The 72,089-nt window shown below is 35.9% G+C and overlaps 1 long non-coding RNA gene across 1 annotated transcript; it reads left to right on the top strand.

The window, feature by feature from the left end:
* The first annotated feature begins 20,505 nt into the window (after positions 1-20,505).
* Positions 20,506-21,184, top strand: LOC111097768. The gene is made up of 2 exons (XR_005366034.1): positions 20,506-20,564; positions 20,955-21,184. It is a non-coding gene; the product is annotated as an uncharacterized LOC111097768 (long non-coding RNA).
* Positions 21,185-72,089: the final 50,905 nt, after the last annotated feature.

Genomic DNA, 72,089 nt, shown 5'->3' on the forward strand with positions numbered 1-72,089 from the left:
ATAATTAACTCAGCTTAGGTGGTCCAAAGGCTTGGCTTGGGCTTTCTTACTACAGATGTCTGGATTTAATTCCACTCAAGAGCCCTCCCTTTTAGAAAGAACCGAAGTTCTGGGGCTTTGGTTTCAGGATTTGCAAATCTAAATTTCCCAGGATGCCAGTTAAAATCTCAGTGGTGGTGACATCTTCTTTATCTCTCCTTAAGACAGAGAAACTAAATATTACCTGGGGGAAGGCCACTGTGAGATGAGACCTTGCCTAAAGCACTGTGTAGACAGGAAAATTCTTGCATATATCCCAATAATATAATCTTTGCTCCAGAGTCCTTGACCAAGTTTTCTACTCTGAACTGAAAATGTGAGTTAGCGTCCTTGTGAGTCACTTCAGCATCTCCTGGAGAGCAATATTTGAGTTTGAAATTTTTATAGCATTCTTCATGAGCTTGCTATTCCTAAGCGATAGAGTTTTTTGTCTTAGGTGATAAGGAGCAAACCTGTTTGAGCTGTCACATTAGCCAAAAGATCTAAGCCAGATTCTCTCATGGTTTGAGAGACCTTACCTGTGACATTATTCCAGGGCCATTTAAATTTGAGTGTACTTGACTGCTGATTAATCTGCTGGGTTATTAGATTCCCCCTCTTAATTTCTCCCCTACCACCATCATGCATTTTAAATATTTGCAGGAGAGGAAGATGGCGAGAAAATTCACCTACAGAACCTATACATTTATTGTATTTTTTTTTAATTCCAAATTCAAACACAGTCCAGGGCCTTTGGCACGGAGGGCATTCTAAATGGAATCTGTAGCACTGTTATTTTCATTTGCTTGCAGGGAAATTATTACATTTTTAGGAATTTGTGAATTTAAGCATAGATGATTACTTTGAAAACATTGGGGTTTCACAAGTGGGAAGCCTTGTTGCTCAATTTACTAATTTATTTTGTGATCTGTGACTAAGCTGAGTAAAAATGCAAATAGTACAAGGCCCTTTCCATTTTATCACCAGATCAGTTTACTGATGGGAGGATCAGAGTCACTAAACACTCCAACATTCTCGTGCTTCCTAAGTAGTTGGGCATTAAAAGCAGCTAAACTGAGGACTATGGGAAGATTGCAGCACTTCACACAGGGAGGTTTAAATGAAATCTAGTTATTTATTTTAGGTTTAAAATGAAGAGTCTCCAGCTCAGTTTTATTGGCCATTGTGACAGTACAAACAGGTCTGTTTCCCATCACACACGACAATAAACTGCATTGCTGGGAGGTGGCAAACTCACGCAAAAAAGGGTAGCATTTGGCAAAGGCTGAATGAATAATACTGCAAGCTTAAAGGGACCCTGTTAAATGCCTTTGTATGTTATTTGCATACAACTTCTGATTTTTAAAAACTGAATATCATGTTTTTATTCCTTTTTATATTTCAAATAAATTTCTTTTTATATTTATGACATTAAAAATAATTCACGAAGGTGTATTTCTTTCATATGTATATTTTAGTATTTTCAGTGAAGCCAGATCACTAAGGGCACATCGATGAGGGGGAAACCTATTATGATATTCTGCATTATATAGGTTTAGAGATACCTATTGGGTCAAATGAAATTCTAATATGATTTAATCACTGTTTAACATGGGATTTATTCTGAAAATCCAGTAGAGGGAGTGTGAAATTCCCAGTGGCTGTACATAGATTGCAGATTCCTTTAAGCAGAAATATGGGAAATAGTTCCCAATGTATGGGGATCAGCAGCTTATATTCATCATCTCTTCAACACTTCATAATATGAAAAGATCAGATGTGGTATAAAAGTTGATTTGTTTAACACTGTCTCTTTCAAATATCTCTTCTTTAAAAATTATTTAATTAGACTAAGTGATGTAGCTCATTTGTGAAATAGGTCAGGGATTGAATTGCAGGAAGTCCATAAATGCAGGTCTGTAGTCCCTTACCCAAAGCCCCTGGGGCAGATGTATTTTTGCATTCTGAAATTTTCTATTTTAGAAAGGTAATATGGTGCATGTACCACAGATTATGCAATACCTCCAGCTGGGTCTGGGGCAGCACCCTATAATCAAACACATTCATATTTCTGCATTGCAATGTATGAATATTCACAGTGAGTGGGATGAATAAAGACTGGAAATAATCTCCTTGAAATTAGTTCAGGTCTGGTTTTGCTGCCACATGAGTTATGAAAAACCTTTCAGAGCTTTTTGTTTTCAGAGTTGCAGATGGGAGATTGTAGACCAGTATTTCTATACTCAGTCAAACATTCCAGTTATTTTGGGGTATCATAGTTTTAGTTTTTATTTCAGTTGGGTCATATTATATTGCTGTAATCAAGTAAGCAAACTATGACAAATAAAGCAAAAACCTTACTGAGAGGCCCAATGTTTTGTTTTGTTTTTAACAAAAAGTAAACCAATATTTATTAATTAACCAATATGAGCCAAGCACTGTGCTAGATGCCCAGGGGGATGCTAGAGGAGTAGAGAAGCATGGTCTCTGCCCTTGCAGAGTTTATGACTTTAGGCATATGAAACTTCCTCTGTCTCTTTCCTTTCTCTCTCTCTCTCTTGCACACACACACACACACACACACACACACAGAATAATATCAAGAGGTATGTATGTATATATAAAAAATGCTAAACTGAGCATTCCAAAAAATAACATGCTTTAAGTTTGCAATGGCAAAGAGGTTTAAAATCACCTACCAAATCCTATTGATTGGCTGTGGCTGCTTCTGGTGCTACATTGAGGCTTCTGAGATAAGCCTGAGATTAGTTGCAAGAATCTCTTTATTGATTATCAATGTATGCCATGGTAATAGGAGAGTGGAGTGACAACAGACATGCCACATGTTTGCCATCCTTGCATATCTAGGTGGTCCAAGTCAAAGATTTTTCTTAAGAGAGGTGTTTTGTTGCTGCTGATGTTATACAGTTGTTTTTTTATTGTTATTATTATTTTTAATCATTCCATGTCAACTTTAAAATGTCCCAAGAGAGTTAGTTATTTTCAAAAGGGTAAGAGCATAATCATGGAATTATGCAGTTGTAACTTGATGATCCCTTAAATAAATATATCTTACTTTTTTGTGCAGAATTCTGATATGGTAAATTTACATGAGTATGGAACAGTAAAATTCAATATAACAAATTAGATTTATAACCACATTGATTAGTGGCTGAGAATCTCTTCAGTTTAACTTTCTTGTCGTTTTTTTTTTCATTTTTCTTTTGTTTTAATATGAGTTATAAAAACATAGTACAGCTAATTAAATGTGAACCTCTCTTCCAAGAAATAATAATCCATTTGGGGGCTGTCACCCTAAGTATTACCTTCTTTTGTTTCTTTTTCTTTTTCCCTTGTTATTTCAAGAACCTGTTTGCATTTGGTGTATTCAAATAGGAAGTTTTTATAATCTTGTTGCTAAGACTGTTTGGCTTCTGAGTCCACCCTCTGAAGTGTTTAATTGTGATGAGCACAGAATGTTGGAAAAGACCTCATTCCAATGTGATTGTTATGAAATAAAATACATATGTGTGCATATGTATGTATGGTATGTGTGTATGTATGTGTGTAAATGTGGCAAACATTCGTTAATGGCAAGGATGTAACACTCCACGTGACTTTACTGTCTCTCTTACCCCAAGCATTCTCATATGACCTAATCACAGAAAAACGTGTCAGATTTCTCCTAGCTCTTGAGTTTGACCTCTTCCCATAAGAATTGGGTTTTGACATACGCTTTCTCCATTTCTGACTGTAATATCTTGAGATCTTATTTGAGAGATTTTTGTTCTCTTGAAGTTTTATTCTCAGGTTTGGAAGGAAAAATATTCTTTTTAGTCTTGTAAATTATTTTATATTTTGCAGGCCCATGGTAAATTGTGTGGTGATATAATTTTATATCATTAACAAATACTGAGCTGAATATTTTAAAATGAATTCTGTAAAGTTCAAAGTTCCCTGCTGCTTGTGTGAAAGGTTAGGCCATCACATTTAAAACAAGACAAAATGGAATAATAGAGGAGCCACAGGCATCTTTTATTTCTATATCTTTGGGAAACAGCAGCAGGGATCAAACAGTTTAGCTATGACAGTGCCCTCCTAACCTGCCGTGTACCTCTTTGGGCATGAGAATGGACAATCCAAGGGACCAAAAATGTGCTCATCCAGACTTTTTTGAACATCAAACTGGGCAATCATATCTATACCCAGGGGAAGCTGATTCATGGCTGGCCACAGAATGGCAATGCAGGCAACCAAATGAAATGGATTATAAAATTTGATTGGTATAACAAATCGAAGTTAAAATGTCCCCTAGTACATTTAATACTGAACTGGGAAATTGTGATCAGAGAGTGTGGAATTATACATTATTTTTGCCAAAAAATAGAATATTGGACTTATATACAAAAGACTTTTAGAAGAACTAGAAAAATAAAACTACCAATTTTTACCAGATATCAACAAATAGACTTTATAATCAATGTAATACAGGTTTATTTTGAAAGTATTTAAGTATATAATATTCTCAAATTCATCTTCACTCAATTGGTGACTGGAATATATGTATAAAGAAAATAATAAACAATTATGTTATTTTAAAAATAATGAATAAAAACGCATCTTAAATTCTTCCAGCTTTGGGTCTCTTTTGAAATTCATACAAATATTACATTAGACAATTTTAAACATACATAAATACAAGTAAAATACCACTTCTATAAGATAAACACAAGGATTATAATTGACTGTATAGTCTAAAAAATAAATCAAGTAGAACAAAGATTTGGAGCTAAGTACTTAACTTGGTTTAAGCTATATATATGTGTATTTTTCTTTTGCTAGATCCCTGTAGTATCTAAAAAAGCTCATGAATCTCAAAAGATACAATTTGGACAGAGACATCTGTTAATGCATAGAGTATTAATAGTTTTTCATTATGTTGAGGTACATATTATTTTTGAGTGCTACAGACACATTTGATGATATCATACCCACACTTTCACTATATTTTGTGTGCGGGTGTCAAATTAGAACATTCTTTCTATCTATTCACACATGTGAATGTGTCAAAAGTCACTTAGTAGCTTCATATGTGTATCAACATCCATGTAGTGCTTGTGGCAGCCATGAGGATATATCTGCAACTACAGGGAGTGCAACTGACCAAGGTCTCAGCTTTAGTGCTGTGAAATCCACTTCTGAGTTTACTCCAAGGCCATGCCTCCTACATGGCTCAGTCTATCACTGAGCTTGTGTGGTATACTAAGCCAGGCCAGTTCCTAGGACATTTGGATCTCCTGTGACAGCTGACTTTGGCACAGGACTCCTCATGGCTTGCTGAACCTTCCCAGCAGGGCAGTCTTGGAAGCATCTATCCAGCCCTTCTTCCCTCATGTTCAAACTGCATCATGATCTAAGGGCTCTCCTCACCTCTCTTAAAAATCCTATTTTGGCATCTGCTTCTCAGAAGCCCTAGACTTCTGACTGCACAACACAGTGCTTTAGTTTATTCTTTTGGGATCTTAATTATTTGCCAACCTTATTTCTATCAGTTTCAACAGTCTATAAGCAATGAAGTGCTCAATAAATGTTTTAATGAATTCATGAATGAATGTATGACTTGTTGGGCAAGATTTATAGATCATGAAATTCAAATATGATGTGGTATTTGTCAGCTGTCTACCTCCAGTTTTACTCAATCTCTGTCCTTAAAATGTTTTGACACTGTCTTAAGGTTTTAATGATTTTCAAACCTGATTACTGCTTGTGACTCCCCAAGGGTAGGGCCATATCATATTTTGGTTGTTGACTGATCCATTACAACCAACATCTGTTTCTGAAACACCTGTAATTACTACTGGCTGGGAGAAGTTGGGGCAGAGGGGGAATAACAGAGATGTATAAGAAGAGTGTTTGCCCTCAAGATGCTTACTATCTCAGTTGACAAGAATCAAAATTTGCACACAACTAATACATATTAGCAATTAGGCAACTAATGATGTGTGAAATTTGAGACAAAGAACTTTTCCCACATATAGCCAAGAGCACTCACACATGAACTCCACTTGCATGCAGGTCTGTATGGCTAGGTTTTGTCAATAAAATGAAACTCTACTACTGTTCACTTAGTTTCCCAGCCTTGTGAACTTCTAGTTAGTAGAGTACTTGTGCCCTGATTAGAAAGTGTAACCCATCATTAGATATGTATTCTTGCTGTTCGAAGTGTTGTCTGTACACTAGCAGTATGAACATTACCTTGGAGCTTGTTACAAATGCAAAATCTCAGATCTAAACCCAGAACTACTCAATCAGAGTTTTTAATCTTTAAAGGTGACTCACATGCCCATTAAAATTTGAAAAGCACTGCTTTGGAGTCTGATGCTTAGACTCTTGACTGTTACGTTTCTATGATGACACTTAGATCATGTCAATATACAATTACCAGGAATCTCACATTGAATTGCAAGAGTCCCAGCTAAGTGTTGGATCACAAACCTGATGGATCAGCACTTCTTCATTATATCTTTAAAAAATATTTATTTACTTTCTATACCCTGCATTGTTACCAAAAAAATTAAGGTGGTTTATAAAATATATGTAGTATAATATTTGAAAGGTAATAATAATAAAGAAAATATAATACTGAATGAAATTTTTGGAAATAAAGGTGAAGAAAAAATATGGATAAAGAACAGAAGCCAAAGGAGAGAAGGGTACACAAAATTCATGCAGAGGGATCTATATATTTGTGTCTTCTCTTGCAATAGATTGTTGAGGACAGTGCCCATTATGCTAGTCAGTGCCACCTGTATAATATCCCCATGAGGCAGCCTTCTAAAATCTAGTGCCAGAAAAATCTTTGTCTAATTTGAAGAACTGTTGTGCTTTTATCTTTATGATAGTATAGCTTATGTAAATTACCAATGTTTCTCTCTTTTCCTCACTGCTAGGGAGCATAGAAGCAAATTTTTTGACAACTATTTTCACTTTCACAACTGAAATATTTCCTTTTCTCTCTTTGAATACTTAAAATGATGTAATCTTATTTTATCTATGTTCTGTATTATAACCAGTTCAAATCACTTTTGGAAATGATTTCTTATAATGAATAATGACTATTATATCAACATATAAAAATCAATCAACACATTTTGTTTCCATTCTGAGTAACATTGGAAAGGATGAATAGTGACTTTTTTGCACCACTAAGAAAAGTAGATTGCTCATTTCCTCTTAACCAAACTGATGCAGCTGGTTCCAGTGTTTGGAGCATGCCCAGTAGAGGGTGAATTCTAATAGAGAGTAAATAATTAAGGAATAATAACATTGAAGGCTATACCTAAAAGAAAGATGAGAGAAACTTATGTAGTTGTGTACAGTGCCCCACTAGAATCTCTGTGGATCAAACTTCCCTTATGTGCTGATGTCAACCCACAGAGGTGAGATAGCGGAACGTGTTATTTTCAGTGCAGTAGGGGCACATCCACCAGTAAGATGAGAGTCCTACAAACTGTTTCTTCTGCATAGAGGTGTGTTTTTGTGGATGGCTATGGGCATAGCCATGACCATGGGAAGATGGAGTTAGTCTACCTAGTGGTGTGTTTTCACCATGCCTTGGTACAGTTCCACCCACTTGAAGACTTAAAACACTTCTATTCAAGTTCCATCCATTTAAGCCTTTGGATCTTGATTATATAGATATCATCTGAGTGATGTTACATCTTAATTATTCTCCTGCATTTGCTCTTTGGATGAATGAAGTGTTTGTGATAGATTATGATGTGTGGAGAAAGGTTAAGGGTGTGAAAGCACGAACCATATGGAAAAAAGGACTGCAGTGAAGGAAGTTATGTTGGAAGACAGTAGGAGGAGAAACTCTAATTTTCTCGGTGGGTACTTTCTGCTCTTCCAGATCAGGAAGGGTTAGTAGGGTTTTTTAATTTATTATTTATTTGTTTGTTTATAAGCTGGTTGTTGGGGTGGGCAAGGTATTTAAAAAAAATTCCCAACAGCCTCAGTATAAACCTACTTGCCATATATCCATATATCTTTTTTTTTTTTTTTTTTTTTTTATATCCATATATCTTCTTGTTCAGTTCTGTGAGTTAAGTTCTGGGAGTCAGCCTTAATTCTAGATTTTCTTGCTTGTAGCCAATTGCGTTAAACATTAATGTAATTGAAACTTTATCTTTTTAAATCCTGTGAATAATTCAGTTTTGTTTTCCAAAGTATTTGCCTTTAAGAATATTAATTTCAAAATACACGATGTATTTTTTCAACTATTACATTATCTTTGTTAATTGTAAAATTTTAATTAAATTTGGTAATATCATACTAAAGTTCCAGCATTAATATTGTTTATGCATGTTCTATGGCATTCAGGTTTCTTAAAAGCTGTAGGTAAAACTGTAGGCCAGACCTATATAGAAGTCTTACGTCTATTATTTCTGCCATTGAATAGCATTGATTTTATAATTAATGGTTATCAGTCTGTAATTTTGCCTTGTTATACCTGGAATATTTTACAGTTTGCATTAGTTTTTATAACATTTACATCCTACCCTGAATTATTTTTTGAAAATAGTGAAATGGAGTAAGATGATCTTTATTTAATTATGTCTTATTGAACCAGTTTCTCAAGCTGGGTTGTACAGTCAATATACTGGGGGAACTTCTGAAAATCCAGTTGTCCGTGCTACACCCAGATTAATTAAGTTAGAATATTCGGACCCAGGAATCAGAAATTTTAAAGATCTCCAGCTGATTCCTACATGAAGCCTGGTTTGAGAACCACTGAATGGGGCAGAAAAGAATATCCGCTCTGAGTCATTTCTGATGGCCTCAAAATTGATTTCGAAAAAGATTCTGTGCCTGGGGCTTCATACCCATTTGGTGTGTTCCTGTCCTGCTTCCTAAATCAATTTCAAGCCAGTAATAGCTTGAACCAGCATAAAAGACAGTAGAACTGTTTTGTAGTAAGTTTTACCTGACAAAGGCATTGACTTATTACAATACAAGGAATTCCAAACTTTGAGTCTCTTCATGGGCATAATCGATTGTAACTGAAGTTCATTGTAAGTGCTCTATGAAATAACCAAGTAAGCATTCTGCTGACTTAACATTGAATACTCAAATTGTGTCTACTATTCAAAAATTATGTATGTGAACCCACAGGGCAGGCATATATACAGGTACAAAATATAGATATATACATATGTGGGAATCTTTCCTTGAGCCCAGAAGAATTGGTTAGTCTAGGTTGATACCAGGAGCCTTCAAATTGGAGGCAGGAGCTTGAACTTTCTCTTCTTCTCTGTCTGCTTTTGCCTGAAAATTCTGTCATCTTTATTATGTAGACAGTTAAAAATGTAAAATCAGGTGAGATTGATTTCTCCTCTCTCCACCGCCCACATTTTTTTTAAGTGCAGAGTCTCTGGATAAATATCCTTAAGTAAGAAAGTTTAAGTGCCTACTCTGACAGTTACAAATAATTTTATACAATAGGCAGACAGACAAATTGTGCTGATAGTCTGTATTTCTTTAAAAAGAGAGTGGGGGGGAGCGAAAGTCTGGCCTGGAGACTAGAGTAAATCACAAAAGTGATCTCAAGTGAACAGAGATAGATTTCTGGAATACGGTGTGCAATGAAACCACTGACCTCTTCTACACGGGTTCATGTCTTTTTCCACAGAAACAGATGGGTAATAGCATAATGCCGAAATCATGCTCTACATAATATGGACCTAGTGATTGCAGACCTGATTGCTTGCCATATGGTTGCTGAAGGGTTGAAGAGGAAATGGGATGATATGCAAACCCTTAAAAGCAACATTTTTATTGAATGGCCATTACATTAAAATCCAAACTCTGCAAATGAAGGCAAGAACTGTGGTGAATAATGATGAAATAACAAAGCAATAAAAGCAGCAGTATTGTATGTATTTTGTTTTCGATATGCAAACTAAGGGCAGACTTTTTTTTGTCACTTTGCCTAGCATTATTATGAGCATGAGGGGGTAAGGTGGTGGGACATAAATGCCTTTAGGGCAGAAATACTGTATGTGTGGAGCATTGCTGCATTCACTAGGTCAGAGAGAGAAGAAAATAATCACTTGTCCCATAGGAACTGAATTTGACTCAAAAGCTACCTGCAGTATGTGACTAACCTCCGTGAAGTTCAGTATATCAGCAAGAAGCTAGTAGTAAAAACCTGTTTTAGAGTCTAGTATGATAATGCAGAATGAAGAAGCTTGTTTACTTTTTGCCTTTGAATTTCCTCATGCAGATTTTGCTGCTGCCTCTCTGTTGGCAAACAGGTGTATGGGATAAGGTGGATGCCATTTCCCAGAGTGTATTAGTTTAGTTGAGCAGCTGCAATCTGTTTTGCTCTGAGTTTTGTTTCTAGTGTGTTACTAGGAACAGATAGGGTTTTTTTTTTTCTTTAAAGAAATTTATTTTATTAGCTTGCTTCAAATTTGCATATATTTCATTTCCTGTTTTTTTTAATGAATGTCTTTCAATCATACAAAAATCTTAAGGTTTGTGTTCTCAGAAATGGAACTCAAATACATTAAACCTACTAAGAGTGTGTGCAGGGTAATAAGCTGAGAGGTAAGATTTTCAGTACTTAAGCGAGAAGTATTTATTTTAGCATATATGAGCTACTGATCAGGACCAAACATTCGAACAGTGTGTATTATTATGCTCATTAATCTATGCGGATTTGGTGAATTTATATTCCTGAGTGTCTACCTGTGAAGATTCACTCTTTGGGAAAGCTGTTTTTGTTTTGTTTTTTAATGCCCACAAATGGCATCTTACTATGAATTAACATCCTTATTAAATTCTGTAGATATTTAATTCCTAAGGGTTAAACTATATGATTAGTGAGCAATTTGAACAGTTTGCTTTTATTTTCCTCATACTTTATTTCTTCTGAACAAGTGCACTGCCATAGTTCTTATTTCCAGAAGCAGATAAGTCCTGAGAGAGTTTTTAAGTTCAAGTTAGAAAGGGTTCTAGACATCGTATAAACATTGCTCTTACCCACTGTTAATAAAAAGTCTGTTTGGAGGAAGAGGTTGATGTTGGCTCATATGAGAATGGAGAATATTCTTTACCTTGGTTCTTGTCCCTAATTGTTAAGGATGATTGAGAATTGTTCTAAGTTGAAGCCGTTATGTCCACTCTCAAGCTAAGTTACTGAGAGTTCAGTTCAGGGATTCTCAAACTGGAAGGCCAGTTAAAGCACAGATTGCCTCACTCCAACTCTAGAGTTTCTAATACATGATCTCGGGGCAGGGGGGTTATAATTTGCATTTTTAACAATTTCTCAGTTGATGTTGATGCTGCTGATCCCTGGGATGACCCTTTGAGAAACACTGACTGTGCTTTTAGCGCCTAGTGGTCTGGCAGACATCTTAGCATCATCAAATATTATTTATTTGAGCAGGGGAAGAGTTTTGCAAGCCTTCAATTTATCTGGTGTTTTAAAAATAGTGGCTTGTACGCCTAAGGCAGCTAGTGGAGCCACACTGAGCAAGAACAAGACAGTTTTGACTAAAGTAGGAGTGGAGGTACAGGTGGAACCACCTTAGCTCTGATGAGAGAACATTCCATGTTTCATCACTGCTAAAAAAGCCATCAGCCAGGTCTGTATCCTTGACAATGTACATCACTTTGGCTTAGCAACTGAGACTTGTGCACCTTCAAGATCCCATTTGCTTTTTCTGGAAGAATAAGAATTTCCATAGCACTGCTTAAAGAACTCCCATCCGCTTTAAAGAATCCTGGAATTGTTAGCATTTCATCAGCCTCATTGCCTTATTACTTTCTGTAGCCTAAAGACATATGACAAGTATAGTATAGTATTTAAGACATTGTATGTATGGCAAAAGAGTCCCCCCACCATGATGAGGAGCTTTTTCTTCCTGCCTAGAAAGCTGATTTTTGTACAGCTTGACTAGTGACATATCTCCTGTGTGGCAGAAATAAGTTTTGCATAACTTTTAAGAGCCCAGGATGACCTATTTAACAGATACCCAGTGCTACATAATGTATTTAGGTCAAGCATTGTGTTTGAGCTCCTCATCACTCTTGTACTAGTCTTGCATTCTGTGAAAACCTCAGGTATATCACAGACACAAATATAGGCCAAGGGATGTTGCCTTATATCAAAATGTAATAAATCTCTATATAACATAATTATCATGTCATCCAATCCTACCACTAGAGTTGAAAAGGAATCTATGATTTTAATGAAATATCTGCCCTACTGATTTTACTTTAAGGCATTCACAATATTGCTATTAACACCATGCTGTAACTGGGCTCCTGAAAAACATCAGTGTAGTGAAAATGCTTTTGAATCCTGTTACTATTTGGAATACTTTTCTTTAAATATTAAAAGAAAATGGTGGTTGGCAATCATATTTTTTAACTTTTTACTTAAGAAGTCGAATGATTAAGTTTTGACACATGTCTCTCAGGGTTGGATTTTTCCTAGCAGCAATTTCTCAGGTAAAAGTTGAAGCCTGAATATGGGCAGTGTCATTATCCTAAAATGTTGGAAGATGAATCTATCCATCTTAAGACAATACCTCATTGCCTCCAAGGATTTTAAATTGTATGAAAGTAAATGTGAACTTGAAATGAGATGTTGAGAAAATTCAATTTAAAAATAATTCTGAGCTAGCTTTTAATACATATTTATCAAATACATTTATTCCTCGTGTCTAATTGGGGAACACTGATTTTTTTTTTTCAAGAATTGGTACTAATAATATCCTTTTATTTTTATACTCGTGTTTCACTTCCTCTCCTCTAAGATATCAAAACACATGCCTGGAGCTTCAGGTAAACCCATATCTGAAAGGCATAAGAAAAAAAGCTTCTAATTTAATTCTTTAGTTTTGGTATGTAATACACCATTATTCCCATTTTATTGATTGTAAACTAAGATCCACTTGCCTACCAGCATAGCATAAATCCATTGTATACCATAGGTTAGAAATCAACTTCCTGCCTCATAATGTAGTTATACCTTGGCTGCAGTATTCAGGCTGTAAAATCAGTGGGTCTCAACCCTGGCTGCACATTAGAGTCATCTGGGGAGCTTTTGGGGGAAAAAAAATCAGTGCCCCACCCCAGCCTATTAAGTCAGTGTCTCTGGGGATGGGGCCTGGGCAATGATTTTTTTTTTTAAAGCTCCCCAGGTGATTCTAATTGTGCAGCCAGGGTTGAGAAACACTGTTTAAAATGAAACAACATACAAATTCATCCTCAGTCTTACAGGAATCACTTTTCCAGCATCCACATTTTTTACTCACAGATTGCTACTCTTACACAAATGAAAGTTAATTATACACATGGAGGGAAGGAGAATCTATGCTATAAAATTCAATTTTGTAACCTACTTACACTGAGAATGAAGCACTTGACCAAGGCTTGAGAACAGAAGCTCTGACCAACTTGAATATGGAAGCGATAACTGCCCTTGATGTCTTCTCCCTGTTTTTGATTTAGAGCAAGAACTGCAGAGACAGGACATTGAATGCACAAAGCCAGAGGAGTTACTCACCCACTTTGTCCTCTCACCATCATCTTTAAAATGGTGATAGGAATAGGGTGGTTATGAGAGTAAAGAACTTAACAGATTCGTGCATTTGAAGGCATGAAGACTTTAAGGATCACAGTTTCTGCTTTGGGCCAAATGACAAAGCAGTAAATTTGTCTTTCATTACTTTTGTTTCTATCTACCAAAGGGATAGATCAAAATGGATTATCAGTAGGTATATTACGCATTTTAAAACCAAATGTAAGGGACCTTTAAATGAACTATTATTTGAAAAAAAAATAAATGAACTATTATTTGGATTATTTATGTTTTCTTTGTAGTTCCTAAAAAATGAACTCCTCCTCCTCACTTTCCCCTTCCAATTACTGTTTTTTCATAGGTGAACATGATATTCATCTTTATTATATGTCCAGTTTTATTATATTGCTGTTATTGTGGGACAAGATCTTTTTGGGGCTAGGGCACATATCCAGGAGCATAACCTTGTGAACAGTGGCTGTGGCATAGTGGATGTGGAATTCTATGCGAGGTGTAATTAGCGCACTTCCAGATCTCATCCAGTGCTATTGCTCATCTTAGTTTGGTAATGTAAATGTCTATGTTTCTTTTTGTTTGTCTTTCAGAAAGTAAATACGTATTTACTCTGTGTTTTTTCTGTACTATGATTTTTTTGGTTAATTATTTGAAAACATCATTTATCAACCCTAACCATTAGCAATTTGTCACTTGCACATTTTATGTAACTGGTAATTTATCATCTTTTATTTTTAAAGTACTAGTAAATTTACTGGCATTTTCAAAATAAAAGAAATATAGCAAATTTTATTGACCTCATTAAATTGTTAGTTTCAAGTATGCGCATATGTGTGAACTTCAGCTTTTACATGATCTGTTTCTAATGTCCTGGTCTAAAGTCCACCACTGAATCAGTAGATTTACTATTTTTTAAAAAATGTGTTAAGATGGCATATAAAATGTTTTCTATAAAGAAGGATACTTAATTTTCTTTTGTAATCATGACAAGATTTTTACAAATATAGAGGCTTTTAAAAATCATTTAATTTAGATTATTTATAACAATGCTCATTTTTGGTCAATAATTTTATAGTTTGGAGAAGAGCTGCATTTAAGTGAAATAGGTAGTATACTTTTTGATTCCGGCCCATTCAAAAGCGTGACCTCAGTCTGAAAATCTATATATTAACTTAGGTGCATTAAACATTCCACCCTTAAAGAAAAACAAAAAAGACCAAACTGCCCTTAAAGAAGAAAATCATGCCACATGATGCGCCTTCATTCTCATGCTTTTGTCCCATTCCCAAAGCTGCTCTACGAGTCGTCCATTTTGATTAACAGCCTTTCTTAGGAAGTGGGAGGTAGAGACTAAGATGCTAAACTCTCTCTGAAGTGTGTGCTAAATGATTCACAACAGTGTGAATGAATCAATTTCTGCAAGCATTCCCAACCTTTTAAATATGTAGTCTGCCAAATCTTTGTTGGATTACATTCAATAAAGGAAAAAAAGCACCTTTTTCCATGGCACCTCTTTCCACACAACCCACAGTATACCAGCCCTTGGAATTTCAGCTTCATTATGCTTGCCCCAGAGACAGACAGTGTTTTGGGGAAGCATCTACTATTAATTTGTCTTTACATTTAAATGTGTTAAGGTTCGCCCCTTTCATTTTCATCATTGCCATTACTATTGGGGTTCTATTTAGTGGCTTCAAATGTTTATTTTAAGAAACTGCCAAAATAAGAGGAACTGAGCATCCTTGCTGATGCACAATTTTGTGTCCTACATAATGCTAAAGAGGGATTACCTTATCCCACATGAAAGTGAAATATGTTATTCTGAGTTATTTCTTTTTGAGGAGAAACAAGTCAGCAAGAAATGTGTTGTTTATGCTTAACTAACTGTGCATTTAGGCGAAGGTTATGCAATTCTTAAAGGCATCACTGTAAATAATTAGAGTCCATTCTCAAAACTGATCTGAGAACTAAGTTTAATCTCCAAACAGTATGATATAATTTAAGGACCAGTATTTATTTAGGGGAAGTTGGTGTCTATATTTCAAGGGCAATGTCAACACTCAGAGGGTGTCTTTCATTCTGTTGACTGGTGATACTCTCCCTTCACATGGGAATACATTTCAAGATGGGCATCATTGTTTAAGGCAAGGAACACATGTGACTCCTTGTATGTAACTTAGAACCAATCAAACCTACAGTGGCTAAAACTGTACCCTTCCAAGCTCAGATTCATTATCTCCGTGTCCCTTTCCCCTACCAAAACAAACTCAATTTCCCTTTTTAGATTCTCTCTCTTTTAGTGGCATCACCATAACCTAGTCATCTAAGCTAGAGAAGAGGTTTTATAGAAGGGAAGTTGTGACCTACACATAAGAAAGATTCAAAGATTGGTATGAGTTCACTAGAGAAGTGGCTTTCAAGGTCTGGTCTGCAGACATCTGCACCAGAATGACACACAGTGCTTGCTAAACTGATAGATTTCTGGCCTGTCCTTAGATCCCACTGAATCCAGGATAATAACCGTGTGGTCCAGGAATCTGTATTTTCACAGGCTTCCCAGGTAAAGCTTGCTAGAGTTTGAGAACACTGTTGTTGAGTTTTAACATTCTCTCTGACATCTCTAATTAATTTTTACAAATAACCATCTGATTCCATTGTGCAAGCAGGACATTATTTCTGAGCATACATTTGTTACCAAACTCCATGATAGGAAAAGAAGGTTGACTAACCGTTATCAGTATAGGAAAAGAAGGAGGAGAAAGGTTGAATATTAGATCCCAATTGTTTTAAATAAATCTTTCATGAAAACTGAAAGATTCTCATTAAGAAGAAAATTCAAGCCATATTAGCTCATGAAGTTTTGTGGTTTGGGCACAACATCTTCATATTCTCCCCTGGGTCATCCCTGTCCCTCTCTTTTCTCTCCTCTTTCCCCTCTGTGCTGCCTCCCTCGTTATAGAACTGTTGTGAGGTATCTTAGAATTTGTGCTCTGAAAGTTCATTTCTTTTTGTGGTGATTCATCTTCTTAAGTAGCACCAGGTCTTTATTTATTTTTTTCATTTTGAAGAGAATCAAGTAATTTCACCTAGACACAAATAATATTTACTATCCCTAAATGGTATAATGGAGAATATCAATGGATTATATTAAGAATAAAGGTAGTCATATTTATGTTGGGGTGTAAGAGAAATCTGATTATTATATTTAAAGAGGAAAACCTAGTTAAAATATTTTTATTTCCTAGTATTATGAAATATTACTTTTTCTTTTTTCACTTCACAGTTTAGAGAGATTTAAATTTACAGTGTATTTTTTGCAGACAATAGGGATATTTCCCATTTTGTGAGAAATGGAAATTAATGATTTACTAAGCTGTGTGACACTCAGTTGAGATTTGGACAGGGAAAACCAGAGTTTCTAGTGGGTTACTATCATAACATAATATTCCTTTGTTTTTCCTATTTCCACTCAAAGTGGAGACTTATCTCCCATGCATACTAGAGTGGTTGCATTATAAACTTTTCCCCAGCAACACCATCCAAATTTCATTCTTTGAACAATTAAAGCTGAGGGGCCCAGAAAAGTAAAACACATCTAGATGGCCTTTGTGTTTGCCCTGGTTGCTTTTCCTGTGCACTGATTATTTTCTGGGTAAGTTGGATAAAGCTGCTGTCACTTACCTGTTAACCTCATGAGTCATTCTTCCCCCAAGAGAAAAGGAAGATAGTTCATGCTTTCATTGCCTCCTCTCTGGTCAGGTTCCTTAGCGGCAGAGTCCAAGAAAAGGATGCATTGCAGAGGAGAAAGGGAGGGAGAAAGTGGGGTAGGGCATGTGGTGAAATTATGCTGGAGTCTAGTTTCAGCTAGCATTGCAAAATTGATACCCTTTAAGTTGAAGGAGCTGGCTTTTGTACCCCCATTTCAGGCAGTCCTTGTATGAGAGTCTTTTAACCTCTCCAGTGAAGTGGATGGGGTGGGGACAATTCTGCAGAAAAGGGGGCAGCCAAGGACTTTAGCAGCCAACACTCCCAGCAGCTGGGGATGGGGCTGTCCTCTGGTAAAGGAGTCTGAGTAGAGAATCAACAGCATTCACTTTTTGTCTTTTGTCTCTCATCTTTTCAGTTCATGCTTCATTCTGCATTCATCATGCCATCATTCTGTTCAGAAACTACCAAAGACTCCTCACTACCTAGTGAGCACATTCCCAGTTTTCTGTTGCTCCCACCATTTTTATTTCCAATCTTTCTCTCACTGTTCCTGTTGCTCTCTATATGCAGGCAAACCACCTTCGTTCTGCACATTTCATAAATCCCTTCCATTCTTCTCTACCTGACATACTTCTTTGATCATTCTTTCATCTTAAATGTGTTCTTCCTCATGCCTTGAACTTAAAGTCAACAGAACTATAATTGAGTTCCCATTTGAATACATGTTTGCTTGGGTAAATTATTAACCTCTTTGAGTATCAGTTTCTTCACCTCCTTGAGGGGCTGTTTAGCTCTTAGCTCAAATAAGATATTGCATTTTAAAGCTTTATAAAATTCTCTCAATGGTACTCACTTACAAAGGGCTCTGCCCACAAAGACACTGTGCTTTCTTTATTCTATGAACCTTCTCGTATTTATTTTGTCAGCTGTTTGGTATTAATCAGAACCACTCTTGAGTTATGAGGCAGTATTACCTTTGGGCACACCATAGTCTTAACCAGACTATAAGCTTCACAAAGGCAAGTAACCACTGCTTAACTATCTTACATAATGGCTGATGTAGGTGGTCTTCCTTGGAAGTTTGTAAATTAACATATTTATTAATGACAACTTGTACCTGTGGAAGGAAGGAGAGTTTCAAACCTAGATGGTTACAGTTTTAAAAATCCAAATAAGTTTAGGCTTATGGTTAAAACAGAAACTTAGGGACACCTAGGTAGCTCAGCAGTTGAGTGTCTGCCTTCAGCTCAAAGCATCATCCTTGGTCCAGGGATTGAGTCCTGCATTGGGCTCCCCATGGGGAACCTCTTCTCCCTCTGCCTATGTTTCTGCCTTTCTCTGTGTGTCTCTTATGAATAAAAAAATTAAAAAATCTTTAAAGAAACCTACAGAAACTTAGAAGCTGATGGTGATATATAATATAATGTACAAGGACAAAAAATTCACTTGTTTTTATGGAAACAAGGGACCTCTAATCTAAATATATGAATGGTACTGGTAGTAACCAGTACATTATTAGCCAAGAGGTTCCAAAAAGTCATCTCTCAATTGTTTGATTTCTCCATGTTTATTAAGTTATAGCCAAGCAAAATATACCTTTTAAAACATTTTCAATTTCCTTAGAAACTTTGAGAATTATATACTCTTCTGTCAAGAATCAAATATTTAATTAGGGTATCTGATTGGAACTATGTGTCAAAATGATTAGAGTCAGTAGGTTAATTATAAAAGGCAATGTTATTAAGAATTATTTGTTATGTTCTTGGTGGCTGGAGTTTATTTTATAAGTGTATTCCATCAGGCCCCACAGGTATTTATAGACCAAACTTCTTAGCAAGTCTGGCTTTCATGATTTCACTCCATGCACTCGGCTTGTGCAAGTGGCTATTGAACACTAGCCAAGATGATTCACTTTTTATCATAAGATGGAGCTTCTTTCAGTATGGTTCTATCTTGAGATATCTGTTTTCTGCTACTAGTTAAATACCAGTGACATATAAGGTAGTAAGCATTCATTGAACACTTTAAAATAAGTACTTTGGGACTGTTTAAAAATCAGAAAGTTGGGATCATGATGAAAAAATAAAGGTGGACCATATCACTCTTTTACCTCCCACCTGAAACTCTAAATACAGATACGAGGGAGAAAAAGAAATTGTGAAGGACCTAGAGAAATCTCCAATTAGCAGACTACTTCTACTATACTTGTAATTTATTTCTTTTTAAAACAATCCATGGTTTATGTGTGTTTCTCAGCTGAAACTTAGAAGTTAAGAAAAGATAGGATATTTGGGATGTCATATACAGGAAGCGTTCCTGTCAAGCACATTATTGAAGCTGGAAAAAAAATGAAATTGAAACAAAGAACACCTGCTACTTTAACTCATTTAAAAAAAATAATGTTCTTTACTTGCTGACTAGAAATATTGTATTTTCAGAGAGGAGAAAGTGCTAATCTAAATGGGAGAAAATGTAACGATTCACCATACAATGATATGAGATCAGAAATATTTTAAATTGGGTATTTTAGTGTGTGGAGGGGTCGGTATTTTGTATAGAAATGGTTTTGCTCATCAGGTGGTGAATATTTCTCACAAATTGCAGTAAAGAGAATAAAATCACTTGTCACTAAAGATTTTTTTTTTATTGACGTCTTTAGCTTGTCTTCATGCCAGTAATTAAATTGCTAATTATGTGTTTCTGTTACTGTGGTCATGCTTTTATTACATAATTGCTTCAAGTTTTGCTCAAATCACTAACAATATTTATTTAACCTTTTTGTGCATTAGATAAATTTTAATATATAAAAGCTTTGGAACGAGTTCATTGACTCTGTTTTGATTAGCAAAATCAAAGGAATTCTAACCTTTCTTATAGTTACATGGATTGGGTCATATTTTCAATGAGATAGCTGATAATTATTAATTCAAGCAATAGCAATCATTGAAAGACCAATTGAAACAGAAGAGAAAAAATACAAAGAAAACTTTTCAAAAACCCAATGTCCATTCTAGAAAAATAAAATGATCTTTCTTTTTTTTTAAAGATGTTTTTATTTATTCAGAGAGAGAGAAAGAGAAAGGCAGAGACACAGGCAGAGGGAGAAGCAGGCTCCATGCTGGAAGCCCTACGCGGGACTCGATCCCGGGTCTCCAGGATCACACCCCAGGCTGCAGGAGGTGCCAAACTGCTGCACCACTGGGGCTGCCCTAAAATGATCTTTCTTGAGGTAATTGGTAATATAAAATTATATAAAATAAAAAAATATAAAATATAAAATAAAATTAAAAATAAAAATATATATATAAAATAAAAATATAAAATAAAAATATAAAATATATAAAATTAATAGTTTGATCCTTAATATGTACCCATATTTTTCAAAAAAGTATTTGATTAAATTGTGGATTATTTGGGTAGGCATAATTTTTGTTAGTGTTTCAATGTATTCATATTTTTTCTCATTTGTTTGTTTTATGCAAACCATAAGAGACATTTTTCTCAGTGAAGATTGCCTCTTTATTTTATTTTGAAATATTTGTATATTTGTTTCATTAAATGAGATAATGCTTTTTCTTATTAACATAATTTCCAGTACATTAAACATATTTCTCCACAGACAGAAGAGAGGAATCAAATTAAATGACAGCTAAATCACTTGCAGCAATTTCAACTGTTAAAAGAAATAAGTGTCTCTGTTTTCTTTGTGATCACAAGATGTGCTGTAAAGGGAAATGAAATACTAAAGAAAGAAGGGAAAACATAAAGAAATAATGACTGACTTATTGCAGTAATACCATGGAGAGAAGAAAAATTCACTACAAATAAAAGGAAAAGTAATATAGTGGATTTGAAAGTTACCAAAATTCATTTCTTATTGATGAGTTCAGTGGAAGCCTAATACTAAGTAAACTGATGGAAAAAAAAAATCAATGCAATAAACTATGAATGATGAAAGTTGAAATAAATACTTTGCGTATGGAGGACCATTATTCTAAATGTCTTTAATTTTTTAATAATTCATGTCTTTATGTTTATAACAAAAGGAGGAATTATTGCTTGGTGGACTCGAAATGCATGTAAAAAGCTTCTACTAGAAGCCCACTTTAGTAATAAGTCCAATGATATCGGCGACCTTATGATTTTTAGTATCATATTCTGACTTTGACAAAAGTACATTAGAGGAGGTGAACCGTACTTTTAAAAATGGTGCTGACAAATTATATTGGTGCATTTATACAGCATCCTTACTCTGTCAAGGATAAACTTCTTTCCAAAAAGACGATTAATTTTGGGACCATAGAAAGAAAACAACTCAGAATATGTATGTATGTATGTATATTGTATATGGTTATGAATATTTTGGGGGACAGCTGTGGCAGTTTTGACAAAATTCAACATTTCCACACACACTCATATGCATACATACATATGAGAGTGTGTGTGTATATATTTTTTTATGCTGGTAAGGTTGTTAATGTGTTCAAATCAAGCAGTCTACCGGGTTCTGTGTATTTGCAGGTGGGCTTATGCACTCATTTTCTCTCTTCACACATCATTAAAAAAAGAAAAAAAAAAAACCTAGTTAATTTAATCAATCCAATCAGAAGCAGTCAATTCACTATGGGAAAAAAAAATCACTTGAGCCACTTTTACTGAATTGATTCTGTCTGTATTAACCTAATACAGTTGATCTTGAAGGCCTCTCTTCTCAAACTTATGTCTCTCTCCCCTTACAGTTCCCGAATCAGTTTGTACCCTAACCCTCTTTCTTTCCCTTTTGCCCTTCCCTCCCCCACTCTTCCTTTTGGGTTCTTTTCTCCTTCCTTCCAACATGTTAAGCCTTTCCCATCTGCCCCCTCTTCCCATTCACCTTCCTGTTTCCCACTCCACCAGACACACAACTTCTACTGCCCCACTGGAAAACACACACACACACACACACACACACACACACACACACAAACACTCACACACATTCTAAAGCTGGTGTTTCTTTTTTTGAATTGCAGAGATTTGAAACTATTGCTTTGCTGAAAATATCTGGCTGCCAGCCTAGAATGTGACTGTTAAGGGAATAACTGTGGTTTTTCCACTTTAGAGACCCCTTCATCCCAAAGGTTCTTGGGTCCCCACTCAGCGTAAGCCTTAAGACTATCTCTGGGAGTGTTTTCTTCTTAGTACAGTACCTTTGTGGGTATGTGTGTGTGAGCTGCAAGGTGTACAGTTTTCTGAGTGGTGGGGGAGGCTGACATGCAAGGGAGGGGAAAGAGGCAACGTTAGTGTTGAGGAGCGCTTTTGTGTGCCCACTTTGGAAATGCTTCCCCTTATCTTTCATTCAGAATGCAAGGGATAAGGCAAAAGTGCAGGCCACAACCGAGAGATTTTGAATTATGCATTAAGCTGATAATGCCCCAGAATGCAAGCTTGTGTCAATAAATAACTAGGCTGGTAGGAGGAAGGAGGTCACTTTACTTGTGTGGAGGGCACCACATAGGGAGAGAAAAGAGGAAGCCTAGGTGAAGGTTGAAAGAGAGTTCACATACTTTAGCTTGCTGTGATGAAGAAGTAAGAAGAGTAAGTTAATATTGAAATTTTGCCTAATGCTTATTTGCTTTTAAATTGATTTAGCCAAGATAACAAGACTCTCCAGTGTGGGCCCTATGTGCCCAAGTTTGCATTCGTGGCAGGGTTAGCCCTTCTGTGGAACCTTATGTAAAGAAATTCTGTCTAGGGGAGAAATTACTTTGAATCCTTTAATGGGACCTATAAACTCTTTAAAAAAGCAAGATTTTTCATGATGAAGTTTGGCAAAATACATAATAGGACACTCAGGGTTTTGTTTCACTGGGTATCCTTCCCTTATTAATATGTAGTAGAAAAGCAGTAGAACGTAAGCTAGTGGAAGGGGCAGAAAGATTAAAAGAATGCTATAAATTATCTCCCTGGCCCATGAACAGCACTACCCAATGCTGATGAAAACTGATTCTTTAATCTTTGCATTGCTTCTCATGCTTTAGTAAAATGCATCAATGGATGTGACCATTTTTCTACCGTGAGAAATTAATTGTGGTGCAGGTACACACACACACACACACACACACAGACAAGATTTTTAAAAAATATTTACTTATGTCTCCCAAGAAAATGGAAAATGTCCAGGGTGGAGACCCTACCTGATAAACAACTGAACCTCTGCCTATTTTTTCTCACCAAAAGAAGAGAAGAAATTACATGTATATTTCATCATTTTCCTACTCTTAGCAATTTGAAGCCCCTGGTTGTGCAATCAGAAGCTTGTGCTTAGACTCTCTGAAGTAGTGAATGTGTTGTTAGATCAGTTCTATATACACACATGCATGTATACACACCAACAAATTAAAAATGGGTCTGGGAAAACACCCTTCTCCTCAGAGAGTCATATCAAGCAGTGTTTAAATTAAATAATTTGCAGAGTGTGGGGAATAAAGCCTTTGTAGCAGTATCTGGAGGTTATCTTCCCTTGGGAAATTCCTGCCATTTAGTCCAATCTGGTGCATGCCAGTGAGAAACACATTCATGCATACACACACGGATAGATAGATTTTATTTTACATCTAAATTATATTTATTTCTTTGGGTTATCTGCCAGTTTGGGTTCATGTCCAGCAAAAAAAAAAAAAAAAAAAAAAAAAGAAGAAAAAAAAATAAGGTGAACCTCTTGTGAAGGGTTTAGGTCATTAAGACCCAAACAAAAGAGAGGAAAGGTTGTTAGTGAGCAGAAATGAAGGAAAGCTTACTTCTCCTGGCATAAAGCCAGTTATCCCACAGCTCCTGGGGGAGCATGGCTGTAGGTTTCAGCTCAGGTCAGTGTTTGATTTTGCTCCCAGCCCATTGACTGATGGCAAAGAGGAGACATGGCTGTGATGAGGTAATGTGAGTGAGTAAACCACACATAGCAGAAATTAGTTGATTTCTTGCTACTTGTCCTACTCAACCAATATGTAATCTGAACTGGATGTTAAGAAGTTTCTCTGGCTAGAACCTCATGCCATATTTCTATTTAACTCATTTCTCTTTAGTCCATCTATTTATATCTAATCAGCACACCTGTCCTGTGGAGGACACAGGCCAATCACAATAGGGATGGTGAATGAGATGTTAAGAGGAGGAGGGAGAGAAAAAAAGGGAGAAAGTACCTGACTATTTATGTACAGGGAATTTTAAAAGTCCTAGTTGTGAAAAAATAGAGGTATTTTCAAGAGCAAATCGTTATTTTCCTCAGGGCTAAGATTATCTTTGTACCCTTTAGACTCCCACTTTAATCCCTTAAAAAAATCCTTGCAAATTACTAGTAGCCCGTATAGAAACCACGAGTTAGGGCAGAATTCCTGGTGACTCCTGCATTCTGGCTCCCCCCTGTTTCTTTGACAAAAATACCAGTATATTATTTTTCTAGGACTGCCATAACAAAATGCCATACTGGATGGCTTAAGTAACAGAGACTTATTTCTCACAATTTTAGAATCTGGAAGTCTGAGATTCACGTTGGTCAGCAGGGTTGTTTTTTTTTTCTGAGGCCTCTTCCTTCGCTTGCAAAACGTCCATCTTCTCCCTGTGTCCTCACACGGTTGTCCTCTCTGTGTGTTTGTGTCTGGTATCTCTCTGTGTCCACATTTCCTCTTCCTATAAGGACACCAGTCATATTGCATTAGGGCTAACCCTAAAGTCCCAGTTTTAACTCAGTTATTTCTTTAAAGACATTCTCTACAAATATGATTATGTTCTGAGAGGGTTAGGGCTTTAACATACGAACTTGGGAGCACACGATTCAGCCTCTAACAACGGAACTTCCAAAATATTTGGTAGAATGATACTTTCTCCATTCATTTCAGCTAGCTTACTTAGAGATTCATTCCCCCCAACCTTCATTCTCTTCTGTATGTTTATTTAGAACTGACTGAAGGTAATTTATTACAATTAATGTAGGTGGTTATGTTTTAAGAAGTGAGGGTTGGGGGAAGAGAAAAAAGCTTATTTAAAAACAAACAAACAAACAAACAAATCTTGCCTGAATTTTTTTAAGAACAGAAAAAAGCTTATTTAAAAAAAAACAAACAAATCTTGCCTGAATTTTTTTAAAAAAGAGAAAGTCATCTCTTTCTCCTACTAGAACAGCATGGCAGCAGGGCAGACAGTTTTATCATGGGGGCTAAGAAGGCAGGTTTTTGAGTCAATTCCACACATACTAACTCTGACCTTGAGCAAGTTGCTCAGCCACACTATTCCCTTGATTGATTCTGCCTCTATATATTATGGATAATAAGTAGAACCATTTCAAAAAGTTGCTGGGAGGATTAATTGAGATGATATGTATAAAGTATATGGCATGGTGCCTAGTCACAGTAAATGCTTATTATGATTATGGTCTGAATGTTTATGTCCTTCTCAATTCATAAGTTAAAGCCCTCACCCCAATGTGATAGAATTTGGAGGCAGGACCTTTGGGAAGTAATTAGGTTTAGATTAGATCATGAGAGTGAGACTGTCATGCTAGGCTTAGTGCCCTTAGAAGAAGAGAAAAGAGGGATTTTTGTCTCTTTAGGAGCACCACTAAGGAAAAGCAACACAGTCAAAAGGCAGCTATCTGCAGGCTGGATAGTGCCTCACCAGATACTGATTCTGCCCACATCTTGATCTTGGACTTCCCAGCCTCTAGAACTATGAGAAATAAATTGCTGTTGATTAAGCTACCCAGTCTGTGATATATTGTTATGTCAGCCCTAGCAGACTAAGAGAGTGCTCAATAAATATTATTTACATTATTATTATCATTTACATAATAATAACAACAACCACAGATGCTTACAGAAAGCTGTACTCTTCACTGGTGCTGGACAAAATGTAATGCCTTTCCTGAATTTCCTCTGATTACATATTGTTAGATAGAGGTGGAGCTAGGAGCAAGTTCTTTTTCTGTTAGTTTAAGTGGACTTTGATAGAGAGTTGGACTCACAAGTAGGGTTTAATGTTACGCCCTGTCCTCTAAAGATCCTTGGTCAAAAAGTGGAATAATGAGTCAGAGGGACAGTAGAAAAGAGGGGCTGGGGTCTTTTAATAGCCTGAGTGTCCCCAGGAGCCAGGCTTGTTTTCCTCTGGGGAAGCTCAGTCTGTGAAGCATGAGGGGCACACATGGGATGTGTGTCCTCTGGTCTCTCATTGAGACAAGCCACCACACCCTCTCCTTGTCCACTGGTTCAGCCTGAGTCTGAGAGTCTGAGAGTCCCAGACACAGCAGAGGCCACAGGACATTCAGGACTGGGGAGTGCCAGACAGAGGTTACCCACAAGTCTTTTTAAAATGTATAGTTAAAAATATACCTGCCCTACGACCCAGCAATTGCACTGTTGGGGATTTACCCCAAAGATACAAATGCAATGAAACGCCGGGACACCTGCACCCCGATGTTTCTAGCAGCAATGGCCACTATAGCCAAACTGTGGAAGGAGCCTCGGTGTCCAACGAAAGATGAATGGATAAAGAAGATGTGGTTTATGTATACAATGGAATATTACTCAGCTATTAGAAATGACAAATACCCACCATTTGCTTCAACGTGGATGGAACTGGAGGGTATTATGCTGAGTGAAGTAAGTCAGTCGGAGAAGGACAAACATTATATGTTCTCATTCATTTGGGGAATATAAATAATAGTGAAAGGGAAAATAAGGGAAGGGAGAAGAAATGTGTGGGAAATATCAGAAAGGGAGACAGAACGTAAAGACTGCTAACTCTGGGAAACGAACTAGGGGTGGTAGAAGGGGAGGAGGGCGGGGGGTGGGAGTGAATGGGTGACGGGCACTGGGTGTTATTCTGTATGTTAGTAAATTGAACACCAATAAAAAAAAATAATTAAAAAAAATAAAATAAAATGTATAGTTAAGTGCCAAACACATTCTTAGGATTAGGTAAAGTGTTGCCAGTAGTACTCAATATGCTCTACTGTAATCAACTTCCATCAGCCAGTACTTTACTCTTAAGGCCCTCAGGCCCCAACTACTTTAGAAATACTTGGTAACTGGGGATCCCTGGGTGGCGCAGCAGTTTGGCACCTGCCTTTGGCCCAGGGCACGATCCTGGAGACCCGGGATCGAATCCCACATCGGGCTCCCGGTGCATGGAGCCTGCTTCTCCCTCTGCCTGTGTCTCTGCCTTTCTCTCTCTCTCTCTCTGTGTGACTATCATAAATAAATAAAAAATTAAAAAAAAAAAAGAAATACTTGGTAACTAAGGGAATATCTGTTGTTACCTGTTATTTTAAAGTTACATTTCCTTAAGGAGCTCTTGGCTTCATAAAGGAGATTGTCCCATGAAAATCTACTTCAAGACATAGCCCTTAGTTTGAGAGAAGCTTGGGAAATAGAAAGGCACTTTGAATTCAATACAAAAACAAGGAGTTGGGCAGCCCTGATGGCTCAGCGGTTTAGCGCTGCCTTCAGTTTAGGGTGTGATCCTAGGAGTTGGAGCTATGGTAAATTAATAACTCTAAGGATAATAATAGCTGATGTTTATTGAGTATTTTCTCTATGGGAGACACCATGCTAGGCTCTTTATATTTTTTATCTTATTTAATCTTCTCCATAATCTTATGAGATAGGTGTATTTTCTCAAGGTAACAAATAAATAATGAAGTAAAAAAAGATTGCCAGGATTCAAACCCATCTATTTGAGCTATTTATTTGGGCTTCATTGCAGTCAATGGCAGTGATTGCTGTATTTGGATGATGAGAAAAATCACCTGGAGTTTTTGAAAAAAACCAAACATATTGTAATATTGTACATAACTGTGAAAGTATGAAAATACAACACAAGAGATGATTTTTATAATTTTCAGTTGGGAAAGACCATCCTAAGAAACAGACAAAATCTCTGTGTATTTAAATTATATACAAAGTTAAAAATCAAGTAGAGAAGTTTTATAAAATAGTAAGAAAAAGATCAATCACATAATACAAAAATAGGTATAGAATATAAACAGGTAGTTCATGGAAAAAATGAGAATGACTAATAAACATATGAAATTAAGCTTAAAATAAAAATTAAAAATGATAAAAAAATAAAAAAAATTAAAAAAATTAAAAATGAGATATTCTTTTAATATGTTAAATCGGTAAAATTTTTAATTATGAAAACTATTTAGCATCAATGAGTTGTGGAAAAATGGGCCTTTTTGTACTTTTTGTAAGTAAGAGTAGGAAATTGTATAGCTTTTTGGAAGGGCAGGTTTTCAGTATCTATTAAAATTTTCAATTCACATATCTTTTATGCAAAAGATATTTCTGTATTACATTTCTGTATCCATTTCTGTATTACAAAAAACCACATACAAATGAAGATAGAGTATAAGGATGTCCATAGAAGCATATTTTTTTTGCATGTTTAAAACCAATTAATACAAAAAAAAAACAAAACAATTAATACATTAGGACAACAGTGAAAGCAAGGTAAAGGTTAAAATATTTATGATTATTTATACTGTGGACTACTGTATAGCCATTAAAAATAAGAAAAATATATAATCTTATTTTTTAAATTAATTTATTTATTTTAGAGACAGAGAGAGAACACAAGCAGGAGGGGCAGAGGTAGCAAGAGAATCTCTAGCAGACTCTCTGCTGAACATGGATGCCAGAGTAGGGCTCCATCCCACAACCCTGGGATCATGACCTGAGCCAAAATCAAGAGTCCTGATGCTTAACTGACTGCGCTACCAAGGTGCCCCCCAAAATAGATAACTTTAGATTAGATGTAGATATAAATAAGAATAATATGAAGTGAAAAAGTCAATTTACAAAACAGTATGTGTAGTCCAATTTTGATTATGAAAAATGCATACACAAATAAATTAAAAGTGAATATATAGGGCAGCCCTGGTGGCACAGCGGTTTGGTGCCGCCTGCGGCCTGGGGTGTAATCCTGGAGACCTGGGATCGAGTCCCACATCGGGCTCACTGCATGGAGCCTGCTTTTCTCCCTCTGCCTGTGTCTCTGCCTCTCTCTCTGTGTCTATGAATAAATAAATAAAATCTTAAAAAAAATAAAAGTGAATATATAAAGAAACTATAAAGACACATCTATATTTAATAGTAATTAGTAACCGTGAGAAATAGCTATTGAGGGCATAGCAAGAGCATGTCATGTTCTTATTTGTATTATATGGAGTTTGTTGATTTTTTTAGCCATCAACATAATTTTTTTTAAAAGATTTTATTTATTTATTTATTTATTTATTTATTTATTTATTTATTTATGAGAGACACACAGAAAGAGAGAGGCAGAGACATAGGCAGAGGGAGAAACAGGCTCCATGCAGGGAGCCTGATGTGGCACTTGATCCCAGGACCCTGGGACCATGCCCTGAGCCAAAGGCAGATGCTCAACTGCTGAGCCACCCAGGTGTCGACATCAACATAATTTTCTTGTTCATTTAAATTTCTATAAAGTGACCCCCCTCTAAGTGACTAAAAGTATTATTGACTTTTATATTGATAGATGAAAATGTATGCATGGATAAAAAGATAGATCATAGACTGTGGCTTTATAGGAGATAGGTTTTCTTTCCACTTTCCATATATTATTTGCCAGATATTCTGTAGTGAGTACTATTGCTCCACCCAAATGTATTGAAGAGAAAATCCTAAAGATTGGGATCCAGGGGGTCAGCATTTTACAAATCTCCTAAGATAAGTGTGACAGTTAGTTAGGTTTGAGAGTAACTGCCAAAGGCTTCACATCTCCAAAGGATTTAAAAGGCTATGAGAACCTTAGAGGTTGAATATGCCTAGAAAGAGTGATTTCACTTAAATTTGGTTGCAGGTAAATTCTAGAGAACTTAATTGTTTCCTTTACATTCATGAATACTGATTCAGCACTCCTTTGGCTTCCAGATTCTCAGTCCACTGTAGTGATATTACTTTGGTGAGTTTTCCACACTTGCTGAATATCCTATATTTCATGCTGCTATTTATATTAACTGCATATGGTCAGTGCTCTAATTCCAAAGTCAACACTTCTGAGTATGTATTTAATTGTTTACAGAATAAGTAGTGGGATGGTTTTACAAAGCCCATGACTGGTTTTCAACCTCTTCTTTTCTTTTTGTCTGGAATATGTTGCAGAGTTTTTCAGGCTATCTCACTCTTAGAAAGAGACATGATTGCATTTCATATATGAGCTCCTTCTTTTCCTATATCTATTGATGGAAAGGAAAGGCCAGATGTGTGTGTTTTTAAAAGAACCTTGAATTAATCTACATAACTTTGAACAATCATGTCTGCCTGCCATCAAGTCTTTCTGACACACTGGTATGCACACCAAATGTTTGTCCACTTAACAATGAGACACTTATTTTTGTATTCGCCAGATTTACTGGTATTTGCTTAGAATGTGATTTCCTCCCATATGAACTGTGAGATAGGATCCATCCTTCCATGTCTCCTCAGTTCTGTTCTGACCCATTTTGCCTTCTGCCCCTTGCATGTTTCTTATTTTAGAGGTCGTGTTATGGGTGAACTGTTATGTCCCCAATGGCTACTAAAACAAAAATCTTCAGAGAAAAATATAAAATATATATCTGTGGTTTGTCAGTATCTTGAGAGTCTTCTTCACATTCCATATTTTAGAATCTCAGTGATGCTGGAGTTCCTAACCTTTTGGTCACAGTATGTATCCCTGACTAAGTGTCTTTTGCTACAAAAAAAGCTGCAAGAATGGGAACGGTTACAAAGGGGGGGGGGGAGCTCTTCGATAATTAGGATTCATCTACAACTAGAGCATTTTATTAATTACACATTGTAATCACATGGATAGTCACAAAACCAATCGTGCAAGTCTGTATTTAGAGGTTTGTAGACAGAAGACTTAACGTAAACATAGAAATGTTAAACCTACTCAGCTGTAACCTGCAAAGAAGATAACAAGAAGGATTCTGTTCTCTGTATGATTTGTGAACAATGCTAAGTAAATATTCATCATTAATATATAATAACTGTTGCTTTTGGCAGTTCACTTTTCATTTAATTTGATAATGTGTCCAGTAAATGAAGTGGTACAGGCTACAGTGTTTTACCAACACAATTGCATATTTTCAATCATTGTTAAATGAAGGCAGCTCAAGGCAAAGCTTTAACCCCCACTAGTTTTGTGTGTGATAAAAAGAGAAGGCGCTATCAATCTTTATTGTCTGTCTCGCTTACTGTAATTGCATTCAATAGTCCACTGATTCTGTTGTCTGTGCTAATGTCAGGAACAGAGGAGAGCCAGATGCTCAGACTTGATCATATGCATCCAGTGGCCACTTTGATAAGTTGGCAGCAAGTCGCTGGGTTTGATGATAAATTGTTAACGCTATAGATTATGAACAGCTGAACACTGCAAGTGTACATGGAGGAAACTTCTTACCTTGTTTTAAATCTGGCATCATGATGCTAGCTAAAGGGCATGTCATGTATTATTCAAATGCATCTTGCACTGGAAATGTGCCAATGATTCATTGTATCCCTATGAATAGTAAAAGCAACAACAACAACAAAAATCCACAGTGATTTGAACATGACATTAATGGTCCTAGGATTATGAAAAGCATTTTGAAATACTGTTTAATAGTTTTGATTATCTAATTCAACAAGAAGAAAGCTTCTGAGTTGTATTCACATTTAATCCATATTAAATCATGCTCTTCCTGGTCATTTCTGTTATATTAGCTGATAATGAGGATGTTTTCTAAAAACAAACCAGTTTTTCATTAGTTAAAGCCCATGGCAATTTGCTTGTGAAGGGACATAAATTGGAGCTGTGGGGCAAGCAATGTGTTGAAGTTTTTGCCAAGATTTTGTTTCATGTAGATGTTCTGCCTCTAAGAGAGATGTGATATAGGCCATTTGTACAGAGTATACATACTATAGGCCTTATTTCTATTGAGCTTATGTGACAGTTGTAAAAGTTCATATCATGGTTCTTAAGGCATTAGACAACTATTATAGTTGTTTAAAAAAGCTGAGATGGTCATGAACTGTATTATAACAGCCTCATACAAGAGAACACTGAGCTGTTGATCACATTTTAAATGGAAAATCCTAAGTGCCACCAGATGAATATTTCTTTACCATTGGAAGAATTGCTTGAGGTCTCTTATCATTATATGGTTCAGTTTTCCTAAAATAAACACATTTAAGAAATACTGTTGGATATAAGAATTGAGACAAGAAATGTCTCTTGCCTGACTGGTGTGTTCCTTTTTTAGATAATGGAGATTTTGTAACCCATTGTAACCCATTGTGAAGTCCTTTTTGCCCGTGCTGCTAGGAAAGTCAAAAGTCATTCACACTTTTTCTTTAAGTTTTTATTTAAATTCCAGTTGGTTGACATACAGTGTAATATTAGTTTCAGATATACAGTTTAGTGATTCAGTAATTTCATATTTCACCCTGTGCTCATCATGACAAGTACACTCCTTAATCCCCATCACCTATTCAACCTATCTCTCTGTCCACCTCCCCTCTGGTCACTGTCAGTTTGTTCTCGTTAAGAATCAGTTTCTTGGTTTGCCTCGCTCTCCCTCTCTCCTCTCCTTTTCTCTATGCTCATTTGTTTAGTTTCTTAAAATTCATACTTAATTTTAAGCTAAGTTTTCAGCTATGATTATCTCTTCTTCTGTTTCTCCTTCATTCTTTTCCTGTTACTTTATCTTGTTTTCCTTGTCTTTTATTGGCAGGATGGGTTTATTAGGTAAATGGATAGCAGAGAGAAGAGAGGGAATAAATTTTAGCATGAAGTTTTAAGGGCAGAACCCTGAAGCATTTACTGTGTTACTAGAATAAGAACCAAAGCCTCTAGTTATAACCAAGATGGAATTCTAGCTGACATTGGAAAAGTTACTTAAACCTCTGCGGGGGTCAGTTCCTCATCTTAAAAAAAAGGGGGGGGATACAATAAAAGCATTTAATTCATAAGATTCTGGTGAGGTTTAATTAATATAAAGTAAATGTTTAATTAATTAATATAAAGTAAACATTTAATCCGTGTTAGCAATTTTGATGGTGGCAATATTTATGTGAATTCTAGACGGTAAAGATAATACAGTATGACCTAAATGTTAGAATTTATTTCTGATGGCATCTGCAAATGAGTCCAAACTGTAAGGTCATCTCACACACAATTTGGTATACTACAAGTTAGATCCTGTTTTCAGGAAGCTGATATATGAGACTCTTGGTTTACTCATTTATTTAAGGGAAGCATTCTTCATTCATAAAAAGATGTTTAACTGTGTAAAAAACCTTCATTTTAGTGTTCTTTGAGGGGTTTCAGGCTATTCCTGAGTGATTTAAATTTATATGGGATTTGCAAGAACTTGTGGTTGGTCTATAGTAAGATCCTGCTCCCCTTCACTCAACACTTGAGAAAGGGTTTGATTCAGATGAGCCCTCTCTCCTGGATCTCTAGGATTATTACTAATCTTTTGTTTATTGTGAGGAAACTCAGTTTTCTGTGGCCTGGGGGCTGTTCCCTCCCAGACTTGCTCTAGCCCATCAGTCCCTGTATGTTACAGTGCCTGGGGCTTGCCGTTGGGCTCCTGGCCTCTCCACTTACACCTTCCCCTTGTGGCTTCATCTCAATCAGAGGCTTTAGTGTCCATCTATTTGCCAGTGGCTGCCCCAGATTCCCATTTCCAGTGTGGCCCCTCTCATGCACTTCATTTCACTTATCTAATTGTGTATTCGACATCTTACTTACCTTAGATGTAAATGATCATCTGAAGTCTAGTTTATTCCCCATCCTCAGGCTATCTCTTTTGCCTCTTTTCCGTATTCCACTACTAACATGGGAACTTCATGAGAACATGAACCTTTTTACCTTGCTTACCCTTGAGCATTGTGTTCAGCATATTGGTTAAGACAGACTCTGGGATCAGACTCACCAGTGTAGATGCTGTCATTTCATACCAGTCACTTCATTCTGTGTGGCTCAGTTTTCCCATTTGAAATGGAGACCATGTTAACGTCTGCTCATTATTGTGGGGAATGAAGGATCTAATACATGTGAACTATTTAGGACAGGTCTGGCTCTCAATAGATTTTTGTCTGTTTTCCTACTCAGAGTAATACCTCCATACAGTTGATATTCAATAAATACATATTGAATAACATGTGAAAAGATAATGATATTTTCATGTTTTGTTGATGAATATTTCTGAATATTATCTATATTAATATTAATTTATGAAAAGATCTTATGATAATTTTTTTGACCTTGTAGGAGTATTTAAAATATTTATAATGTTTAACCCAATGGCTTATTATTAACAATTATGTTATCATTTAAGTTTCTAAAGTTGATATATTAACTCTTGATGGTTTAGTCAATAATTTTTGGCAAATTAGCTCACTCATCACAAATGGGAATTCATTTGGCTATTTTTTTTAATAGAACTTTATAGAGTGGTAACTATTTTCTCTTATTACACACATGTGAAAATTATTGGGGAAAATTAGAAAATATGGTTAAGCAAAATGAAAAAGTAAAAACAATCTGCAATTCCTTTTTTTTTTTTTAAGATTTTATTTATTTATTCATAGAGACACAGAGAGAGAGAGAGAGAGAGAGGCAGAGAGAAGCAGGCTCCATGCAGGGAGCCCGATGTGGGACTTGATCCCGGGTCTCCAGGATCACACCCTGGGCTGCAGGCTGTGCTAAACAGCTGTGCCACCGGGGCTGCCCCAACCTACAATTCCTGATTTTTTTATATATACTCACACTTCAAGATTTGTCTGTATATTATCATGTATATTTTGTTTGATATTAGCTGTCTATGTGAGCCTGAAACAAAGGTAGTGGGAGATCGTTTATTTGGGAAGTAATCCCAGGGAGATCACTTGTATTGTTTCTTTTTTTTTTTTTAAGATTTTTTATTTATTTATTAGAGACACCAAAAGAGAGGGAGAGAGAGAGAGAGAGAGAGAGAGAGAGAGAGAGAGAGAGAAAGAGACAGGCAGAGGGAGAAGCAGGCTCCATGCAGGGAGCCTGATATGGGACTCGATCCTGGGTCTCCAGGATCGCACCCTGGGCTGAAGGCGGCACTAAACCGCTAAGCCACTGGGGCAGCCCTACTTGTATTGTTATTGTTAACTGGATTACTTTTTTGAAACTGATTTTTTTAAAAGTGTTTGTTGCATATATATAGAACTACAACTGATTTTTAAAATTGTATGCTAAGATCTTATTAGACTTAGCAGCTATTTTTGTAGAATTTTCTGTGTATATGATTATATTGTCTGAATAAAGACCATTTTACCGGGATCCCTGGGTGGCGCAGCGGTTTGGCGCCTGCCTTTGGCCCAGGGCGCGATCCTGGAGACCCGGGATTGAATCCCACGTCGGGCTCCTGGTGCATGGAGCTTGCTTTCTCCCTCTGCCTGTGTCTCTGCCTCTCTCTCTCTCTCTGTGACTATCATAAAAAAAAAAAAAAAAGACCATTTTACCTGTTCCTTTCCAATTTAATCTTTTATTTCTTTCTCTTGTCTTATACACCATATAGGACCCCCAGTAAAATGAAGTGGTGAGAGCAGAAACCTTTGAGTATTTTCTAATTTCTCTTTATGATTTCTTCTTTGATCCACAGGTCAGATTATTTTCCAATCAGAAAATATTCACTACATAACCACTAAATCTGATGTTGGTTGTGGGCTTTTAGCTGATACCCTCTATTACACTGAGGTGGTTTCCTTCCCTTTCTAGTTTTCGGAGAGTGTTTATAATGAATGAATGTTACGTTTTGTCATTTTTTTTCCTCCCGCATCTATTGAGAAGATTATAGGCTCTTCTTTTTTATTTGGTTAATATAATGAATTTCATTGATTTATGTTCAAATGTGAAACCAGCCCTAAGTGTATTAGCTATGATGTATTTTCATAACCACATGATTATGATGAATTATCTTTTTAATATATTGTTGTACTCAATTTGCTAATATTTTGTGAAGGGTTCTTGTGTGTTCAGTCATGAGAAGTATCAGTTTGTAGTTTTTTGTTTTTGTTTTCCTGAGAATATCTTTACCAGGTTTTTTTTTTTTTTTTTTTTTTTTTTTTTTTTTTTTTTTTCTTTATTTTTTTTTTTATTGGTGTTCAATTTACTAACATACAGAATAACACCCAGTGCCCGTCACCCATTCACTCCCACCCCCCGCCCTCCTCCCCTTCTACCACCCCTAGTTCGTTTCCCAGAGTTAGCAGTCTTTACGTTCTGTCTCCCTTTCTGATATTTCCCACACATTTCTTCTCCCTTCCCTTATTTTCCCTTTCACTATTATTTATATTCCCCAAATGAATGAGAACATATAATGTTTGTCCTTCTCCGACTGACTTACTTCACTCAGCATAATACCCTCCAGTTCCATCCACGTTGAAGCAAACGGTGGGTATTTGTCATTTCTAATAGCTGAGTAATATTCCATTGTATACATAAACCACATCTTCTTTATCCATTCATCTTTCGTTGGACACCGAGGCTCCTTCCACAGTTTGGCTATCGTGGCCATTGCTGCTAGAAACATCGGGGTGCAGGTGTCCCGGCGTTTCATTGCATTTGTATCTTTGGGGTAAATCCCCAACAGTGCAATTGCTGGGTCGTAGGGCAGGTATATTTTTAACTGTTTGAGGAACCTCCACACAGTTTTCCAGAGTGGCTGCACCAGTTCACATTCCCACCAACAGTGTAAGAGGGTTCCCTTTTCTCCGCATCCTCTCCAACATTTGTTGTTTCCTGCCTTGTTAATTTTCCCCATTCTCACTGGTGTGAGGTGGTATCTCATTGTGGTTTTGATTTGTATTTCCCTGATGGCAAGTGATGAAGAGCATTTTCTCATATGCATGTTGGCCATGTCTATGTCTTCCTCTGTGAGATTTCTGTTCATGTCTTTTGCCCATTTCATGATTGGATTGTTTGTTTCTTTGGTGTTGAGTTTAATAAGTTCTTTATAGACCAGGTTTTGATATTAAGGTTATGTTAGCACATACAATGAGTAAGAAAATAACCTCCCCTCCCCTTCCCTATTTTTGGGAAAAGTTTGTGTAAGATAGTTGCAATTACTTTAAAAAAATATTTACTAGAATTCACCAGTGAAACTTGATGGGTCTGGTATTTTCTTTGTGGGGGAAAGGTTTCACTAACAATTTAAATTTATTTAGTTGATATTGGGCTATGGACATTTTCTATTTCTTCTATGTCACTTTTGGAACATTGCATTTTGTAAGAAATGTATTCATTTGCATTTTATAAGAAATTCTTTTACATTTATTATAAATTCATAAATTTCTTGATATATATATTTGTATGTAATATTTTTTAATAACCTATTAGCTGTAGGCTCTGTCTTGATAGTCCTTTTTTCATTTCTGATATTGTTATTTTGTGTTTTCTTTTTCTTGGTCAGTTTTGATACAAGTTTATTGATTTTATTAATCTTTTAAAATCAAATTTTGTTTTATCACTTTTTTCTATTGCTTGTTTTCTATCTCATTGATTGCTGTTTTTTTTTTTTTTCCGTCTACATGGGTTTAATATAATTCTCTTCCTTTTCTGACTTCCTAAGATAGAAAGTTAGATCACTGATTTTTATTCCTTTTTTGTCCCTTTACTAATATAATACTATCAATTCCTTTTTAGCCACTGCCTAGGTTGTATCCCACAATAGTTGATATGTTGGGTTGTCATTGTCAATTTGAGTATTTTCTAATTTCTCTTTATGATTTCTTCTTTGATCTATAGGTCAGACTAATGTATTATTTAATTTTAAAGCACTTGGGGAACTTTTTAGGTAACTTATTTTTATTGATTCCAGATTTTAATTCCATTGTTATCAAAAATGTTCTGTAAGGTTTCAATACTTTGAAATTTATTTAGATCGATTTATAGTCCACTGTATAGATGAAACGATTAGTGAATTCTGCAGCTGTTGACTATACTATTCCATAAATGTCATTTAGATCAGCAGTGGAAGTATTGTATATCCTTATTGAATTATGTCTAGCTTGTTCTATCAGTTATTGAGAGAGTGTCAAAATCTATAACTAAGGCCATGCATATTTCTCTCTTTATTTCCATCAGTGTTTGTTTTAGGTATTTTGAAACTCTGTTATTAGGTGCATACACAGTTTGTCATGCCATGAGTTCCTGTTAAGTTGACCTTTCTTTCATTATGTATTGTCCCTTTTTATTTCTTGTAATTCTTACTGACTTTAAGTCTAACTTGCCTGATAATATTATAGCCACACCCCTTTCTCCTGAAGCTTTGGGCTCTTTCTTCTATCTCTGGTTTAGCACATGTTAAAAACCAAGCCCCTGGATTTCCAAGGAGTCCATGCGCATCTTTGTTCAATCATTCCCAGGGTATTATAGGAGCTTTCTTCTCTGTTTTTCAGATTTTCCTTCAGTTCTGGCTTTCGGATTTAGTTAACCTTCTTGCTTGCTCAATTCTACATTAAAATATGTTTATTATGTTTTATTTAGCTATTTCTAGCAAGAAGAACTTTCTGGTTATCTTGTCTACCATGTTGATAAAATTAGCAGTCTCACTAAGCCTTTTTAAAAATAATTGAATTTGGGGATCCCTGGGTGGCTCAGCGGTTTAGCACCTGCCTTTGGCCTAGGGCACGATCCTGGAGTCCAGGGATCGAGTCTCACATCGGGCTCCTGGCATGGAGCCTGCTTCTCCCTCCTCCTGTGTCTCTGCCTCTCTCTCTCTCTCTCTCTCTCATAAATAAATAAATAAATAAATCTTTAAAAAATAATTTGAATTTAATTTTCAATTTTTAAAAATAAATGTAAAGAGTAGTAAGGACTGTAGCTATTATTAAAATCTTGAGGTTTCTGATACATGAAGATTATAATAATGGAAGTTCATAAGCTATTTTAGTATTTCAAATTTCATATAACTTACTTTGTATGAATATACAAAAATGCTTTGCATACTGACTAGTGCATCATATCTCTTTACTTTTCACTAAAATCATATTTTCTCAGTGTGATAACAATGATCATATAATGTTGATCAGAAACCCTAGCTCTTATTAACATCTGAGACTAATGAAACATTTTCATTATACCAAATACTGATCAAAGTATTTCAGATATTTCCAATTTCATAGTATTGAGAATTTAACAGTCTTTTTCAATATACTTCATTTTTTTCTCAATACTTTTGTTTAATAATTGTAAATGTTGCCTTATTGTATTATTAACCTCTTATTTATACTACATTTTGTTCCATTGTCCTAGCATAAAATTTTTTGCTAGAGAATCCACATTTTATAAAAAATAAACATAAAACCATGGGAAAAAGCAAAATAAAAGTAACCTTTTTTTTTTTTTTTTTTTTTAGAGAGAGAGATCACACATATGAGTGAGCAGCAAAGTGTGGGTAGGGGCAGAGGGAGAGAGAATCTTAATCTCAGGGGCTTAACTCAGGACCCTGAGATCATGCCCTAAGCTGAAATCAAAAGTTGGACACTTAACCAACTGAGCTACTCAGGAGCCCTGAAAGTAGTCCATGCTTATATAAATATTTGGATCCACTGCATCGTGGCTTTCTGGAACTAAAAATGTGAGCTAGATGTCCTTATTGCCAACATTTTCTTGGAAACTTGGACCTCTCTACTTCCATATATTTTGTGATTGTGCCATGTATCATAGCTGAAATTCTAATAGTTGCCCCTATGAACAGAGATAGAAAGTGTTTGCATTTTATAAGATTTTGTTCTAGAACCAGAAGGTAAAATAATGGAGTACCTTTATGTAAATCAGCCTTGATCTAAGCATCTGGATTAGTTTGTAGTCCTGAAGTATAATTAGAAGGCTAATTTGCTAGTCATTTCTCTCAACTATAGATATAATCATAGAAATACAGGTTTCCCACTTTGGAAAGACCTTAAAGGCAAATTCTTTTTGGAAGTTAAATCCCCTTGGCAGTATTCCTGCCAAGCACTCTTTAAGTCTGGAATTCAGCTTTTGTTTTATAGCTGTGTAACCCAGTGATGTAAGGTCTCCTGACTCTGTAAGACCAGCTGTACCTCCTGGAATAATAAATATCCTTCTTCAACCTCTGGTGAGTTCCTTTACCTCATTTTCTCTGAGTTTTCATGCTCCCGAAACGAAGTCATTGTCTTATGCTACACGGGAAAATTGGGACCCAAACCCAGTGCTTCATTGATTTCTCTCTCTCTCTCTCTCTCTCTCTCTCTCTCTCACACACACACACACACACACACACACACGTAACTCATCCATCAGTCTTAAGCATTTCTTAATTTTATGCATGCATGTGTATGTGTGTTGTGGGTGAGGAAAGGAGTGACAGAGGGGAAGGTATGACATCATGCAGCCCATAGGGTATTTTGATAATTTCTTTTCTATACTCTGTTATCCACCCCATTTACTTGAGGTAGAAGCATTTCACTAAGAAAACTTCCATTCATATTCAATGTCATCACTGTGTTTAGTTTTGTTCTAATTGTATCAGAGAGTTACTTTCAACAAAGGTTGTGCTCACTCAGAAAGAAATTCTAATGAATAGTTTTTTTCTCTCATCACAGATAATAATTATCTTAAAAGTATATTAAATTTCTACCTACATATACTCTACAACACTACCAATTTGAAATAAATGATCTGCTAATTTAAATATCTTTCATATTTAAGTTAAGAATTGGTAATACCAATTGACCCTTGAATAACATGGAGGTTAGGGGGGCCTACCTGCAAAGCTGAAAATCTAAGTATAACTTTTGATTTCCCCAAAACTTAACTAATAGCTTCCTGTTGACAAGAAGCCATACTGATAATATAAGCAGTCAATTAACACATTTTTGTGTTATATATATTATACACTGTAATCTTACAATAAAGTAAGCTAGAGAAAAGAACGTGTTAAGAAAATCATAAGAAAGAGAAAATATATTTATAGTACTATACTGCAAAAAATCCATAGTGCAAACCCATGCTGTTCAATGGGTCAGCATGACCCAATGGTCAACTATACATTTAAATTTTAAAAATGCTGGGAATATGAATTATTGTCCAGGATGAGGAGATTTTTGCGTAGGTATAATCATAGCAGGGATGCCAGCTTGATAAAAGGAAATAACTTGCTTGCAGCTTAGGTAGTGAAAAACTGTTCTGAAATACTCTCGTATTATATTCATGTAAATAGAGAATCAGTAATGTAATATATATGTATGTAAATAGAGAATCAAAAATGCATTGCCAGGTATCTATCCTTTATTACCTTCATGATTGAATTCATTAGACTGATCTGTAATTAGTGTATTCACTTCCTAAATGGGAAGTGCTCAAAGTATGTTCAAACATTAAATGAGCAACTACTATAACTCAAACAGTGGGCTGCCCAGCATGGCTGCTTATGTGGTTTCAGAAGTGGTTAGGAAATGGAACAGTTTCTAAAATGGGCATATTTCTCTCTACAAATTCTTCTAACACAGAAAAAACAAAGACTAAATACAGAGTTTTGATTGAACTCATTTCTGAATTAAGGTACATACATTATTAAATCTTACTACTATGGTTATTTTTTATGCAGGGTTATGCAAAGTTATTGGTACTCTTCCGTTTAAACTAAAAGATAATCACTTTTGTTTTCTTCTGTGGCAATGCTTTCCTTTTCTCTATCTATGCATCCACTCTTTGATAAATTTCTGAATGGTGTTGATGAAAATATCTTTAAATATTAAGAATACAATATATTTACCAGTTAATAGCAATGATAACCACAATAAATGTTCCAGAGCCACATTCTCTCCAAATATTGGCAAAAGATGATAAATCTGGGGCTATTGTGATAATTACATTTTTGAGACTGAAGTAGGTTAGGTATAAGAAAATGTGAGTTAGTAAGAAAGCAATACATTTAAAAGAGAAAAGAAATGCTAAGAAGGATGATCTTTGGGCGTTGGAAGAAATTAATGAAGTATCTTTGGTTCTATTCATCCTTATGTGCCTGTTAGTGGCAGCAGTGGTGGGGTAGTGTTAGAGAATCTTTCTGTTACTTGGATGATGTCCTGAGTGACTTGCCTCAACATTTTCCATAGACACAGAGGCCCTAAAAGCACTGTATATGTTCATGTATGTATCCCTGTACATATTTTTGATTGAAAATAATAATCCTGTCGTAAAATACTTGTCTACTCTGTTACGTCAGTATGAATGTATTGATATCCATGGGAATTATTTAATGTAGTTTGGTAATCTGTTTTGTTTATACTGAAAAATTATTAACTGAGAAGCAGAGAAAACAAGAAAGTGGTTTGTTAAATTCATATTACCTACTGTTCTTTCTTTTTTCTTGTATTTTCTTCAAATTAATCAATTAAAATGCACAGATGTTCAATTAAAACTATAAAAATTTTCCATGGCTACAGCTGTTTTGAGGCTACATTGTTGAAAATTTAACATATCTAGTAATGATTCCCTCTCAGAAGAAATTAAATTAATGACTCTTTGCTAGATTATTTTCCATTTGATAAATTAAACAAAATTAGAAAAAAACCATGAGACTTACAATGCCTGCTACATTTATTAATTAGCATGATAGACTAGCAGATATTAATATGAAAAAGCAACAAAATGGAAAATGTTTATTTTTCAAGTGAAATATCTTCAGGATTGCAGTTTATCTTATCAGCAAATGGTTATACAGTATAAATTATTAAAATTTTACCTGTAAATAGCAGACAAGTGACAAATTTCGTCATCCCACATAATAGAGATGGTAGAGATGTGATTAGACCAGGCAAATATAACATTTTTCTTCACATCTTTGTCCCACCTATGCATAATAGACAGTAAACCTTAAATAATAAGTAGAGAAACAGGATCTTTTTTTTTTCTTGGGTATATTGCTTTGTTTCAAAGAGAATTTAGTATTTTTTTGTCTCATTTTTAATTCATTCTTTAATTTTTAAAGATCTGCTCGCTCATTTTTTTTCCCTTATGCCAGAGAACTAATGCATGCTTATAGCATTAGTCAGTGTTCTCCAGAAAAACAGAATATGTGTGTGTGTGTATATGTATACAGTGTACACTTTACATACACAGTCAGATTTATTTTGAGGAATTGACTCACATGATTGTGTGAGGGGTGCAATTCTGAAACTTGTAGGCTGGGCTGGCAGACTGGAAACTAAGGCAAGGAGTTTATGTTGCAGTCTGAGACAAGATTCTTTCTTCTGTGGGGAGCTGCAGTCTTTGCTTTTTAATGTCTTCATCTGATTGGATGAGGTCCAATGAAGGGTAATCTGCTTTACTTAAAGTCTACTGATTTAAATGTTAGCAGATCTAAAAGATGCCTTTGCAGCAACATCCAGACTGGTACTTGACTGAACAACTGGGCACCATAGCCTAGCTATGTTGACATATAAAATTAACTATCACACTCATTGAGGAAATTTTAGAAAATAAAAATAAACTGAAAATGGATATTTAAAAAGCATGTGTAATCAAGCACCTGCAAATGATCTCTGCTAACATTTCAGTGTTTATCCCTAGAGTCTTCCTCTTATATTTCTTTTTTTCTTCTTCCAAAGTTGAGATACAGTGTTTATCTCATAACTCATTATTCTCTTAAGAGTATAAACACATTCTCAGTTTATTAAAATGATTTCTTCTGCACTCATATTTAGTAGCTGTAATATAATTCATTGAAGGAATTGTTGGACTCTTAGGTTTTCAATTTTAGAAGGATATATCTTTTCACACTTATCCTTTGAATACATTACTACACATGCATTTGCTAGTTAAAAATATGCACATTTAAAACTTTTTACATGCATTGCTAAATTGCCTTCCAGAAATATTGTGCCAGTTTACATTCCCAGTGGCAATATTTCAGAGACCTGTTTTCCTTCCTCTTTTCAGTATTAGGTGTTAGAATAAAAAAATATTCCTATCTGGAAGATTTTTAAAAATCTTTCATTCTTGTAATCTGAATTTCCTTGAATTTTAGTGATGTTGAATGAATTCCTTAAGTTTTTTAGTGGTGTTTGTAGCTCTTTTTGAATTGTCCATTCAATTTCCACTAAGATATTGTCATTTTCTTACTACAAAAACTGTTTACAACATGTGTAATCACTTTGGTTATCATATATCTTGCAGATATTTCCTCTAATTTATTATTTGCCTTTTGATTATATACTGAAGTTTTTGTTTTTATTTTTTGTAACCAAATCCATCAATATTTTCTCTTATGTCATGCCTTTGGTTTCATATATTATAGTTTTCCTACTCTGGGATTTTATGTCTTTTGTACCATTACAGTTAGTTTGTTTCTTTCTTTCTTTCTTTCTTTCTTTCTTTCTTTCTTTCTTTCTTTCTTTCTTTTTCTTTCTTTTCTTTCTTCTTTCAAATTAAATTTGATGTATGGTGTGAGGCAGGGATTATTTTTCATTTCACAATTTTATTTAAAATGCAACTTTTCTATTCTTTTAAACGAATGGGAAATGGCCTGCAAAAGACTGAAAAGGCTGGAAAGGAAGAAATTACACATTTCACATCTGGTAGACCCAGTATACATCACAGTGGATCCTCAACATTATTTGGTTTTCCATCAAACAGCAGAGTAAATATAACAGCAGTTGCCTGAGGCTTTTGTGTGTGTGAATGTGTATGTACAGGGGCATTCAAGGGAGCATGCCTGTGGGATGGCAATTATGGTTCTGAGAACCATTTCCAATGCAGCTCTATGATCTTATTAGCAATGTTTTCATAGATTTGGACATTTTTCTTCATAGACAATGCTTGCATCTTTAGTCAGTGATCACACTACAGTTTTAACTGCAGGGGTATTTATGTGCTAGGGAAGAATATGTCCATGGACAAGAAGCTGCCAATGACCAGATCTTGTATCAGTGAATAATTTGATGCAGAAAGTTTATGACACTACTCCCAAGTGCTTTTTTGTGGCCTTAATGTAATTGTCACTGTATTTTTTTGTGTACTCACAGGAAATGTCTTCCATTTATTCTTTACAAAATTGTAAGTTATTGGGTAACCTGGGTACAAGACCCTTAGTGGCTGATATAAATCTTACTCTGGATATTCTCCTGTTTTCCTGTTTTAAAAATGCTCATTACTCCCATCTTCAATATTTCATTACTAGATGTGGGACAGGAAGTAATGATATGAAATTTCAAGTGATATGATAGAAGTAATGATATGAAATTTCAAGCCATATTAAGAATCATGAATTTCAGAAGCAAGTTTGGAGTTTTACAGTATGTTTTATATATTCACTAGTTTATTTTAGATAAGTAGTCTCTCTTTGAGATTATTTGTCTAGGATTATTTTACTGTTTAATGTGGTAGATTCCTTTTTTAAAGATTTTATTTATTTATTCATGAGAGACATAGAGAGGCAGAGACATAGGTACAGGGCAAAGCAGGTTCTCTGCAGGAAGCCTGATGTGGGACTCAATCTCAGGACCCCGGGATTTTGCCCTGAGCAAAGGCAGACACGCAACTACTGGGTCACCTAGGCATCCCTAAAGTGGTAGATTCCTTATTAACTTATAGGTTTTCTGTAGTGTATTGCCCAGTTTTAGACTTGAAGTTTCTATGAAATCGAGCTTGAAATTTTACATTTTATCAAGCTCCCTAGATTTATATAGCCACCAAAGTTTGAAAAGCATTAGACTACTGTTTCTGAGTTTAGAATTAATGTATTTGGGGAAATTTTTCATGAAACATTGTGAGAAGGTAGGTTAAAGTGCCTGGCATTGTGGCAGTTAAAGAGTAAGGTACTGCATAAATGTGCATTATTTATTTAATCTAGATATTAAAAACAATTAGTAAACTGATCTGTGTTTGGTCTGTTCTGCATTTGTGTCTGTTTCTAAAGAAGCTTCCATTTAAATACATATATTTTACAGTGTATAATTTGTATTACTAATTTTTATGAACTTAACATTTAGAGGACAATGTTTATTGACTTTTTGGTGTGAACAGCTCATTATTCTGTTAAAGATTCAATATTCTGAATATTCTAGGAACATAAATATACACAAGTACTACCTGTATTAGCTAACAGAATTGCCATATATTTGCACAGCTGTTAAGTTGTTGTTTCAAAATTTAAAAAAAAGTTCAGGTGTATAGAATTATTCAAATTATGCTAATATTCAGACATTTATACCAAAATAAGAAGATGCCACCTTGTGGCACAAAAAAAAAAAAAAAAAAAAAAAAAAAGATTCTTTAGTATGTGTGTAATATGTGGCTGACAAATCTTTCAAATAATATGTGGTCAACAAACCTATCTGAATAAATAGAGGCAGCAAAAATGCTCATGCTCATAAGCAAGTGTTTCAATTCAGAAACTGTCTTACAAATAGAAAGATCACGTGGGGAGAATTACATGGAAATGTGTTGTTTTATGAAAGCAGGGGCCTATTCAGCATTATACAATAGTGGCATGGAAATTAAAATGGAACATTTCAATAATGTTTATTTAATATAACAAAATGCATTTAGAACATCTACTTCAAAATTAAGTTTGTGTTGCATTTTTAAGAAAGATTGCTACAGGGCAGCCCAGGTGGCTCAGCAGTTTAGTGTTGCCTTCAGCCCAGGATGTGATCCTGGAGACCCCAGATGGAGTCCTACGTCAGGCTCCCTGCATGGAGCCTGCTTCTCCCTCTGCCTGTGTCTCTGCCTCTCTCTCTCTCTCTCTCTCTCTCATAAATAAATAAAATCTTTAAAAAAGAAAGATTGCGGGCAGCCCAGGTGGCTCAGCGGTTTAGCGCCGCCTACAGCCCAGGGCATGATCCTGGAGACCCCGGATAGAATCCCACGTCAGGCTCCCTGCATGGAGCCTGCTTCTCCCTCTGCCTGTGTCTCTGCCTCTATCTCTGTCTCTCTCTCTCTCTCGATTAAATAAATAAAACCTTTAAAAAAATAAAAATAAAAAAGAAAGATTGCTTTATTTTGTTCTGTTAGATAGAGTCAAATTTTATTATGATTCAATTTTAATGAGCTTAAAGATAATTTTTTAACTCTGAGTACACTTAATGTGTATGATATTTTTTTAAAAAGACAAAGATCATTTGAACTTAATCATGAACTATGGCATTTACCTAGATGATGATTACTTGCATCAAATTATCTTAGAACTTCTGAGGATGAATCAGTCTTGGAAACTATATAGTTCTCTGTTTTATAAATGTGTAAACAGAGACACAGAGATGTTGCATGACTTGTTCAGGATCCCTCACCTCTTTAGCAGTTGGCTTTCTTTATTCTGTGCTGCTTCTTCCTCCTCATTCTGCACTTGACTTGGTCTCTTGTACTGAGAAGCTTTGCTTCTCAGAAAAAGAAAGGAAGAGAATACATTTCTCCCCTCTGAACCTTTCATTAAATGTTTATTTTGTTGCATTTCTCCATAAGCATTTTTATATTGCCATTTTCTCCTCTTATTAGAATACTTAATATAGTTCCAAATAGTGCATAATTGAAAACAGTTTATCATATCGATTTTTATTTATTAGTATAATAGTATCCCTGCGATCTGGTGGCAGAAAAGTACTACACTATTTTATTGTAATTTATCCCATTTTAAATGTTCATTTGGGTCTATGAAATTGCATAATACTTTTTAGAAATACACTTTCAGAGTATGTGTGGAAAAAACCTCAAACATCAGAACTGGTTTAGAAAATTTTGCAGAGATAATATTGTGAGATGTTCCAAATTCCAAAGTTAAATAGATCAATCAGCCAATCATTTCAAATATTTTGAAAGTGTGTGTGCATAAGACCTTGTCCATAGACTTTTGTCAATGACAAATAACAAAGGGGAGTACTAGCATTTATCATTATTGAAATTTTAGAGGAGCAGGGGAGCACTGGGTTAGTGGACCTATCAAGAAAAGCATCACAGAATATATTTAAGTGGATCTTGAGGAATAGGAAGAATTCAGATAATTAGGTAGCAGTTTATGGTGGGGGCACTCTAGGCAGAAAGGTTATTTTACTCTGGCACATAGTAATTAGAAATTTCCTGAGGGGAAAAAAAAAAAAGAAATTTCCTGAGAGATGGGGGAGGAGGGCTTATACTGTTAAATGATGACCTAAGAATGTTTAGTTCTTTCCCATATATAATGGAAAGCCATGGGTGCCTTTTGATTAAGAAAGTGATATGAATGAAGTGGCATTATGGTTGAAGATTATACAGACATATGTATTTTTGTGAAAATAACATAAAATGAAATATATGTGTGTTGATGATCCTTAACTGAACCATCTTTCTATTTTAGGCATGTTTTGATTTGCAAGTTTCACTGAATAAAGTATTTTTATTATTTTATATTTGTATTTGGTTAATTCCCTTTCATATTGGCCAGAAATAAGCAATGGAAAAATTGAGACTCAGCTTTTCAGTGGTTTATCTTTTCAACAGCACCAATCTGTAGGAAAACTGTCACCTCCCATGTGCAGATTTCTTTTAGAAATAAATAAGTAAAGCTTAGGGGTGGTTGCACATTAATGTGGTGGTAGAGTGCCTCATCCTTAGTATGCTTTACAGGTGGTGTTTAAAGGAGTTTAGTTAACTCAGTGTGGCCCTAGATAGGCCTCAAGTAGCAAAAGAAGAGCTTTCTCAAAAATGTCCCTGTGGTAGGCCAAATAAAGGCCCCTAAAGATGTTCATGTTCAGATCTCCAAAACCTGTGAATGTATTAGTTTATATGGCAAAAAAATTAAAGTAGAAGAGGGAATCAGTGTTATCATTTGATCTGAAAATAGGGGGATTATTCTGGATTATCTGCATGGGCCCAGTGTATGTACATGGATCCTTAAAAATGGAAGAGGGAAAGGAAATTGGAATGGTAACAATATGATAAGGACCCCACTCACCATTGCTGGCTTTGAAGACAGAGGTCACAAGTCAAGGAATGTGGGTGGCCTGGAGAAGCTGGAGAAGGCAAGAAAACAGACTCTTTCCTAGAAGCACTGCAGAAAGGAATAGAGCCCTTTGAGCACCTTGATTTAGACCCATTGAGACCTGTATTAGACTTCCCACTTACAGAATCATAACAAGATACCTTTTTGTTGTTTTAAGCTATTTTTATGGTAATTTGCTGTTGTAGCAGTAGAAGACTAATACAGCCACAACCAAAAAAACAAATAGTTATAGTGGTGGTAAAGATTATGATTATTTTCTTCCACTTCCTCTTTCTCCTCTTCCTTCTCATCATTATCACGGTCTGTAGTTACCCTTTGTAGAGGACTTGTTGTCTCTATTAAGTGCTTAGCATATATTTTCATCTGGTTCTTAACAGCACCTTGCTGGTAGGTATTACCTATTTGTGATGATAAACAAAGGCTCTGAGAGTTTTGGAGAGAAATTGGCCAGGCCCTTGCATTTATACGTGACAGAGACCAAATTTAAACTGTTATCTGAGGTCAAAGCTTCCTTCTCTTTCGTGTATGGGTGATGGGGAGGCAGTAGAAACTTGGAGCTGAACATGTTGGCTCTGAAGCTTGACAACCTGATTTGAATTTTGGCTGCTTGTGTTATTGGTTAGACTAGTCCCTGGGACATAGAAAATCTCAATACGTCTTGGCTATAATTATGATTAATTGTGATGATTATTATTATTCAAAGATGGTGCAACAAGAGTAGGCATTGTTATAGGAAAATTATTGTTAAAGTGATCACTACCACACTGGGCATACCCTGTTTTACTCTGTTAAGCCATGCCCCTTGCTGGACAATATCTTGAAATATTTACTCTAATTCCTACTTTTTTGACTAGCCCTAACTTTGTGCAGAGAGTTGTTCCCTTTCTGAAAATTACTTGGGTAGAGGAAAATAGGCATCTGACTGAAGAGAAAACAGTCCCTTGGGTGTAAGTGATGATCCATCTCTTTTTTTTTTTTTTTACCATTGTCAGTAGATGGCATTGTGATTTCACTGGACACCTGTGCAACTTGCACCATGCCATGCTTAAGCAAACCACAGTCAGGTTAGAAGATAGGTAGCAAGCGTGAAATTTGCACTAGGGCAAAATGAAGTCACTGGATCTCCACAGCAAATATTTGGTAATTTAAAATGACAGGATTTTTGGTTGTCCCAAGGTTCTGATTCCATTGGCTAGTATAAGACTATAATTCATCTCTGACCCTAGACCAGCACTGGAGTAGATGTTTCCTGGGCAGCCATTTCCAGATTGCATTGTATCTGACACTAAGTGAGGTTCCAACTTCTGGGACCAGCAGATGTCAGTTTCTCCCCAGTTGGCTTCTTGACCTTCCGTTTGCTCTTCAACTCATTTGATTTCTACAATACTCTTTGCTCCTTGATTTTATTTTATCTTTCATTTTTGCATTCCTTCATGGAAACAGTTCTAACATTAAAAGGTAGTTTTCTCCAGTTTTAAAACTTCCATCCTTTAATCTTTTTGTTTTATCTATTCTTCCCGGATGCTTATTATCACCTATATGTTGATGACTCCTCATACTATCTCACTAGCTCTAGAATTCTTCCCTGAGGTTTAAAATTCTAAATCCAGTGGCTTACCAACTGGAAGGTTCATTTTTATTTTTTTTTTATTTTTATTTTTTTAAAATTTTTATTTATTTATGATAGAGAGAGAGAGAGAGAGAGAGAGGCAGAGACATAGGCAGAGGGAGAGGGAGAAGCAGGCTCCATGCACGGGGAGCCCGACATGGGATTCGATCCCGCATCTCCAGGATCGCGCCCTGGGCCAAAGGCAGGCGCTAAACCGCTGCGCCACCCAGGGATCCCTATTTTTATTTTTTAAAAGATTATATTTATTTATTCATGATAGAGAGAGAGAGAGGCAGAGACACAGGCAGAAGGAGAAGCAGGCTCCATGCCGGGAGCCTGACGGACTCGATCCTGGGGCTCCAGGATCACGCCCTGGCCCAAAGGCAGGCGCTAAACTGCTGAGCCACCCAGGGATCCCCCAACTGGAAGGTTTAGATGAATCTTGAAATCAACAAGTGTGAATTTGAACTTCTCATCTTCCCTGTATGCCCCTGTATCATCTTAGTTAGGGCATCTTATCATTATTATCAAATAATAATAAACTTTTCCCTATGTTTATCTATTTTAATGTGTTTCTTGAATCTTTTCCCTCTCTTTCTTTACTATCACTGTCCTAGATTTGTCCTCTAAATTTTAATTTTGTGTTTGATAATTTGATGTATTGCTATAAATTTTATCATTAAATATATCCCTCATTTTTTTATTTTTAATTCCTTCCATTGTTTTAATCTCAGATAATATACTATGTACCATGAAATGTTAAATATTCATATAGGCTTTCCTCTAGATTATTATGGCTTCTTTTTTCATTAGTAATGAATTTTTAACACTGTTACAGTTTCTTTTTAATGTTAAAATGTCTTTCCCATTATTGTCATTACTTATTTAAGTTTTGGGTACTTGCATCTTCTTTCTTGATGGGATTTGTTGACTGTTTAATAAATTTTACAAAAATTGGCTCTTATAATTATTAATTTTAAGATATTTTTGGCATTTTAAGCATTTTTACTCTATCTTTAATATTTTCTTCTTTCTAATTTTCTTAGCTTTAGAATTATGAATTTGCCTCCAGTTTTCAGCTTCCTAAGCAATCCATAAATTATGATATGTGATACTTTTAAAGGTATTTATCTGATGTGGAATTTCACACATATGCAATGCAAGAACAGTTCCATCAACCTCTGTGTACATATCACCAAGCTTCAACAATTATCAACATTTTGCCACACTTGTTTCACCTGTGTCCCTAACTTTTTTCTCTTCCAGTATTTTTAAATCAAATCCTAGAAATTATTAAATGCAGTAATAGTAATATATTTTAGGATATATGTTTGTGTGGATATTTATGTGTTTGTGTGTGTTTATGTACATACAACATGTATGTATATATACACACTCATGCATTTTAAAGCGATTGGGGAATCTTTTGGGCTTGATTAAAATATTTGCAGTTGCAGGACATGTAATCAAAATTTTTTATCTCTGTTATCTCTGCTTGTGATAATTCATTGAGCTTCCCCTCCCCCCCATGAGTTAGTATCATTAATTTTTAAATATATCCTACATGGATTCTTTAAAAGCAGATAAGCTCTATTTTTTTTTGAGTAGATGGCTGAATACATATCTTGTTATACTGTCTTATTATACTGTCCAATTTTTCATGTTACCTTTATTTTAATTATAATAGTCCAATTCTCCATCATCTCAAATTCTTCATGATTTGTCCAGGATGTATTAAAACCTATCATGACAATTTTGTTACTATTCTTCATTTAATATTTACATGCCAGTTTTAGCTTAATATATTAGAATGTTATATTATTTGACACATGAAAATTTTTGGCTGCTATATTTTCACTATCGTAACTTCTGTCAACATAAAACATCTTCCTTTTATCTCATTTATGCATTCTACCTTAAAACCTACATCGTCCAAAGTTAACATTGCCACCTCTACTGCCATTTAATTTATACTTGCTTGAAAAATCTTGACTCACTCTTATTTTTAACCTTTATATGTACTTCTACATTAGACATATCATAGTAATAGCACATAGAGTATATCTTTTGACTCAGTGAATTTTCCAGTTTTTCCAAAACTGATGAATAAAATCTCACTTCTCTTTTTTATGATTATCTTCCTTTTTGTGTTTTTTTTTTCATTTTCTTCAATTTTGGGGTTTTTACAATTTTTTTTTACCTTTCTTTTGCTTGTTATTGTTTTAATGGACTATACTTTCATCTTCTCTAGTGATTAGGAAAGTAGACATCTTGATATTATTCTACTCATTTTCCAAAATATCCAACTTCTGTTTTTCTGAATATTAAAGTCAAGAAAGAAATATCTTTTGTTTATCTACAAGGAATGCTTTTATATTCCCTTCCCCATCCCCTGCTTCCCTCTTGTTCATCTCAAGGAGTGCTGGACTTAGACTGATGTTATTAAATTATTACTTCAAATCTACTCTTTTATACGAATTATTTTTGATATTTGCATTCAGATTTGAAAGTATATTTGTAACAGCTATTCAGGGCTAACACTTCTGTTTAATTATTTCAGGGCTCGTTACTAGGGTTTATGTCCTAACTTTCCTATTCATGAGGTTTTTCATTTTAATTTAAGTCTTAGCCATCTTTTTATCCCAATCTATTTTCTGTTTAGCTCAGATTGTTTTTTTTTCCCCCCCTATGGTATATTGAGGATGGCAATTTTCTAAATTCTTTTCCTGGTTTCTATAAGAGCAAGAAATATCTAAAACTTCTGAATATTTTCTTTGCTCAATTTACCATATTTAAACTCAGGTCCCTTGTTATTTTATTTCTCTTACATTCACTCAAATGAGAACTTTTTTCCAGATGTATTATTTTCCATTTTTCCCTCTTACACCTTTCTCCACATCCTATAGCTGAATGTGTTCATTTTCCTTCCTAATTTCCAGTGACCAGGGCATTCATATAGTATGGGTCTTGGTCTAATTGAATGGAATCCTCTACTACCCCACCACCTACTGAAAATAATGGAATTACTTGAAACTATAACCTGCAGGATTCATTGAGAGCAAAACTCTTCCAGTTCTTCCTTCTACACTTCATATGTAGGTACAATATCTCCCAGGATGCAGTGTCTACCTTTCTTCTCCTCAATCATTATTTTCTGACAGTTTTTCTATCTGAATAGTGTAGAAATACAAGTGGATGGGAAGAGAGTATGATATTATGTTTGTCCAAAAATCAGCACTCATTTTGAACAGAATGGCTGCTCTATTTCCTGTTTATTAAAGGGTCCAAATCTCTGAGCTGAGCTTATGCAACAGACAATGGGAGGAGGAAAAAAGAGTGAACCTACTGCTCTTTGAAGGAGGTAGATTTTCTGTTTTATGAGGTGATGCTTGGATAGGCTACTGACTGTTTTCTCACTCTTGATGCATCAGCCTTATGCATAATCACTCTAAATTTTTCCCAGATTTCTGGCACTGAGTTTCCTGTCAGTCTTCGTTTTCTGTATTAGAGTTTTCCATTTTCATATGTATGTTATTGACGATTGGGAGAGGCAGTGCCAGGGGATGGTGGCCAGATGCCATTTTACACCAGAAGTCTTCTATTATCTACATTTAATGGTTATAAATAATGAGTGCATTTGGGAGTACTCTCACTTGTTCATTCCAACAAACCCAGGGACCCATTTTCTTAGGAATTAATTAATTCAACACCTACTATGTGCATTTAAAAAATAAATGTTCTAATTTAGTAGAATGAAAGAAATGGCTTCTGCTTCAGAGTATTATGATTGGAACTACCCAGTTAGGTTGAAAGGTCTGTGGTCCGTCCAACAGAGTCAAAACCACTTTATTCCTTGGGAAATAGCAAAGACTACAGAGAAAATTGATAAAAAGAAGTGAATCTTGAGGTATAAATAGATATTCAGAGGCTAGGTAAAGAGGTCAGGGCATCCTAGACAGAAGGAAAAGCTCAGTGACCTAGAAGTAGCATGAGATCAAAAAGTGGTGATAGGGTGTATGTGACTAAGCTAATGAGATTTATGAGACCCCCGTTTGTGTGAATGTTGGAATGGAATGAGGAAAGATGGAGGACAGGAAGATATTAGAGCAATTAGAATCAGCTAGACAAGTAAAGATGGAAGAACAAAGTCAAACAGCAGCAGCAGGGATAGAGGGGAAATGGCAGGTTAAAAGTCTAAAGTGCAGAGATAGAGGATGAGGAAGGAGGATGCATAATTGAAGACTGATTCTTTGGATCTACCAATCATGTACAGGAGCATGTCTGATACAATGGTCAGACTAACTGATATGTAAAAATAAGTAATTTCAGATTTCATCATTTGCAGATCATTCTTTTGCCTGCCTTAGATTATCACTCATGTATTTGGGTTGCAATCACATGTATCTAATTATTTTAACACACTCTTTTACAGTGGTACTAATATCTTTCTTATGGTGCCAAATCATATTTCTAGTGATGAAAAAAAAAACCTAAAGGATAAATCAGATTTGGCATAAATCCAAATAGGAATACCCAATAGGTCTAGTTTGGTAATTAATCCTATTTTTGATTTCCAAACAAGCACTCTTTTCACTATAATTATCTGCTTTCATGCTCAAGACAGTCATGTAACTATCTGAAAACTCATGATAATTCTCAAGTTAAAATGGAAGCCATTTTGTACCTTTGTTATCCTTGCAGCAAGTCCTAGTTCCAAGTAATATATTTCTGTTATCTATTTCATATAGGTGTGATTAAAATAAATCATAAGAGAGACAAAGTAGAATTATTTCCCTGAAGTTTTGGGGAAACTAATATTCTATTCAGAAAACCAAATGGTGTTATCCAAGTGAAAATATTATTTATCTCCCAAAGGAATTTCTACCTATTACCCACAATTCAGTTAGATATGCTTCTCATGTTTGAGTTTCTTTCCCAATATAATTTATCTTATATTTAAGTGAAAAAAAGTCTTAAGCTGTGTAAGAGAAGTTTTCTGTAGGGGGAAAGTAAATAGTAAAAAAAGTATTTTTAAAAAACGATTTTAGTTTTATTTATTTAAGAGAGAGTAAGCAAGAGCAGGGAGAGGAACAGAGGGAGAGGGACAAGCAGACCCTGCATGGAGCATGGAGCCTGAAATAGGGCCAATCCCAGCACTCTGAGATCAAGTCTTGAGCTCTGAACTGAGATCAAGAGTCAGAAGCTCAACCGACTGAGCCACCCATGTGCCCCAAAACAAAATTTCTTAATGTATACAAGAATTGTTTGAATGATTTAAAGTACTCATTTTATAAACTCATGATACATTTATAGGTTTCTGAAAATGAGAAAGAAATCTTCATTTGCTCTAGCCAATAATCTTTAAGGAGACACTAGAATTAAAAATGTAACGCATATCATATATAAATACAAATATAATAAATATATAAATACATATATTTCGGGCAGCCCTGGTGGTCAGCAGTTTAGTGCTGCCTTGGGCCCGGGGTGTGATCCTGGAGACCCGGGATCCAGTCCCACATCCGACTCCCTGCAATAGAGCCTGCTTCTCCCTCTGCCTGTGTCTCTGCCTCTCTCTCTCTCTCTGTCTCTCATGAATAAATAAATAAAATCTTAAAAAAATACATATATTCCCAGGTTTAATAATGTGGTGATGTGACATTCTTCTCACATTCTGACTTACAGGGGTAAAGATTTTTAGAGAATACTTAAGCCTGAACCTTGATACTCATTCTAGACATGAATGCTAAAATGGTTAGTGATGCATTTGTATTAATTTAAAAACATAACCTGTTACCCATTATATAGTTTTTGTTTTCAAATATTTAAAAACTCTAATAAAGATTCTGACACAATGTAATCGGCTACCATCAATATGCAGATGCTGGTTTTCATTTTCCACTTTGCATTGAGAGGCAGTCCTTAAAGTACTGAAGACCAAGCTGTACTTGAAAATGGCTGAGATTTACTTGTGCTTACATCTTTTCTATTCCTCCTCAACTTTCAAGACATGCTTTCATTTGATAAGGATGCTTTGGAATCTGAATTTTATCATGTAGCTGTGTGCATTTAGGCATGCAAATATACACACTGTATATTATTTTGCTTTTACAGTAATTATTTTCATTTATGAAATTCTAAATTTGATGTTAAATATTGAATATTTTGGTTAAGTGACAGCTTGTGCTAGCTTTAGGATATTCCTGCTTGATAATTATTCATGAGAAGAACAGCTGAAAACAAACTAGTTATACACCTTGGCAAATTACTGTGATTGTAATTCTGTGAAATTTCCCCATGGCCATGTGACTTTATTATAAGTACTCTAACAGTGCAGATGTCCAGAATGTTGTCATTGTCACAAATGTTATTCCTATATTCAAAGTTTTTGAATTACTCTTTACTGCTTCACAGAAAACGTGAGGAAGGAGATGAGACATGCAGAGTGGATGATAGAGCATATGCAACTCTTTTCGGTGCCTGCCCTCCCTTGGTTAGGAGTGGGCATGGTGCTTACATACATCATTTCTGTAAGATACAGAAGCACTGGCATTTTTGTGAAATCTAGATATGGTGAAAACATTTCCTATTAAATGTTAAGAAAAAGGAAAAATAGCCCCAATTTATCATCCTTCAAAAAAATTCAGCTGAAATCAAATGTTATTTCCCTACTCTCCTTCTCCCTTTCAGTTCCTTCCCCATATGGTTCCTGAAATGTTCCTCCATTTAAATGGATTTTAAAGCTCATTCCTTATAGTTCCTAGAGCATTCATTGCTTTTGAGAAAAAAAAGAAAAACATTTTAGCATGTGCTATTTTTGTTATTCTAATTAGCAAAAACAGCTGGTCCTGTGCAGCTCAGACTGTAGTCTTTTTCAACACATTGTTCAGATTTTTTTTCCTCCTCTTCTGTCAAGCTACAGGCTACCACCTCTCCTCTTCCCACACAAATCAACCCCCAAAACACCTGCACACACAACCTTAAATATCACCTACATCTGCCATGAAAGGAAAAGGGAAACAGCCTCTCCTTCCTGGTGTCTGGGCAGGGCACATGCACCAAATTTTGTAGAAGGTGAACAAAAGTCATTCTCAAGGTACTCACGACCTCATTGATTTTACATTCACCAAGCACTTTACTCTGTTGTCTCAAAAGTACAGCTATCTCATAGTTTTTTGTTTCTTTTTTTTTTTTCTCAACTCCTTCTAGCAAATGGGAGTAGCCTCTTGTAGAATCAGAGATTGAAAAATTGGATAATCAAACCTAACTCACAATTTGGTATCTATCAAAGGCATGTGACTGCCAATGATCATTGAAGCTGATCAAAGTCACACTCTGTTGCCATGGCAACGAATCCCCATTTTGTTTATATGGAGGGGTACGCACCACAGGAGAATAATGCTGAGACGAATTAAATTTGTGTTGTTGAGAAATTAACATGCGGGATGCTTAGGAGTGGATTGAATGGGTGCTTATCAGTGTGATTTTTTTTTTTTTTAAACAAGGGAAGTGGTGGGGACAAAATGTAGTCTATGGAGGGTGTCATTATGGAAGAGTCCAGTAAAACTGAAATGTTTCAATAGTGCATTTCTAAGGTGGAGTCCAGATATGAGGTAATAGTTTTTATTGGGTTTTGTCACTTACACATTTTGTGATCTTAAGTATCTCCAAGTGCTTTGGCTCGTCTTCCCTTTTATAAATTTAAAAAGGATTACAAGAGGACACATCTTTTAAGTCTTATATTTGTTTTTCCTTGGAGCTGGAAATAATTCTTAACCCAGCACCACTAATCGGCTAGGTGAGATATAGTATGAATAGTGTATTTTAATTTTCAGTTATTCAGGATCTCCCTTAGCCAAATTTTGAGGTGGAATGAAATTCTTTGCATTTTTAGTTTGGAAGATATCAACTGGTCAGGAAGGTGGTAAGTCATTAAAATTTTTTTCCATGATTTTTTGGTACCACATGCTGTGTAAAATTTTTTATAACAAATTATAGTCTCTTTTTCAAAGAAACACAATAGAAATTTTTTTTTTGAAGATTTTATTTATTAAAAAAAAAAAAAGATTTTATTTATTTACTCATGAGAGACACAGAGAGAGAGGCAGAGACATAGGCAGAGGGAGAAGCAGGCTCCCCACAGGGATCCTGGTGCGGGACTCGATCCCAGGATCCCAGGATCACGCCCTGAGCCAAAGGCAGATGCTCAACCGCTGAGCCACCCAGGTGTCCCATATTTTAACTTTTTATCACCTTCAAACACTAGCATTGATCGTCACCTTACCCATTCTTTGTCCATGCATGATTCTCTTGCCATTTTCTCTCTTGTCCTTCTACTTCATCCAGCCTTCATGTCAAATGCTGTGCTGTAATCCCTATCCACAAAGAACTATCATTTCCCTCTTCTTTTCTTGCACCTGCCAGGGATCATTTATTCACATTGTTTAAAGTAAACAAGACTATTGTATGTCCAGATACCTGTTTCTTTCAGTTGGACTTGTTATTTTGGCCTTCTACCTCTCCATACTTCTCTCATTATTATTCAAAATATGAATTCCACAAATATTTGAAGTGACTGCCTCTTTCAAGGCTGTGCTGACATGTAAGATGTGATCCCAGTCTGGGAGTTGATAATCTTGTTACGAGAAAGGGAGAGAAACAAATACTCACTGACAGTCTCCTTGGTGTCAGTGCTCCTGCTCAGCACTTGATGCCTTAATACCTTGTCAATTCTGTTTACACACCAGAGATGAGTGATATACTTCTATTATTCAAGTGAGGAAACTGAGGCATGGAGAGGTTAGGCAGCTTGCTTAAGAACTTGCAATGGCAGACCACTCCTAAGATCTGGAGTGCCTTACTCCAAGATCCATGGTTTTGTTGTTTTTGTTTTTTTGTTGTTGTTTTTCAACTTTTTGATTTTTTTTTTCTATTTGGGGTAATAAGACAGGTACACATAAACACATAAATACCACACAAGATGCAGTGAAATGAATGTTACATGAGTGTTAATGACAATTCCTGCTTCAGAAGAGGAAGAGAAGGAATAGGCCTCTTTTAACCAGGGTGGTTCAGGCTAATTTTGAGGAGAAGATAGCTTTAGGGTCCTGAAAAGTTAAGAAATTTTTAGGTGAAAACGGAGCAGAGAAGAGAAGTGACTGGCTCCCCATCACCTAGGTCCGCCACAAATGTTTATTGATAATTAGTAGAGTATTCAGGATGCATACTCAGAACAACAGTGATGAGATCTTCATGTTTTTTGTTTTTGTGTTTCTCTTAGCTTCCACATGAATCATGTTCACTCATAATTTCCAGCTGAAGGCTTGCTGCTTTAAAAAAATTTAATACCTGAATTGCTTATCAAAAATAACTATTCTAGAACAGGATATGGTATATTATATATTCCTACTTATTGAGCTATAAGACCCTTGGAACACACAACCTTTGTTAGTCAAATTAGGTTAAATCAATAAAGAACTCCTACAATTTTCTATCTGTGCTAATCAAGGATACTGATAAATGAAATTCCAACAGAATCCACTAACCACCACTTTACTGTTTACTTCAGCCCTTTCTCTTACCAAGATTTGTTGACATACTAAGATTACAGTGAGTCTTTTTTCTGACTGCTGGAGGTGTTCTTAAAAATCAAAGAAATAGAAGAGTCTAGAGAGGAAAACATGCTAAATTACCTAGCAGAGAGGATTGAGTTAGGAATGTAGGGATGATAGGTTTGTATACCAGCCACTAGTCATGTAACTCTTGTAAGGCAATGGTATTTTACTTCCTCATTTCCTCATTTCGACACTAAGAATGATGCTGCTATTATCGCTAGACTTGTTAGCAAAGAAGTATTGAGTAGTTCCTATGTCACCTTTAAGTGAGTTGATATAAATTCACTACAATAGCGTTATGGAGGTCATGTTCATGAGAAAATTATCTTGCCACCCAAGAGGTGACATCAGCATTCTTCTCTTTAGAGAAACAGAGGGCTGAACACTTCCTGTGCCCCTTGCCACTCAGCAGTGAATCCAGGTCTCCCTTGGGAGAGCTTTGTGCCTGTTGAGTCCTTGTCATCATGGTGGAAACCTGTGAGCAGGAGAGTGCTTCACACTGACCCTTTCTCCCACAGGAAAATTCTTTTAGCCCAAGACTTAAGGGAAATGCATACAGAATTTTTTTTTTCTTGAAATATTTCCTTGGAGACTTCTTCCCTCACTGCTGCCCCAACACTCCTCCCCCCACATGTCTCCTTCCTCTAATAATAAAAGCAAAACTACTAAATTTAGGGAATGAAATTTACTTCTTTAACCAAAAGTATTACATTATCTCATTATTTGTTCGTCGAATGTGTTTGAACCACTTAAATCATTTATTTGGTTAAGAGGAAAAGAAAATCTGGTTAGTGCCGTCCAGAAAGTGAGTTAATCAGTTGGCAAACAATGCCTGTGTTGTTACTATGGCTGACAGGTTATCTGACTAGTAAGAAAAGGTTTTCATGGTACATTCCAAACCACCACCTGAGCATTTCCAGGCTGTTGCGACCTTGTCTAAAGAAGCAGGAATAATGTTTCCTACTGCTTCAGTGTGCTTTTTGTACACATTGAGGAGTTTTGAAAATGTTCCTATCAGAATCTACAAGAGGCTGTTGCAGAGTGAGTCATTTAGAGACCACAGCTCTGTGGTTTCTGGCTAGCTCTATCCTCTTCCACTATTCCACCAGTGGACCCCATAGAGCTTTGGGGGCTTTTGAGGTTTTAAAATGGATCTTCTGTCTGAATGTCAAGGTGAGGAGTAAGGAAGAGGGAACTGTAGCTTGGCCTCCCTGTGTGTTATTTTGGCTTGAGGAACATGCAGTGGGTTAATAATAAAGTTGTAAACTTAGCACACAGCTTTGGCACTATGTTGTTTTTTCTACAATGGGTCTTGTAATTAACAAGGGCATCAGGCCTTCCTCTCTTCATACTAGGAGACCTGCCACAAATTTCAACTTAATCAACTTTCACTCACTTGGTGCACATCCAGACTATCGGACTTCAGTAATTGCTCAATTGTTAAGAAATTGTTAAATAGAATTTGTGTGGAAATGAAGTTTCTTGAAATACATTTGCATCATCAGAACCTAAGCTTATGTTCTTTGGCAATTCTGTCTACCCCTAAGTTTCTGAGTGGCTTTTTCACTCAGTGCTATTTTTATCCAGCACAGAGGAACAAATACATAAAAGAAATCTCAATTTGTTAAAGCCCAATATTATGGCGTAATGACTGGATTCAACAATGAACTGACTTTTGAATTTTAGTGAGTGAACTAAATGAACGGATTGGAAGCTGCTGCTTTTGGAAATGGGCTCCTTCTGTTCCTCTATTCTAAATTTTATACTAGAAGGAAAGTTATTTTGCAGGTATAGTCCTTTGCCTGGAGGTTGCTTTTAATTTACTTGAAATGGTGGTTTCTTTTCCCTCTTTTCATTAAAGCTTTCTTGCTATTCAAAGCTAGAGCATTGAGAAACTGTTGCAAGTATTTAGATCCTTTGTAATTTACAGATTTTATGTATATATTCAACCTGTAGTAAGCCAGCATGTATTCCCCTTTACAGGCAAGGAGAAATATGGTCTAAAAGTAAATGAGAATGTCAGGGGGGACTTAATGAATTTCATGAATCCTTGGGAAAACAAGAGGCCACAGACGACTTTCTCTTCTCTTCTTTCTTTTTTGAATGCAAGAAACCAGATAAAATATTGGATATATCAGAGACTAGGTAGAAGGTTCTGGTTTAACTAGTCAAGGCAACAAGGTAGACAGACACAACTGATAATAGGTAGAGAGAAGACAAAAAACAAAACCAAAAACTGGAAAAAAAAAAAAGGCCCCCACTAATTGTGATCCTATTCTACGAACTATATAGAGATGGCTCCTTTTTCATTGGTTTTCCTGTAGGATGGGAAGCAGAGAGGGTTAACTTCTCTCAGCCTTTTTGTGAAGTAATAATGGCCTCCCTTTGCCTTCATGACTGGAATTGGTAGGATGGAAGTCTCCTTCCTTGAGAAGAAGAAATGGTTCATATTGACCAATTTTATTTGACTTCTTATGAGAAAAATGAGAAAGTTCACATTCTTGTTTACATAGGATAACTATCATTCATCCTTCTATTGACAGGTAGTGTCATTAGAGATAGATCTTGCAATAAATAAAAGAAAGGGGCCTTGAATTTTAGTCCTCTTCTAGGAGTTTAAATAAGCTGATAAGATATGGAATTCCTCTGGCCTTCACTTGTCTGATCTATGTAATAGGAATAATATTTTATCAACCAGAAAATAGAAACTGGGAAAAGACAAGGCCTTATTTCTTCCAAATGTGTGTGCAGTTTTTATGATGGGCATGTACCACTAATATTCTCAGATTTTAACTAAGAATCAAGATTTCTGGGATCCCTGGGTGGCGCAGCGGTTTGGCGCCTGCCTTTGGCCCAGGGCGCGATCCTGGAGACCTGGGATCGAATCCCACGTCGGGCTCCCGGTGCATGGAGCCTGCTTCTCCCTCTGCCTATGTCTCTGCCTCTCTCTCTCTCTCTCTCTGTGTGACTATCATAAATAAATAAAGAAAAAAATATTAAAAAAAAAGAATCAAGATTTCTCATGTGCTGTAATAAAAGGAGGCTTCATGCTAGACAATTAAGAGGAAAGTGGAGAAAGCACTAATGCTTTTCCAACTTTATTTCAAAAAGCATTTCAAAACTCAGATAAAAATGGACTTTTCACACAGTTGCTAAATAACTGGGTACTGGATTAACTCTGCTTGTTGATAGTTTATTAGGTTGTTTATTGTCTGTTTGTCTATTGCTGGTTTCCTAGTAAATAGTAGGTAAAGCAAAACCCTGTTTATTTCTTCAATTAGTATACAGCTAACTTTTAACTATTCGAGGCCAGACTTGCCACATTTTTGACATGCTAATCAATTGTACTAAGAGTTTAAAATAACTTGTTCAACTCATCTGTTGTTTCCTTTCATTTTTCCCCTACTCATGAAACCTACAGTCCAGCTGGACACTTAAAAAACAACAAGATACCTAATTACTGTTCTAGTTACTATGGCTGCATAACAAATTATCCCCAAATTTGCCAGCATAAGACAATTATTTATTAGGCTTATTGATTCTGTGGGTCAGAAATTCCAGTCAGAGCATGGTGGGGACAGCTTGTCTCCCCTCCAAAATGTGTGAGGCCACAGCTGGAAGACTAGAAAGCTGGGAATCATTTGAAGTTTGCTCACTCACATTTCTGGCAGTTGATGCTGACTTAGACTGAAGGGTAGCTGGGCTTATTGGCCAGAAGGCCTAGCTGTGACCTCTCCATGTGATCTCAGTCTCTTTCTAACATGCTGAGAGAAACCTGGGCAGAAGCTGTAGCTTTCTGAGTTGGGCAGTCATTTAATGTTATGTCTATGCACTCTCTTGGTCTGAGCAGTCATAAGCCTGACATGTTGAAGGGAAAGGGAAAATAGACTACAGTTCTTCATGGGGAATGAAAAGATCCTGAGAGAGTATATAGAGCTTTGAATATTGTTGTAGTCATTTCAGGAAAGTACAATCTGCCACAATTACCTTCCCCTCAATATTGAGAACTTGTATAACCTATACAGCCAAGAAAACATCCAAACCAAAAAGTAGCTCCTATTAACAGGTGCCTTGCTTCTACTTATGGGGGAGAGAGGTATTTCTCTTGGGGAAAAAAAGGAAGAGGAAATAGTTATTAAGCAGAGAGTCATCTGTAACAATTTAATTAAGAGGGTTGTGAAAACATGAGAGACAACCTAACTCTGGGAAATGAACAAGGGGTAGTGGAAGGGGAGGTGGGCGGGGGGTTGGGGTGACTGGGTGATGGGCACTGAGTGGGGCACTTGGCGGGATGAGCACTGGGTGCTATATACTATATGTTGGCAAATTGAACTCCAATAAAAAATTTTAAAAAAGGGTTGTGAATTCTAAAATAATAAATATTCCTAAATTAAATACAAATATCAAAATCACATTGTAATAACAAATTTAAATGTTTTTGGATGGATTGCTCTTCTGGACTATTCAGGACCTCAACTTTACTCCATTGGACTGGATATATTCTAGTTGTTTACTAGGGTTAAAGATGGTAATAGTAGTGGTATTTTCAAAGGAAAGGAATGTGGTAACCACATTCCTCCTCTGGTCGGGCTTTAAGAATTTGCTAACTTTTGAGAGTATTCAGTGGGATCAGAAACAGAAATGATGTTCATTCATTGATTAATTCTTTCATTCAAACCACATTTGTTGAATACTCAGTCTATGCAAGGCATGCTAATTATATTTTCTCTGTCAAGCACAAAGATTGATAATAAACTGTGTGCACTTTCAATAGTAATAATAGCTATCATTTATTGAACACTTAGTATATGCCTGACATTGTGCTAGCACTACCTACAGGGTTATTCATCCTTATAGCATGAATTAAGACATGCATAATTTTCAACCGGTTAATAACTGAGCCAATAATTTAGGAAAGTTGATTCTTTGTTTAAGTTTGTATATCTAATTGGTAAAAGATCTTTGCTTGGTATCAAGCTTTGCTTTGTTGGGCTAAAAAGCTGGGTTTTTTCCCCAACTAGACTAAACTGCTTCTTCCAAGAACTTGTCTTATTGGAAAGAAGGGAATGAAATAAGATATAGTTATAAATAAATGTAGTATAAGTTGAAATTTGTTAAGTATCCAAAAGGCTGGGAGCTAGGAAAGTCTACTTCTTTTTTTTTTTTTAATTCAAGTTAGATAACATATAAGTGTAGTATTGGTTTCAGGAGTAGAAGCCTACTTCTTTGTGGAATAATTAGAGGGAAGCTTCCTGGAAGTCGAAGCATGTGAGTTAGGACTTGGAGAACTGGCAGGGTTTTAATATACGGAGATGGGGATAAAGAAGGAAATCTAGATGTTGGAAGAAAGTAGCTGGAGTATGAAGAGCATGGAGATATTTGAGTAATAGCAAACCAGACCATTGAGAGGAATCCAAGTTTGAAAATTAGTGAGTTAGAAGGCTAGAAGTGCAGATTGAGTCCTTTTGGTAAAAGACCATATCTGGCAGCTAAAGGAAGTTCATCTAGGAGTTCTGTAAGTCATGGTGAATAGCTGAAGGTGTCCTCATGTGGACAGAATACGGCATCAGGAAGAGGAATCCTAGTGTTGCCTAGGATGGATCAAAAGGGTTTGAAGATAGCAATGCTAGGAGGTTTGCAATAATCTGGAAGATGGTGATGAGGACAGAGATGGGATTGGTGAGGGGAAGTATAAAGAGAAAGAATGAAATGTATTGCCATTTCCATGAAAAACTAACAGCAAAGGGTAGAGCCATTTGTTATTATATCTATATTTCTCACCAACTGACTAGTTGCTCAAGTAAAATACATTTGCCTCTTTCCTTTAATTATCTGTTTTTATTTTATTAAGTCATTGTCTCCAGGGACCCTACTGAGCACCTGCCTCTCATTTGGAAATGTGTTGTCATGGCTCCTGTAGAGGCTGTTCTGCATTTGGAAATTCCTTTTCTATTCCATTTATTTCGATTAAAAGCTTTGCTATTAGACTTCTTACAAGTCATATGCCCTGAATAAAAAGTCAGAAAATAATATGAGCAGCACCGAAAATGCTGAATTGCTGGTCAGTGTTGTTAGGAGCAAGAGGCACAAAGGGGTAACAGTGCACATTGCAAGCAATTTTGTAGAAAAGGTTTATCCAATTTTTGCCCCTGAAATAGTTCAGATTTTTTTAAAAAAAGAAATGATGTGCCTGGTTCATTCTGTTAACATTTCCCTGTCCCTATGCCCCTCAAGGTAGGTCTGTGCACATGGAGAGGTTAATATTAATATTGCCTTTTTACAGCTAAATTATCTGGCTCTAGAACCATTCACAGATTCTATTAAAGACCCCTATGGAGGATTGCTTCTTCAAATAGGCATTTTAATTCACCCGGGTACAATAAGGTGTTACCTTCCTTTCATTAATAAAATGGGAACTCATAAAGAAAACCAGATTATCTTGAATTTATGATCAAGTAATTTTGTTTCTCTTAGCCTGGATAATAATTGTGAAACATCATTTTCCCCCTTCTTTCCTTTTCCCTTCATACACTTCGACATTCTTAATTTCTCATGTTTATTTATCTTTTTTATTTTAATTTGACAGGGAAAGCTATCTAGGACCCCAGGAGGCAAATGCTGTGACTCAAGAATTGGTCCTTTCCATCTTCAATTTAATGAAATAATAAGCCAGTAATTGATTTATATTTATATTTACATTTGCCTTACAAATTCTGGGATTTTTGTCACCTTTATTGTAATTCCATAAGTAGTCACTAAATTACTTCCAATAAACTCTATTTTTCCTTACCTACCCAGTAACTGAAGTCTTTTATCGTAGTCTAGAGGCTTTGTTCTTCCATCTAGCTTCTCATGTCATTTTTCTTCGCCATAGAAAAGGTGAAGATTTATATTTCATTTTAAATTGTTAATGAATTTTTTTTTTGCCTCAAACTCTTTGTACCTTTATCAACAGATAATTTGTTCCAAATAATCTAGCTTTGTGCCTTTATACTTTCCACATGACCGCATCTATGGTAGTCTGAAGATGACAGTCCTCTGGTGTTATTAACAATGTAGGATACATACAATGTGGAATTGTAACACAATCAAGGTAAATTTCTGAGCATTCCATCTAGCTTTCACAAAACCTTTACATCCAAACTTTGATCTTCCTGGGCTTTCCTTCATTCAGACACTCGTTGCTTTATCCTTGCTTACTAAGGAGCATAGTAGCTTTTCCTAATAGCTAATTAGGGGTACCTGGGTAGATTAGATTGTTGGGCGTCTGCCTTCGGCTCAGTTCACAATCCCAGCATCCTGGGATCGAGCCCTGCATCAGGCTACCTGCTCAGTGGGGAATGTGCTTCTCCCTCTCCTTCTGCTGATCTTCTTATTCTTGTTCTCTCTCTCTCTCAAATAAATAAATAAAATCTTAAAAAAAAGGAATAGCTAATTAGAAGGAAGATTGAGGAAAGAAGGACCTTGAGATACAGACAAATGATATTTCAAATGACAGCTGGTGGCCTGATGTTTTTGGAAAATGTAAAACTGAAAAATTAATAATTGCACTGATATTAATATCAGTCTCCAGAGCATCTACTATGTGTCAGGTGCTTTTCCATATGTCATCTAACTTTATTCCACAATTTATGTTATCAATGTTCCCATTTTATAGATGAGCAAATTCAAGCTGAGATCCTAAATGACCAAAATTACTACAACTAGTAATTGGCAATACCAGAGTTTTCTCTGGGTCTGTGTGACTCTCAAAGCTATGATATCATTCTGTTGTACCATGCTGCTTCAGTGTGCTGTGGTAGATTTCTGTCACCTTTGGTCTTCCACAAAAACATTACCTTCTATGGCTCCTACTTAAGGAAGTAAAATAGCAATTTGTCTTAAAAGAATTTCATTGAAATTAAAAAAAAATACTTTTTGGTGTTAGGAAATGAACATCTGAGTTTATTTGAAAAACTAGTTACATGGAAGACCTGATACCACAATGAGATAAAATTAAGCAGTTTAATATAATCCTGGCATCACAATTTCAGGAAACTTGACTCCAGATTAGATTTTTCTTAAATTAAAGAGGTTCCCCATGATATATATGTATTCATTCATTCATCATTCAGTCAGTCACTTACTTCATTTGACAAACTTTGAATGACTATTGTGTCCACAGAAACACTCATGGCTCTTGAGAATCCCAGCAGATCAAGCAGACCAAACAAAATGAAACACAAAAAGCATTAAAAGCTCAGTTTCAGTATAGTTTGGGTAAAAATAAGTGCTGTAGTAGCCTTCCTTTCCCTTCACCTCATCCTGCACATTGCCAACAGTGTATTTTTTTCTAAAACCCTCATCCGATGATGTCACTTCCTGGTTTTAAACTTCTGACAACAGTCATTGCCTCTTAAGTAACTTTTGGCCCTTTAGAATCTGTTGCCACTTGCCTTTTCTGGCTCCTCTGGAGGTGCCCCCACCAGAGCTCAGCCATCCTATACCGCTCACTTTTCCTTCCAGATGCCAGGCACTCTCACATCTCTAGTCTGTGCTCTTACTGCTTCCTCCTGGGGTGTGTTGTGCCCTTTCTCCTTCAAGTGGTAAGTTTCTCTTCATCCTTCAGGATCCAACTCAAATTGTGCCCCTCCTCTGTTACTCGTCCTGACAACCTGCTCCTCTCTAGCAGGAAAGAAAAAGTTCTCTTCCCAGAGCACTTCAAGTCACAGTATTTTTTATAATAATAATTTAATATAAAAATATTTTGATTTTTCTCTGATAAGAACACAAATCCTTCCAGAACATGAGTCTGTTTTATTCATCTTCATATCTTCATCCCAAGACTCTGACACATACTTGGTCGTCTATAAAGATTGGAGAAAGAGAACAGAAGTGGATGAATAGGTAAATGCTACGGTAAGAGGGACTAATTTTTCATAAGTGGGTTAGTGGCAGCTTCCTCCAGGAGTGATATGTAAGTGGAGCTTGAAGAATGAGTAGGAACTCAGCAGATGTTATGAGCAGGGTTCAGGGTTGGTGGAGAGAGGGCACCACAGTACAGGGAACTGTGTATCTGAAGGCTTGAGAGAGCATAGCCTGGTTGGAAATAACAAATAAACTAATATCTTTAGAGATTAGCATACATAAAAATGGAGTAGAGTGGGCTCAGAGCATGGGGTGGCTTCATACAGTGATGAGCCTGTAGATGTGGGGATTTCATTCTTTCATGTAACTCTTTGGGGAGCCACTGAAGCTATGGCAGTCACCAGGTGAATGTGGTTGTATGGGCGATGAAGGGACTGGGAAGGAAGGGCTAATTGGGAGATTCTTGCATAGTTGGAAGGAGGGACAAAGGCCCATTTAAGGTGGGGTGACAAGAAAGCTCACATTTTGCTAGGACTTTTGTCCAGAAGTGTCTGGCTTAGTCAACTTTTTTTGACTCTGCCTGCTTGGATCTCCTATATTCTGAATATGTATACACACACACACACACACACACACACATATAAATGTATACTAAAATACACTCCTATATTTTATCCTCTACACATTCTCCCTCATTCTCTCCACTTCAGCTTCACCCCAGATTCCTTGCCATTCTTTGCCACCAAGAAGATCCCTCCCTCAGGGACTATGAGTTTTCTGCTCCTACTGCCTGAACACACTCCCTGCCAGTCTCCCCCATTGACCTGCCTCAAATAGCACCCGTGGTGGTCAGTCTCACTTTTGACCCTGCTGTAGTTTCATTCTTGGTCCTTATCACTACCCTGCATTTCTTGTGTATGTCTTCACTGCCATATTTCCCATATTTCTCATGTAAACTCCATGAGATTACATATTTTGTATTGTTTTTTGCCGTATCTCAGAACCTGGGATTATGCCTGACACATAGTAGGTGCTTCATAAAAGTGTATAAATATGCCAATGTTTTCCAAACTTTTTTTTACCTTAGGATATAGAAAATATAACAACATTTGCATGGTATCAGGGTATATTAGAGGGAACTTGGAGGTGTCTATATGCTACTTGGTTAAAAAAGAAAAGTAATGACTCTTTTTGATGTTTAATTCTAGTAAGAAAAAGAAGATTAAGTGTTGAGAAAATACTGAACTTTGAATTTTCATTAAAGTTCCAAGCAAAAAATTTTTATTTTTACAAAATTCTATTGCCATTGTTAGCTTATATGTGGCACAGCTGTATCCTATTTGCCGCATACTGATGGATGCTGGCCCCCCATTGCCTTTTTCCTTTCTGCCTAGATTCAGGATTTTGCCCCTGGGGAAAGTTTGGCTGGCAAGACCATGTCCCTAGCTGCATCCCACACCTCCTCTTCCACATGTGAGCTGGCCTGATCTCGCAGGGCAGTCAACAGGACTGTGGCCCATGCTATTGTAACAAGGACGCTGAATGTGAATTGCCTGCTTTCACCAGCATGATAAAATAGTAAGTAAGTAATGTTTGTGAAAGTTTGGTGTGTTGGAGGGCTCCTTGCTTAACCGCAGCTGAGCAGCACCATCTGCTTGGGAACAGCCAATTTGTTGTTTGTTTTACACTGAGTTTATTAAAGTTACCCAAGGGAGAGTAGGAGGGACCTTATTTGGAAACTTGTTTCCTTGAAAACCCACATGATTTAGTGGAAGGAATACTAGAAAAAGCTTCCCAGACCCAGGTTCTAGTCCCACCTATTGTTTGAGCTATATGATCTTGTAAACTGCTGATTCCTCTGAGCTCTGGTAACTTCATATGCAGAGTAGGAATAATGCCTTTCCTGCTTATGTCTCAGAGCTGCTGTGACAATCACAGCAAATCCAGTAATGGCAAACTAGAAGTGTACTGTATAACTTAGGATGTTAAAAAAAAAAAAAAACTTTTAGGATGTTGTTTTTGCTAAGTATTGTTGTTAATACTAGCTTTAAGTTATTTAAGGGTTTCCACATCTGTAGAGCTCTGCTGAGTGAAAATTAGATTTCCCATCGTAGACCATCCCACTGGGGTGGTTGCCAGGGTAATTCTATGCATGTGAGTGCATACCGAGTCAGTCCCTAAAAGCTTCAATTGGCCCAGGCTTCCTTATCCGGAAGCTTCACAGAGCCACTACATCTCTTGTCCATTAAAAATGAAAAGACTCATGAGTAAGATTCATGTTCCTATTTTAAACCTGACAACTTGTTAAGTTATATATTCCTAAAATGAACTCATAAGCATCAAGACTTAGCTACAAGTGTTGAAATAAGGATATGGTTTTACATAGATGAACAAAGTTTTAATAAAAGGTTACTAATCCTTTATTGGTGCTATTTGCCCATTTCTCACTTCTTCTAAGGATTTAGAATATGTAATCCAAATTATTTATTATCTTGCTAAAAATAAAAACTCCAGAAACAAATGGATAGTTCCTGTTAGTTTCTCTCCTCAAACACTGATATATTCTAAAGGTAAATCCATGTACTTGGTGAAATGATCTTTAGTTCACTTCTCAATGGCAAGGTATGATGTTACAGTTAATAAACACCCATAAGGAGCTTTGCTATAATTCTTGAATATCTTTGTTTT

Source organism: Canis lupus, chromosome 10 (genome assembly GCF_011100685.1).
Source record: "Canis lupus familiaris isolate Mischka breed German Shepherd chromosome 10, alternate assembly UU_Cfam_GSD_1.0, whole genome shotgun sequence".
In the NCBI taxonomy this organism is placed as follows: Eukaryota; Metazoa; Chordata; class Mammalia; order Carnivora; family Canidae; genus Canis; species Canis lupus.